Source organism: Trachurus japonicus, chromosome 16 (assembly GCF_045865225.1).
Source record: "Trachurus japonicus isolate A0001 chromosome 16, Traja_1.0".
Lineage (NCBI taxonomy): Eukaryota > Metazoa > Chordata > Actinopteri > Carangiformes > Carangidae > Trachurus > Trachurus japonicus.
The window spans coordinates 34,473,512-34,530,289 of NC_140922.1; the positions used below are offsets into that span (position 1 = coordinate 34,473,512).

At 41.9% G+C, this 56,778-nt stretch overlaps 3 protein-coding genes and 1 long non-coding RNA gene across 5 annotated transcripts; 1 reads left to right on the forward strand and 3 right to left on the reverse strand.

Moving 5' to 3' along the window:
- Positions 1-2,723: 2,723 nt before the first annotated feature.
- Positions 2,724-20,308, forward strand: kiaa0319 (KIAA0319 ortholog). Its single transcript, XM_085803245.1, has 17 exons — positions 2,724-2,772; positions 3,383-3,599; positions 4,768-5,046; positions 6,071-6,176; positions 7,126-7,276; positions 7,380-7,529; positions 8,077-8,223; positions 8,677-8,839; positions 11,156-11,304; positions 11,400-11,551; positions 13,227-13,365; positions 14,762-14,921; positions 15,069-15,205; positions 16,069-16,191; positions 17,107-17,197; positions 17,404-17,495; positions 19,852-20,308. Exons 1-17 carry the CDS (start codon positions 2,730-2,732, stop codon positions 20,007-20,009), a joined length of 2,457 nt encoding a protein of 818 aa, XP_085659371.1. The 5' UTR covers positions 2,724-2,729; the 3' UTR covers positions 20,010-20,308.
- A 2,641-nt stretch (positions 20,309-22,949) lies between these two features.
- On the reverse strand, positions 22,950-37,719 carry aldh5a1 (aldehyde dehydrogenase 5 family, member A1 (succinate-semialdehyde dehydrogenase)). Of its 2 annotated transcripts, XM_085803158.1 has the most exons (11): positions 37,623-37,719; positions 37,248-37,514; positions 33,909-33,992; positions 32,799-32,969; positions 31,493-31,609; positions 30,133-30,276; positions 28,183-28,326; positions 26,271-26,429; positions 25,082-25,245; positions 24,290-24,348; positions 23,123-23,657 (listed from the first exon to the last, which is right to left on the reverse strand). In XM_085803158.1, the coding sequence occupies exons 2-11, from the start codon at positions 37,479-37,481 to the stop codon at positions 23,446-23,448; spliced, it is 1,488 nt and encodes a 495-aa protein (XP_085659284.1). In that variant the 5' UTR covers positions 37,482-37,514; positions 37,623-37,719; the 3' UTR covers positions 23,123-23,445. The 2 variants fall into 2 exon arrangements, with proteins under 2 accessions (XP_085659283.1, XP_085659284.1); XM_085803157.1 differs by lacking the exon at positions 37,623-37,719 and having other exon boundaries at positions 22,950-23,657; positions 37,248-37,596.
- A 1,967-nt stretch (positions 37,720-39,686) lies between these two features.
- Positions 39,687-45,796, reverse strand: LOC146972748 (NACHT, LRR and PYD domains-containing protein 3-like). The gene is made up of 9 exons (XM_085803164.1): positions 45,652-45,796; positions 45,486-45,546; positions 45,095-45,317; positions 42,750-44,535; positions 42,430-42,600; positions 42,008-42,181; positions 41,497-41,670; positions 41,205-41,251; positions 39,687-40,251 (listed from the first exon to the last, which is right to left on the reverse strand). The coding sequence occupies exons 1-9, from the start codon at positions 45,759-45,761 to the stop codon at positions 39,710-39,712; spliced, it is 3,288 nt and encodes a 1,095-aa protein (XP_085659290.1). The 5' UTR covers positions 45,762-45,796; the 3' UTR covers positions 39,687-39,709.
- A 573-nt stretch (positions 45,797-46,369) lies between these two features.
- Positions 46,370-54,067, reverse strand: LOC146972749 (uncharacterized). The gene is made up of 3 exons (XR_015037906.1): positions 53,872-54,067; positions 46,823-46,889; positions 46,370-46,477 (listed from the first exon to the last, which is right to left on the reverse strand). It is a non-coding gene; the product is annotated as an uncharacterized LOC146972749 (long non-coding RNA).
- Between the last annotated feature and the right edge of the window lie 2,711 nt (positions 54,068-56,778).

A 56,778-nucleotide genomic window follows, 5' to 3' on the forward strand; every position in this document is an offset into this window, starting at 1 on the left:
TGGAGGTATTTGGATGTTTTTTGGTGTGTCTTTTTGTTACGAAGACAGTTGGTATCCATTTGCAACCGTCATATGGACATGCACTGCTACGCCGAGACCCCCTGTAACTCAGAGAAGCCACGGAGGACTCTGAAACTTCTCCCAGCCCTTAGTCAACATGAGGGGGAGTAGCTTAGATAATGAGTGAAATTTGAATTTTGGGTGAACTATTCTTTTAAGTGTTTGTCCTTTTGAAACCAATAGAATATCATCCAGTCATGAAATCCCTTTGATTTTCCTCTGAAACAACATTTTCTAATTTTGAATCCTCAAATAGGCCTACAGGGTTTTTTTTTTTTGTTGTTTTTTTTTTGGGGGGGGGGGTTATTTTATTTTGAAAGTCCTGACCGGATGTCAGCTGTGTAATTTCCGCTGACTCGACACTAGTCGTGATTCTCTCGGCTCCAGTTCAGCAGCATCGCTGTGAAACCAATTAAACCACCGACACCAGGTAGACTCTCTGGTCCAGGATGTGACCCAACAGAACCGACTGGACCGGACTGGACCTGCTGAGGAGAACCGGAGAGGAGGAGGAGGAGGAGGAGGAGGAGGAGGAGGAGGACTGGGAGCAGCGACGGAAACCAGGTGCGTTCAGTTTATCTACAGTGAATTTCTGCGCTCAGAGATGATAATTAAATGACAGTTTTGTTGTTGTCGCTGTTTGTCATTTCCACGGTGATGAAGCGGGACATGTCGCTGTCATGGCAGAGAGCCGAGGCGGACTAAGCACCGCCCGCCTCGGAGAACCCCGTCCATAAATCCACTCGTTTTAACCTGCAGCAACAGCAGCTGTTAGAAATAAATACATTAGACATCTTTTGGTAAATGTAGCTAACTATTCCTTCTGCTAATTTTTTTGATAATGGGATGTGCAATGGAAAAAAATGTGGTTAATCAGCAATACATTTTGTCTAAACAATAAGATCAAGGAAGTATCTTTCAAAATTATACACAAAATATATCTAGCAAAAAACAAACAAAAAATACAAAACATTAGAAAGATTTTTGGTTAAATGAAAACTGAAAAAAACAGTCAGTAGCCTACAGTAGCCTACATCTGCATGAAAAGGACATTTTTCTTTACTTTGAAAACAATCAAATGGAAAATGATTTAATTTATTTTGTAAATTTCATATCCACAAAAAGAAATGGACTGACAGCAAACCAAATTTTACACTTTTTTATTTTGAAGGAACTTTATCAATACAGCACTGCCACTGACATCAATGGACTAAAAATGCCAAAGGCTTTAAAAACAAACTTTATTTTGTATTTTTTTTATTTAATTAGGCTAATATGCTTTTCTTTACATCGATGCATTTTGTATACATGGTAATTTTATACTCTTTGTATATTTATACTTTAATATTTTTAACAGTTTTGTTATGTATAAAATTGTTAATAAAGTTTAAAAAAAAAGAAAAAGAAAAAAAGAACAAAAAAAACAAGCGACAGCAGCTGTTTCCGGGAGGTTTTTCCTGCACCTGTCGACTCTTTTTAGATCGGGTTTATTTAAATATGTTTTCTTATGTTGACTGGACCTGGTTTTAACTCATTTCCGGGTTCGGACCGGGACCAGATAACAGCTGATGTTGGACCAGATGCTGCAGAGACCTGCTGCTCATAAAGCTGGATGTTTCTACCTTTAGACGTGAACTAAAGAGAAAAGAGGCCGAATTTAAAAGTGATGAATACAGATCCAGGATCAGTTTTAACCAACGCGCTGCCAACTTTATGTTTTCAATTAGAAGCGATTAAACTTTAAATTAATAACATTTCCATCGGAGTGAAGCGGTGACGACATCGTTGAGTCCAGACAGAGGAGAGGAGGTCAGACAGGAACATACAGGTACAACTATACAAACACACACAAACAGACAATTAATATGTATTTATGTATTTCATATTTAAAAACACGTCACATCTCTGCGGTGTCATAGCGACCGAGGTGCGTTTATTTCCAGGCCCGGGCGGAGCGGGCGGGCGGGGCTTCCGGTGGAGCTGTCCGGCGGCGTGGTGCTGAAACTGTGTGTGTGTGTGTGACAGTGCAACTCACTTTATATCAAATTTGTGACATTAAATATTAAAAAAGAAGCTAAATATTCACTATTTTCTATTTTTTTGATCAGACTGTTTTATTTTGTTTAATTGATACCAACCAGCCATGAAAAGACAGAGGATGCTCTATATGATATATTATATTTTCATATATAATACAATATTAAATGATTCATTCATTTTCTATACCGCTTATCCTGCACTAGGGTCACGGGTGAGCTGGAGCCTATCTCAGCTGACTTTGGGCGAGATATTAAATGATATAAACATTAAAAACAGCCTTTTTAAAGCGATATTTAACATGATGAATAAAATAGAAGCAGAGTTTTAAATTTATAACCAGTTCCTTTGTCTCTTTTAATCCCACATTATAAAAATCTGTATTTGATGCAACAAGTTAATTTTATCTGCAGCTTCAGATTTAAATGTAGAAATCTGTAAACCATTTACATTATGTAAATATTTGTGTTCAATAATTGTTTCTGTTTCATTCTTAATCTTATTTTGTAAGAGAGAAATATACAATATTGAAAATATTGACAAAAGATAGATATAGAATTTAGCTTTCTATTCATACAGGCTGAAGTACAGATGTTTACAGAGGTTTTGTGTGTGTGTTTCAGACTCGCACCATGTGGGAGAAGATGTTCCTGCTGCTGCTTCACAGTGTTGAAGGTAAAAACAAACATCACGCTTCATGATTCATGTTTTTATTTACACTGATGGAGGTACATTTGTGTCGTTATTATTCAATCAAAAGAAAAGTTGATTTAAACAAAAAAGATATTTTCAATCAAAACAAACTTAATTTCAATCAAAAAAAAAGGATTTGAATGCAAAAAAATATTTGAGACCCACAAAATTACATTTGAACCCTTTTTTTTTTCGTTGATTGAAAAGTTGTTGTTTTTTTGATTGAAAATAGCTTTTTTGTTTAATCAACTTTTTTTGATTGAATAATAAAGACACACATCTCCTACCCACAATATGGCCTAAATACAAAAAATCCCATCAAAATATTTTCAATCAAATAATAACTCACCTCAATCAAAAGAATAAACTTTTCAATCAAAGAAAAAAAGTGTTCAAATGCAATTTTTTGGGTCTCAAATATTTCTTTGCATTCAAACCCTTTTTTTCTTTGATTGAAATGTTTTGTTTTGATTGAAATGAAGTTTGTTTTGATTGAAAATAGCTCTTTTGTTTTTGATTGAATAATAAAGTCACAAATGTAGCTCCATAGACCCAGAACCGAGTCTCGTCCCTCTCTGTGTCTGTGCTGCAGCTGCAGTGGCGTCTGGGTGCTGGCAGGGGGCGACCTTCTCGGAGGCGGTTGTGTCTCCGGCGGTGGAGAGCAGCGGCATCATGCGGATCCCGGGCGTGGCCACGCTGCCGCAGTGCGTGGCGGCCTGCTGCGACCTGCCGGGCTACGACCTGGCCTGGCTGTTCGAGGGCCGATGCTACGTGCTGAGCTGCCAGCAGAGGGACAACTGTCAGCCCCGGTCAGTACGCTGCACACTGATTGGTTCCTTTCACAGATGTTTATTAACGCTAGAGCGCTGGAAAAGAGAGTAACGACAGCATTGGTCCAATGGAAGCGCCTCCTGGTGGAGGAATATGGGTTTTGCAAAAGAACTGACATCTCTGCATTGTTGGTGAATGAGCAAGTGTGGTGTTTTCAATCATTTAAGGACATTTATAGATCACCCACGTTAAGCAGAAGTAAGCTGAATGTTTGTGTTAATCTAAGTCTTAAATAGTTGTATCTTCCGACAGCAATCACTTCTATAGAGTGTTTGGACCGAAACACGGGTCTGTCAGTCACTCTGCTCTGCTCTGAGCCGAAGAGAAAACTTTCCTTGTATCCTACACGTTTTATCCAATGAGGAGAGAGAACGGCATAAAGGGGCAGTCCTCTCTGTGTGTGCAGCCAAGGGATGCCCTGAATGTGGTGACGTAGGGACGAGGACCAATAGATCCATGACGAGGGCGGGGGCTGCTAACTCCATCGGCTGACAAAACGTTATGGTGCGTTCAAGGCAACTCGTAACTCGTGTTTTTCCGACCTGTGAAGTCGTACCAGTTCGATCTGGTACGAGTTCACGGGTCAGAAGTTACGAGTGGCCGTTATAGTGACTTTCACAGGTAAAACAGGTCGGAGAAACACGAGTGGGTTGCCTGGAACGCTACAAAGTCGTAAGTTGTGACTTGAAGCTGTAATTTACGGTTTCAAAAGCCTGCCTGGAACGCAGCATTAGCCAAAACCACCGGATCGCTTACTTCTGCTTTAAGCAAAAGAAAAAAAACAATCAAATTAACAATAAAGGAAAATACATTTTGGTGACAGACCTCGTATCCCATGAAAATTATAATTATAGTTATTGTGACAGATTATTTGTTAAACATTTCTGAATGTATGTTCATTATTGATATACATTTGTAATTAAATTAAGACTTAAAATAATAATCAACTTCAGTCAAAAACAACTTAAATGATGGTGAAGAATTCAGAAATTTGCATTTATGGATATGAAATTCGTGCTCCTCGGTCTCTGTGTGAAACTTACGGAGCTAACAGACGCTAGGCTACTTCCTGTTTTTTTTGTAATTTCAAAATAAAAGCATGTATTTCAAAACAAATTCAAGAAACTACTGCGTTTCCACCACCAGAGAACGGCCCGGCGCCGACTCCTTCCTGGCCTTCCTGCGCCGCGCGTCGCCCCAGACGCTGGTGCTGCAGTCGCTGGTGCGCGGCGAGCCGTACGGCGCCCGCTGGCGGCCGGCGGCGGCGCCCGTCTCCTCCGAGGCGCCCGGCGACCTGCAGGCGCTCAAGGACCTGGCGCTGTTCGACGGCGCCCGGAGGGACTTCTCCGACCCGCTGGAGCTGGAGTACTCGGAGGAGACGGGCCAGGGCGGCGCCGAGCGGACGCCGCTGAGGGGACGAGACGGGTTTGTAGTGTTTTATACACCTTAACTTTCTTACTTTAATATCTTAAATTATTGTATGTTCTTCTTTGTATGTATACCTTGTCTTGGAACTGAAAGAGTGCAAATTGGTGCTCGGCTTGATGGACATGTTTTGCCCAAGAAGTAACCTGATCGAATGGAATGTGCCTGGTTTAAGGTGATTGTTGATTCTGCTGTCTGGTTGAGGGCCCTTGAGACTTTTTTATTTTTTAAATTTTTTATTTAACCTTTATTTAACCAGATAAAAACCCATTGAGATCAGGATCTCTTTCGCAAGGGTGACCTGGCCAAAAATGGTCAGCAGCACGCGGTACAGCAGCAATACATGTCAACACAGAAATGCAAAGAATAACAATTAGAAAATATACAGAGTTTTACAATTTCAGATACAACAATTGAAACAACAGAATAAATAATTTAAGATTTGAAGCACAGGCACTGCTGGGTGAATTTCTGCTGCCTATCTTTCAAAATAGAGCGAAAGGCTCCAAGTGGGATTAGTTTAGCGAGTTTCAGCTCTTTCTGTAAAGTGTTCCATGCCGAAGGGGCGGCGGAGCTGAATGCTCTTTTCCCAAATTCAGTCCTTACCCGGGGAACAGATAAAACAAGGGTTGAACAAGAGCGCAAAACATAACTACTGCTTGTTTCTTGCAGTAATATGCACAAATACGAAGGCATCAAGCCTAAATGAGCCTTATAAATTAAGGTCAACCAATGTACATATCTGCGAGATACAGGGCATTGGGTTCCTTCTTTCCTAAAAGTTAGGGGGTAGGTCAAGGGTCTCTCTCTGTTTGGAGATGGGGGTGTCAGAACAGGTATATATAAGTCAGAGTTCTGGACCAGTTGAGAGGACTTCTCATATTGACAATAGAGATGCTCCAGGATTCGGCATTTTTTGTACACTGTTCTTCTTCTTGTTAATAAACTTCTTTTTTGAATACAAGCGAAGACGTGTCAGCTGCTGGTGATCCCTTCTTTTCATCAACACATCAATATACCACAGGTTCAACCAATCAGAGGCCGAGGCGGCGCCGGGGGCGGGGCCGACGAACACGAGCCGAGGAGACGAGGACGGAACCACGAGGCCGAGCGGCGCCGCGGAGGAAACGGTGAGTTCTGACCTGTTCATCTCTTCACACTGTCGCCATAGAAACAGAGATCCGCTGTCATCCACAAGTTTCCGAACGTGATCTATGGTCAAAACCGGAAGCTGGTTTTGACAGTCTTGGTGGAATTGTACGTTACGTTTCCAGGTTTTCAGTCGTCATCGTCATAGTTGCGGTAAACGCATGGATCTGTTAAAGGGACAACGAGGAGTTTATCCATCGGCAGAACGAAAAACTCCATCAATAAAAAATATATATATATTAATGTGGATGAATCTCCGTTACCAATTGTTAATGGTCCATTTTCTATAAATCTATGGTTTTGTCTCTATGGTTATTTTGTTATTATTAGTGGTGGTGGAAATGCTGGGCGAGCCGACCAGCGTTTCTTTACTTTCGGTTTCGTGGCGAGTCATGAGAATAACGCCGCCGAATCTCCGTTTATGGTGGGAACTACGACGGTATGTGATCGTCTTCCAACCTCTGACTTTAATTCTTGATGAATGAAAACATGAGTCTGTCTTGCGCCGGTCAAAGAATTTCACGGTGCGGAGGCTCATAAATGTAGTGAGAAAACACTTCGCTTTCCAAAACTCCTCGTTGTCCCTTTAACTCTGGTTTTAACACATCAGTTTGTGTGATATCCATTGTTTTAAAGTTTTTATTTTGATAGAACACAGTAGAGATAGACAGGAAAGGGTTAGACGCAGAGAGAGGGGGAATGACATGCAGGAAAGGGCCGCCCGATGCGGGATTCGATATCCATTGTTAAAAGCTGGTGTGATGATCCATGCGTTTTACAGACATGCATTTACCGCGACTACTGAAACCATGGAAACGTAAACATAAAATTCCACCGGAAGAGCAAAACCGGCTTAGCTACATTTTTGACGTTCGGAAAAAGGTGTATAGTGACAGAATCAGAGGAGAAAGCAACTGTTTTGACTTTCAGATGACATCACAGAGCGTCGCCGCGGCAACGTCGCCGCCATCATCGTCCCCCGACTCCACCCAGCAAGACCATATAAGGACTTTGCCGCCCACCGAGGCCTCGTCCCATTGGCCGAGCAGCAGCACGACCACGACCTCGCAGCCGGCTGCAGGTGACGGGATGATCCATAAAAGAAAAAAAATAGATCCAAACTCTGATTATAATCAATAGATATCGATCAATAAGTGATTAATCAGATACTTTCCCTCCTCCAGCTCCTCAGCCCCTGGTGTTGTCCACAGGAAACCCTGTAGAGCAGACGCCGCCCGCAGTTAAACCTGAAGCTTCAGTTTCACCTGAACCAACATCTGGTAACACACACACACACACACACACACACACACACACACACACACACACACACACACACAATCATACACATCAAAATATTACAAATGAATAATAGTTAAAATATTGAAAACAGAATATTTTAATTTTCTTTAATAACTTTTATTTTACTTCTAATTTAAAGGGATAGTTCATCCAAAATTCAAATTTCACTCATTATCTACTCCCCCTCATGTCGACTAAGGGCTGGGAGAAGTTTTTTGGTGTGTCTTTTTGGACGAAGATAAGTGAGCCCCATTCACAACCATTATATGGACAAATAGCTAACTCAGAGAAGCCACGGAGGACTCTGAAACTTCTCCCAGCCCTTAGTCCACATGAGGGGGAGTAGATAATGAGTGAAATTTGAATTTTGGGTGAACTATCCCTTTAAGTTTTAATTTTAACCCTGTAAGTAAAAGTATAATTTATAATTAATTATATTTTCTCATGTTTCTTGGTTCATTCCATATTCAGTAATCACAGATTGGACGGAAGCCCTTGAGGGACAGTTTTACCATTTTGCCTTCAGGGCTTCCGTAGTTTCCTGTAGTTAACGATGACATCATTGTCCTGTGATTCCAGCCGGAGCTCCGCCCACCAGCAGCAGCAGCTCCGCCCCCGACCAGACCAGAACCGCGACCTCTGACCCCAAAACCACCGCCGCCGCCTCAGCCCTTAGCCCCGCCCCTCACACCACAAGCCCCGCCCCCTCACCTGCTGCCGCCACAGGTAAAACTGAAACCAAACTTTGTTTCTGTCAAATTAAAGGGACAACGAGGAGATTTGGAAAGCGAAGTGTTCTCATACTACATTTACCATGAGCCTACGCGCGCACGGTGAAATTCTTTGACCGCCGCAAGACAGACTCATGTTTTCATTCATCAAGAATTAAAGGTGTACAGAAAAGAAAATTGAATTTGATTCCACTCTGGATCATAAAATTAGTGTAATAACTCATCTTTCAGACGCCCAGCATTTCCACCACCACTAATAATAACAAAATAACCATAGAGACAAAACCATAGATTTATCTAAAATGGACCATTAACAAGTGGTAACGTAGATTCATCCACATTAATATGAGACTTTTTTAGAACCAAATAGAAACTCCTCGTTGTCCCTTTAAATTCAGCATGTTTTTTTGTTTTTTTTAACGTTTTAAACGACCCGTCTCTCCTCCAGTGTCGGAGGTCCCGGGGTCAGAGGTCACGGGGTCGAACCGCGGCCCCGTTGCCGTGGTGGGTCCAGACAGGAAGTTGCTCCTCCCTGTTTCCAGCCTGTTGCTCAACGGCAGCGGAAGCACCGACGACCGCGGCATCGTCAGCTTCCACTGGGACGCCATCAGGTCACACACACACACACACACACACACACACACACACACACACACACACACACACACACACACACACACACACACACACACACACACACCTGCATGACTTCAGATTTTTTAAATCAGTCGACTCTAATGTTATGAAAGTGGAGTCGACGTCGACTAGTCGCTGATGACGTCATTCATATTTTTCCCATCATAATCACCATCTGAAAATCTTTTTTTTTCAGTTTATTGCATGTATAACTCAATCTTCTCTTCTACATTTTTTTTGTGTCTTGCCTCACTCCCGAGTCCATGACCAGCAGATAGACACCATCCTTTCGACTGTGTGTGCAGTAACAAGGGAGATAGAGCCGTATCGCCCGTAATTTCCGGAACATGCGCTTCAACTGGGAGCAGCAAAGTCTGGTAGCTCTGAGTTTTTGAGTTTTTACTCAACATTTGCTTTATTTTTGTTGTGTTTTTTGTTATCTACTGATGGATGCTTCTCTGGGGAGAAGAGATTCTTCAGAGATGAGCTTCTTTCATTGAAAATGGACAGATCTGGAGGACACCACCATCCTGTCCTCAGATGATCTGAAGAGGTGCTTTTGTGGTGGTTGTTGTGCTGCTGCTGGTGCAAAGTTAAAGGCTTGGAGGTGCAGATGTCCTATCAGTCCTTTCTGAGGTCAGTCATCATTGGAAATATCAACTCTCTGCCCAACAAGAGTGATGAAGAGCTGGAGATATTGGTGAAGACTCAGAAAGTAGACATTTATTTTATTTTTTCGAATCATAACAACACTTGTGTACATCCCACCTAATGGCAAGTTGGCAACTGCTTAAGTTCCATCTGAAGTTCTCCATGAAGTTGTTGCTAGGATACAGACTAAACATCCTGAGGCACTAGAGCACTGAAGAAGGAGGAGGCAATTCTGGACGGCCTGGATCATCCACTTCATGGCACCTTGACTGACCAGGAAAGCAGCGGTGGTGGACGGCTCCTCTCTCCTTGCTGCAAGATGGAGGAATGTAGTAGTGGGGCGGATAAGCAAAATGATTTGGCCCCTCCACCAATGATCCTGATCCACCCAGCTGCCTCTTCACCATCGGTCCTGCTCCACCCGGCGGCCCTGCTCCACCCTGCGGTTCCTGCTCCATCCGGCGGTTCCTGCTCCATCCGGCGGTTCCCGGCGGTTCCTGCTCCACCCGGCGGCCCTGCTCCACCCGGCGGTTCTTGCTCCATCCGGCGGTTCCTGCTCCACCCGGCGGTTCCTGCTCCACCCGGCGGTTCCTGCTCCATCCGGCGGCCCTGCTCCATCTTTCCCTCCTCGGGATGAATAAAGTATTCTCTACTCTACTCTACTCTAATTAGCTTAGCTCAAACACTGGAAGTGTATGGGTAGTGTTAGCCTGCCTCCTACCCGAGCTGAAATCAGCAGTCAGAAGCTGATTTCATTTTAGCTCTAAACTCTGTAAATATTTCACTTTATCCACATTTCAAACATGTTTAGGTGAGAAAGTAGCCGTTTAGATCAGCAGTGTGTCGTTAATTTGTCTAAATACCAGCTGTTTACAATTTTGTTCGGACGAATTTGGCGCTACTCAAGCTAGCCGTTGTGACCAACGCACTTACGGTTACTTTCACAAAATAAAACACCCGTTGCCCTTTACATACAGAAAACCATGACGATAGAATTTGTGCTTTTACTTTGAAATAGGAAGCTAACCTACCCTCGATGTAGCTAGCTTGAACCAAAATAAACCGTCTTTGCTTGAACCCTCCGTTTTGACCGATCTCGTCCCGTTAGCGGCATTTGACCGCTCAAGATGCCTTACCGGAGAGTTTTGTCAACTCTGAGACGAAGATCGGCCCGCCGGTTTCCGTTTAGAGTTGCTGAAGAGTTTCTCTGATGACTTTAGGTGGAGGCAGCTAGCCTAACACTACCCATACACTTCCAGCGTTTGAGCTAAGCTAATTAGCGACTTTAGGTGGAGGCAGGCTAACACTACCTATACACTTCCAGCGTTTGAGCTAAGCTAATTAGCGACTTTAGGTGGAGGCAGGCTAACACTACCCATACACTTCCAGCGTTTGAGCTAAGCTAATTAGCGACTTTAGGTGGAGGCAGGCTAACACTACCCATACACTTCCAGTGTTTGAGCTAAGCTAATTACAGGCGATACGGCTCTATCTCCCTTGTTACTGCACGCACAGTGGAAAGGATGGTGTCTATCTGCTGGTCATGGACTCGGGAGTGAGACAAGACACGGAAAAAAAAAATGTCGGCGTACTATTGACTACCAAACACATGCTGTGAACTGACTCCTCTGTGTTTTCAGCGGTCCTCCTGGGTTGAAGCTGGAGGATGTGGACCGGGCCGTTGCCGTGGCGACAGGCCTGAGGGCGGGGCGCTACACCTTCAGACTGACGGTGTCCGACCAGCAGGGGGCGACGGACAGCGCCTCGCTGGCGGTCCGGGTGCAGGAAGGTGGGCGGGGTTTAACTGTTGTTAACTAATGATCCAGATCTGAACGCTGATTATTCTGACGGCGCCTGAACGCCTCGTCCTTCCTCCCCCCGCAGCCCGGACACTTCCTCCGGTCGCCCACGGCAGCGGCAGCCACAGCCTCACGCTGCCCAACAACTCCCTGGTGCTCAGAGGCTCCGTCACCGACGGCGACCAGACCGAGGTCCACTTCCTGTGGGTCCGAGACCGCCAGAGTCCTGCAGCCGGGGTCAGTGAACGCCTCACTAGAGCAGAATGACCCTTTAACTGAGACACTAAAATTAAACCAACAGATATCACCATGAAACTTTATCACTCACATTAAGACAATTATTTTTTGTAGTAGTTTTGTCAAATTTTATGTTTAAATATGTAATTGAGGTCATATCTAATTAAATATGCGCTAATTTGCATACATTTCCAGAACAGAAATCTGAACAATGGATAAAGCTACTTTCAAAATTCTTGTTTTATTTTGTTGACATATTAGAGTCTTTAGTTTTTACAGAGGAGGATTGTGGATATCTCTTTTTATCACTCTGTAAATGAGAAAATACTGTCACCACCAGCCCTAAAAAAAAATCAACTTTCTCCATGTTTGTAGTAATAAAATGTTGTATAAATGAGGCTGTGAATGACATCGCCAATCAACTGGTCCACGATGGAGTTGCTGAGCTGGTCACTGAATGCGATTGACAGAGTGTTCTCAACAAGGCGTGCGGCCTCTGGTGAGCCAAGATGCCCGGACGGAACCTTCATGTCCGGCTACATGCTGGATGGATGGGAGAAGTGGAGAGTCCTTTGCCTTGCCCCACTGGATGTGGAGGATGTCGAGGACGTGTACATCTTCACGTTCATGACAATTGGAATGATCGCCCTGGGTTTTGGCGCCTACATGCAGTATCGTAAGATGAGAAAGATCGCCACCGAGCAAACCGACGCGAGGGAGGATAACGCAACAACTCGGAGTGCTGTGGTCGGGATACGGTCCGACATATCCGCAATCCGAGAGTATGTGTCACTGATGCGAGCTGACATAGCCAAAACTCGGGAGGAAATCGAGAGAAATGGCGACGAAAACCGCAGAGAATGAGTAAAAAGAAGAAAGGGCTCCTACACCATCCCACCATCCCAACTAAAAATCAATACACTGGACTTTTGCTCTCTGTCAATTGGACCACACCAGACTTTGCTCTCTGTCAATTGGACCATCTTGTGACTTTGTGACTTTTGTGACATGCCTGGCAACAAGAAGAGACTGTTGTTCGCTCATGACGGTTGGACACATGTGCAGACACACACGTAATCCTTATGCTCTATCTAGAGCTGGACTTCAATTTCTTCAACTCTACATACTGCCTAATGCTGCAACACATTATGTCAAAATGTCAAATGTTGAAAAAAAAATAAATAAATTGAGAAATGTCATGTTAAAAAAAAAAAAAAAAAAAAAAATGTCAAATTGTTAAATTGTTAAATCTTGAAAATACTGGAAGAATGTTATGTCAAAAATGTAACATGCAGAAAAAATGAATATGTGAGTATTGGGGGCGGGACTAGATAAGCTTTTGCTTCTCCCGCTTTCCCTTTCGGTCATGTGTATTGTATTAATTGGATTGAGATGATGTGTGATGATGATGACTAATTGACATGCCCGAAATGAACCAAATAAATAAATAAATAAATAAAATGATATATCAACAATCCCCTCTGTAAAAACCTTCAGGATATAGAAAGGGATCAAAGTGGAAGGTTTGGTGTCTGTAAGTGCTGCTGAAGTGGAGATTTCTAGCTCAGAGTCTGAGTCTGAAAAACTCTTTCTGAGGAAACGGCCTTTAAAGACTTGGACTGTTAAACTACAGAGATTGTTAATGTAAACTGTACCTTTATGTGTCTGTGGTCAGGACGTCCTGTACGGCTCAGACTCCCAGGCGTCTCTGTACCTGGCCAACCTGGTGGAGGGGACCTACCTGTTCCAGCTGCGGGTGACGGACGCTCAGGGCCGCTGCAGCACCGCCACCGCCACCGTGGAGGTGCGTCCAGGTAGGATGCCACCAGCACCTCAACATGTCATAATCTCCATATCGATGCAATATGTGACGCGCTCTGGCGAAATGAGTCGTTAGTTGCACCGTTCTTTTTTTCGTCTGATTCTCTGCTTTCCGAGGGTCATTGAATGGTGCATTTATGACAACAAGGGTCCATATAGGGTGCTTGTAATCACGTGGTACAGGAGCAATGTGAAAAAGAGAGTGAAGACCATAATTCAAATGGTCATATCTTGAAAACCATCCAATGTATGATTTTGACTAGGGTATCATTTTAAAGCTAAGTTTCTCCTCTTTCCATTGATACCAATTTGTTTTTTGAAATTCGGGTTACTGTGACTCATTTTGCTGGATCAGGTCACATATGATGTGACGACGGTTTCAGCGAAAACTGAGCATTCTTCAACAAAACAAAATAAAAAGTGACATTACAACAGCAAAGGAAGTGGAAAGTGCAGTTTCATTGAACAGAACAGACCAGATCAGTGTCAGTGCTTGACACACAGCAAAGGGACCGCGAGGTGGAATCGAACCCACACACACAAGTGTTTCAGTGACGGTCATTTTCTCTCCTTCAGCCTCACGTTCTGTCTATCGTTGCCATTTGAGATGTTAAAGATGTTAATAGCTACAAGTTTAATTCCTTCCTTACAATTAATACTTTTATTCTGCACTGCTCTAGACGTTCTGTGGATGTATTATTTTTGATGAAAAAAAGTTGTAGCTATGACCTTTAAAGTGATAGTTCACCCAAAATTGAAAATTTCAGAAAGTTTCAGAGTCCTCTGTGGCTTCTCTGAGTTACAGGGGGTCTCGGCGTAGCAGTGCATGTCCATGTGACGGTTGCCAATGGATACCAACTGTCTTCGTAACAAAAAGACACACCAAAAAACATCCAAATACCTCCATGCTGCTCGTATGTAATGTCCCTCTTGTATTGAAGCCCCGAAATGCAAAATTGTTCCGAAAAAAATTAAATAAGTCTATATTTTAAGCTTGTTTGTAGCAGAAGCTCCCAGTGTCTCAGTTCACTGCTCTTCCTGTGTCAGTGCGTGAGATTTGCACTGACCGGCGGAACAATTTCTCATGTTGGGGCTTCAATACAAGACGGACATTACATACGAGCAGCATGGAGGTATCTGGATGTTTTTTGGTGTGTCTTTTTGTTACGTAGACAGTTGGTATCCATTAGCAACCGTCATATGGACATGCACTGCTACGCCGAGACCCCCTGTAACTCAGAGAAGCCACGGAGGACTCTGAAACTTCTCCCAGCCCTTAGTCCACATGAGGGGGAGGAGATCATGAGTGAAATTTCAATTTTGGGTGAACTATCCCTTTAACATCCTCCAGCCGTAGTGTCCTCAGACTGTGTCCCTGCTGTCTCGTAGAGCCGGGCGGGGGGGAGGAGGTGGAGCTGGAGATGCTGGTCTCGGTGTCCCAGGTCAGTCTGGCCCAGAGGGACACGGTGCTGCGGCAGCTCGCCGCGCTGCTGCACGTCCTGGACGGGGACATCCAGGTCCGAGCGCTGCAGGGACACTCACACCTCAGGTACCGGCCCAGTCTGACCCACTGCGCCACACAGCCGCCACCACAGACCGGTTCACTGCTACTGACTGACTGACATCTCTGTGTCTGTGTGTGTGTGTGTGTGTGTGTGTGTGTGTGTGTGTGTGTGTGTGTGTGTCTGCGCTGCAGCACGGTGCTGAGGTTCTCGGTGCGCGGCCCCTCGGGCCCCGTCCCCGGCTCCAGACTGGTGGTTCTGCTGAGGAACCAGCTGCTCCGAGAGAAGAGCGACTACCTGCTGTTCAGAGTCCTGAGGGTCGACACCGTCTGTGAGTCACACACACTCACACACACACACACACACACACACACACACACACACACACACACACACACACACACGCTTCCGAAGAAGGACCTCTAGTGTTTTCTTATAATCTTTTGATTTATTTTTGTTCTAGATTCATCACATTTCAGTTTCATATCATTCTTTAGCTTCAGAAAATAGATTTTATTATGTTTGACAGTTTTTTTCAAACAGATTTTTCAAAAATCAGTTGCGACAGTTCAATCTAAATTCACCTCCATCTGAAATCTGTAAAATAAATGTTCTATTTCATGATGAGAAGCCTGCGGAGCTAGTTCAGGCAGACAACTCAAGCTGCACCCAGCTGATCAAACCTGCTGCAGCCATGCTCAAGGATACCTGCACCTACCTTCAGCTTGCAATGCTTATACTCAGTAAATTATTTGTTCTCATTTCTGAGTTGTCTGATTGAAATTTCTATTCGTTTTTATGAATTGTGATTTGCACAGATTATTAGTTTCTTGGTTTAGAAAAAGTTTCATATCCAAATGATAAGGCAAGGCAGTTTTATTTATATAGCCCATTCTTACAAACAGTTTGTCTCAGAGGGCTTTAGGAGCGTAACCAGAACAGAGGAAAAGTAAGCGGACTTGTACAGTTCCCGACTGTCTTTCTGTGTAAATATCAACATGGAAACCTGCAGCTTATATTCAAGTGCGAACTATATATGTATTTTCTTTTAACATTTAGCTGGTACGGCAGGTTCGCTCTATACAGTAGTCCGAAAAGTACGGTAGTTTGTTTCTAACGGTGACGACAGAAAACAACAGATGATCGTTAAACTGATCGATCACCTGACTGTGTTTTTTTCCCATGATGCATCAGTGTGTCTGCTGCGCTGTTCGGGCCGAGGCCAGTGCGACCCCCTCACTAAGGAGTGCAGCTGTGACCCCTTCTGGACCGAGAACCTGGTCCGCCGTTACCTTGGAGACGGGGAGAGCAACTGTGGTGAGTGTTGGTGATGTCATTGAGTACGTTCACATGCAGTCAATATTCAGGTTCAGGTCAATATTCAGGTTTCTGAAACATTCGGAATAACCCGTTTACATGTGTGAGCAAACAGAGTTATTCCTGTATCCATGGTAATTGTAATCAATTGGGATATCCTGATCAAAATAGCGACGTCGCTTATAAATCGCTTATAAATTTTGGTAGTTGCGGGTTTTTAGGCTTGTTGTTAACCCGCTCTCCTACACTGACTGAGAGAATAAAAGCCCGGTCTATTTCTATTTTCTTGAATGTACAAAACCTCTCTTCATCGCCCACGATCGCCCGTTTGAGCAGTTTCTAAGCTGCTTCATTTCTCATTAGAGTTCTCAGTCGGCCTCGGGTGTTGAAGCTCGGACCTGCTGACCCACAAGCAACTATTCCGGCCCGTTGAGAACTCCGACTGACCGAAGGAAAGAGCCGGAGCCTACAGTCTGTGGCCGGAGCAACACATTTATTTATTATAAAGTTAAAAGTTGCTGATTAAACGCCTGTCTTCAATATTTACAAGTACGGTAGTTCCTGTAGGTCAAAATACCTAGATTCCATCATGTGCAGAACACAAATTAATATTCCTTTCAATGGGGAAATCCCGATGGACGTATACATGACCAAATATTCAGGTTAGAAAAGGAGTAACCCAGGGGTCTTTTTCTGGTTTTTAAAAACCGGAATATGAGCATATTCTGGTTTTTCAAAAGGGTTGTTGGTGTTTACATGACCATGGGCAACAGGGATGTTGCTAATATTCTGGTTATGAACGGGTTAATGACTGCATGTAAACGCACTCATTGATGATGTCACACAGGTGCAGGTGTGTTACTGATGCTGCTGTGTGTGTGTGTGTGTGTGTGTGTGTGTGTGTGTGTGTGTCAGAGTGGAGGGTCCTGTATGTGATCCTGACCAGCTTCATGCTGATGGTCTTCATCCTGTCGGTCAGCTGGACCTTCATCTGCTGCTGCCGGAGGTCACACACACTCACATACTACTGCATATATACACATATACATACACAATATATACATGTATCCTAACGTGTTTGTTGTGTTGTGTTGTGTTGTGCTGTGTTGTGTTGTGTTGTGTTGTGTTGTGTTGTGTTGTGTTGTGTTGTGTTGTGTTGTGTTGTGTTGTGTTGTGTTGTGTTGTGTTGTGTTGTGTTGACTTGTTGTTCAGGAGGAAACAAACCAAAGTGAGGAAGAAAACCAAGTACACCATCCTGGACAACATGGATGAACAGGAGCGAGTGGAGCTCAGGCCCAAGTTCAGTGAGTTGGACACAAGTGTTTTAATTAATTGAATTAATCAACCTGGTTAAACTGGTTAAACTGGTTAAACTGGTTAAACTGGTTAAACCTGGTTAGAGAGAGTGTGTGTGTGTGTGTGTGGTGGAAGATCTGTGTTTTAGTTCAAACCTGTTGAAATGAGTCACCTTCATATCTGATAAAACACATACTTTCATACATTCATACAAATGTTCATACATACCTTAATACATACATACATACATACATATACTTCCATTCATACATACATACTAGTTACGTTCATACTTACATACATACAAACCTTCATACATACTTGCATACATTCATACTTAGATATATACTTACATTCATACTGTACATACATACAAACTTTCATACATACTTATGTTCATACTTACATGCTTACATACTTTCATTCACACACACATACATACTTACTTTCATAAATACTTACACATACATACTTTCATACATATATGTATACATACACATACAGACATACATATACATAAAAACTTTCATACATACATATTTATATATACTTACATAAAAACATACATACTTTCATACAGTAATACATACATACATACTTTTATTCATACATGCGTTCATATACTTAAAAAAAACAGACATACTTACATACACCCAGATGTAATTACATACATACCTACTTACTTTCATAAATACTTACGGTACATATATACATACTTACATATTTTCATACATATATACATACACACGTACATTATACATAAAAACTTTCATACATACATATTTATATATACTTACATAAAAACATACATACTTTCATACTGTAATACATACATACATACTTTTATTCATACATGCGTTCATATACTTAAAAACATACATACTTACATACATTCATACTTACATATTTTCATACATATATACATACATACTTACATACACATGTATATTATACATAAAAACTTTCATACATTCATACATATATAGTTACATAAAAACATACTAACATACATACTTTCATTCTGTAATACATACATACTTTTATTCATACATGCATTCATATACTTAGAAACATACATACTTCCATACATTCATACTTACATATATACATACAAACATACAGTAAATACTTACATATTTTCATACATATATACATACACATATATATTATACATAAAAACTTTAATACATTCATATAGTTACATAAAAACATACTAACATACATACTTTCATTCATACATAAAAACTCTCATACATACTGTACATTATTACATACATACTTTCATACATACATCCATACTCACATACATACAAACTTACATAACCCTCTATGGTACGCTGCATTATGATGCCAGTGGGGAAAAAAATGTTTGGAGTGTTTTTATGTCTCAAAATAGACTAAATAAACATAATCTAAAGAAATTTTTAAAAATTATTTATTTTTGGAAGTTTTTGGGATGTTTTGCCTGTAGGCAACATTGTACCATTACGGTTCATCATCTACTGTATTAGAAACACCAGTCTCTGTAGACTTTCACCTCCACTGGCCTCATCCTCATCCCAATTCTCATTCTCATCTTCCTCATCATCATCATAATAGCCTGATGTTTACTTTACTGCATCCAAAATCACATTTATTAAGGATAAAAAACTAAATTATGATGAATTATATGTTTTTGAACATTATATTTACACCTAAACACACACTACCATAGTCCCCTAATGCAATTTTGATTCCATAATGGTCCACTGTCGCCTCAAGGCAACACTGCAATTTTCTGTAATGGTACGTTGTTGCTTTCAGGCAACAGGTGCATTTTAACAAGTTTCCATTATTTAATAAGTAAATAAATTGCATGGAACTATTAAAAATTAAACTTTACTAATCTATTAGTGTAAATATATATTTTTTCCAGATGAAAAAGGGCCAGGAAGTTACTGTATGTTTTCAGACCGTTTTAGTGGAGCAAAATGGCAAACCTGTTTCCTTTGAAAAAGTCTGCAAAAAAGGGTTTCAGTGGCTTCTTGCAAGTCATGTGATAAATTAAAGCATTGTTATTGGTTCTCTAAGGTCTCCTCTCTTTTTTAAAGTATTACAGCATTAAATGGGATGAATTGTGGAGATGTGACAGGCCAGAAAGTGGTGTGTTGCCTGAGGGCAACATGGTACCATAGAGGGATAAACAGATACTTTTATTCATTCGTTCATACATGCTTTCACACATACATACATTCATTTATACATACATAGTACATGCATACATACTAACATACTGTGAAAACATACTTCAAGCTTCAGCATGGATGTCAGGCAGAGTGCATTCTGGGAGTTCAGTGTTCCCCCCTCCTCTCCTCCTCTGTGCAGGTATCAAACACCGCAGCACGGAGCACAACTCCAGCCTCATGATGTCTGAGTCGGAGCTGGACAGCGACCAGGACACCATCTTCAGCCGGGACCGACCGGCACGGAGCGGCCGGCGGCTCAGCGCCCACGCCGCCCGCAACGGGAACGCCTTCGGATGACGGGAACGACCGGCAGACAGGAAGAGACTGACAGGAAGGAAGGAGCCGAGCGGCCCCGAGAGACACAAGGCTTCTTAAAGGTTGTTGAAGGACTCGGTCCGACCACAACGAACCACAACGAACCAAACCGGGTTCAGACTCTTTGAGGACCAGAGGACAGACTCTCCTGGTCCTTAACAACACGGACCGGCGGGAAAACTGAAAGCCGAATGATGCAACATCTGGACGACGCTTCAGAGTGGGAGGAATTTTACAACCTGTGTGGAGATGTTGCAGGAAAAATGGACAAAAACAATCGACAGATGAGACGAGCTGGGTGCAGGACCGGTTCAGTCCAGTTCAGTTCTGTGCTAGCTTAAAGAATAGTTCACCCAGAATGGAAATTTCACTCATTATCTCCTCCCCCTCATGTGGACTAAGGGCTGGGAGAAGTTTCAGAGTCCTCCGTGGCTTCTCTGAGTTACAGGGGGTCTCGGCGTAGCAGTGCATGTCCATATGACGGTTGCAAATGGATACCAACTGTCTTCATAACAAAAAAGACACACCAAAAAACATCCAGATACCTCCATGCTGCTCGTATGTAATGTCCCTCTTGTATTGAAGCCCCGAAATGCAAAATTGTTCCGAAAAAAGTTAAATAAGTCTATATTTCAAGCTTGTTTTGTAGCGGAAGCTCCTCTTCCTGGACAGTTGGTATCCATTTGCAACCGTCATATGGACATGCACTGCTACGCCGAGACCCCCTGTAACTCAGAGAAGCCACGGAGGACTCTGAAACTTCTCCCAGCCCTTAGTCCACATGAGGGGGAGGAGATAATGAGGGAAATTTCAATCTTGAGTGAACTATCCCTTTAGCATTGTCAACAGAGACTATACCCACCTGCTAACGAGTCCAGAGATGTGTGATTTACATGTTGTATCTCATTAGCTAACGAGCTTCTCACTGGTCCGTCAGTGAGTGGGGTCAGAGGTCATGACGACGTAGAAGCCAACTTTACCACAACTCTGATGATGTAATGAGCTAAAACAGAAAGAGGAAGCTAATGGATGAAAAACATTAAAATCTGAACAAATTGGACTCCAGATTTTCCAGATTCCATCATTTTTTATTTCGAGTCAGAAATACAAAAATCTAGACTTTCTTTACATTAACGCTGACTACAAGAAAATATATTACATTTACAATTAAGACAAATTACACAAAATCATGTTAGAAACACTATCTGCTGTACAAACAGTTCATAACAAAATCAAATCAGATCAGTTACATGGCACTTGACGCTGTCAGGAAAATTAACATTAGACACATAACAAGGTTTTTTTTTTTTAATTAAACCACTATATTACAATTAATAACATATTTGAATGGTTTTTACCTAATTTACCTCCGTACAGAAATACAGCAACAAAAACATAAGAGCATGCAGACATGTTCAACCCTGTTTGTCCAAACACTCACATTAGGCCATGGAATATTTATATTGATCTATCATGAACAGGTTTTAGTGATAGTCCTTTATACAGCTATTAATTAATATTTTAAATGGCCGATATGAGATGTTTTAGACTGGACTTGAACATTTTCAGCGGTGTGCGACAGGGCATCAAGGAAGTTCAATACAAACAATGAATTCACAAAAATCTGGCGCTTTTGTTTTTGTGCTTTTTATTTTCTAAATCACAGTAAATTTGCCTTTTCGTCCACAGTCAGTGTCTTTTATGTTTATTATTATGTGCCATAGAGACATTAGATGTTCCTTTACCATGGTGACGCAATGCTAGATGCTGATTGGCTCGAAGTTTGTTACTTTTTGTAGCATCTTCGCATTCTAAACTGACTGTTTGCTAAGCCCCGCCCCCAACAGTTGATTGTCCAATCATAGCTTAGCAACTGTTACTTAGCACAGCAGCTGTGTGAGGCTCTGGAGAGAGTTGTGTCTTTTTTCGTCCTAACAACCAAAGATAAACGAGTTATAGCACAAGAAACGTCAGTGCTAACTAGCTTAAAACTAGCTTAAAACTAGCTTAAAACTAGCTTAAAACCTTCCAGCGCTAACTCAGTGCATTCGTCAACAAACTACATTATTTTGGCAGGATAAGAAAAAAACGCCTCATTCACAACCAACATTTAGGACGATATCCAATCAGAGTTTGGGTTAAAGTTAGCGGCTTTGTCCTGGTCGTCACCTTGGTCATTATTCTCCGATCTACTTGTCTTGTTAAAGTAAAAAAAAAACCTGTTGCTTGAAAATGAAAAATGGAAATCAAAACATATCGAACTTTTGTTTTGCTTGTACAAATAAATTATGTATTTAAATGGAAAACGACTACTGGATAATTGGCTTTAAAAACACACACAGTTTCTTAGCTGCTGTATTAAGCTCTGTAGTACCAGGGTGAGCTAGCTTAAAGGGGAATTTCCGTTTTTTACAATCTGGATCTTATTTCTAGCATGAATACGCTGGATATACGCGGCTCTCGGCTGGAGCTAATTTCGTCGACTCGTAATGACACCAAAGTTGTCTGGGTGAGTATATTATTGTATTTTATGCTAGAAATAAGGTCCAGATTGTAAAAAAAAACACAGAAATTCCCCTTTAAACAGCAAAACCAAGAAAAGCTACCTGTGTTTGGCTGAGTGTTTACATGGGAACTGTTAGCTTTAGCCTGTTAGCCTCCACCTCCGTCCAGATCAACACACAGCACCAACTCACGCCACGGGAAATGCTAATTTCTTATTTTCAGGTGATGAAGTTGCTTGGCAACAGAGCATCCTCTGTATCCAAGTTACAAATGTTAAATTAAGTAATTTGTGAGTTTCCATTGTTTAACCGCCATCGTTACCATGGCAAGTTACCATGTAGCGCCTCCTACTGGTTGGAAATGACATGTTAACTGTGGAGTGTCAAAAATTAACAACATGACGAACCGGTTTGTTTTGATTGGTGGATGGTGGCTGTCGTCGAGCCAATCAGAGGTAAGTATCTACTCAGATTGAAACATACTGATTATAAAAATGTATTTTGTGTCTCTTCAAAAAAATATTCTGCTCAACCTTCGTGTGTGATGTGATTGAGTTAAAGATTTAGACAAAAAGGCGACAACAGTCAAACAGCAACAGCTGATTATTGCCTGAAATATTTTTCTTCTTCACATGAACATCTTCTTAGAAAAAGGCAACATGAGAAATAAGACGAGCAGGTTCTCTCTCTGAACTACGTTACTCAACCAGATTCCTAAAGTTGTGGTTTTAATGTTGAATTAGCAGCATTAGAAACTTTATCGTACTGCACATGTCGACTCCGCCTCTTTTCCACTTGTTTTTCTTTTTTAATTTCTTATTATTGACCAGTGCATTGAATCTACAAACACCAATAGTAGCTGAAGTGGCTGCGTGGCTCGGTCTCGGTCCCGGTCCCGGTCCGGGTTCAGGGCTTCAGGGCTTCAGGCCTCCGAAGCAGACGTACTTGACGTCCAGGTACTCGTCGATGCCGTACTTGGAGCCCTCGCGGCCCAGACCGGACTGCTTGACGCCGCCGAACGTGGCCTCGGGCGTGGACAGCAGACCCTCGTTCACGCCCACGATCCCCGTCTCCAACGCCTCGGCCACGCGCCACGTCTGACTGATGTCCTGAGAGTAGAAGTAACCTGAGACACAGAGAAACTGTTCAACTGAGGCTGTTTACACAGAAACCATCTGGACAGAACATGCAAAAGTGGCGTTGTGTTTTCACTTTTATCCAACGTTTAACAAGCGTTTTTGGGGGGGAAGCTGTGACTTTTGCGTTTTTACCCTTTAGACGGTGGAGCATTTTTAAGGGGATAGTTCAACATTTTGTCAAATTGGCCCATTGCCATAATCCCTATAGTCATAGCAGTAGGTTCGTTACCTTTAATTGTTGGTGCAAGCTATTTTTAGAACGGTGGAGCAGAGCCGCGAGCTGCTCAGAGCTACGCTACGGAGGCTCATTATGGGATTTCTTGGTTTCCCTCATCATCAAACTCATCAAATACACAATCCAACAACTCCACAACGCTCTGGTGGACAAGTTGTGACCTGCACATTCACCACGCTATGAGATAATAACACAACGTTACCACACAGAGTTGTTTTAGAGGGAAATTCATGCAAAACCGCTGATGCGTGTTGCGTTCAGGGACAGTTTTTGCAGTCTCTGTATTTCCCTCTAAAACAACTCTGTCTGGTAACGTTGTGTTATTATCTCATAGATGATATCGTCTATTCATTAACACCGCCCCCCTCGTAGCTCCGCCCTCACCTGCCAGTCCAACGTTGGAGGCGTTGGCGATGCTCAGAGCCTCCTCCTCCGTCTTAAACCTGTGGGACAGAAACAGACGATGTGATTAGGGCTGCAACTAATTATCATTTTCATTATCGATTAATCTGTCGATTACGTAAACAATTAATCGATTATGAAAAAATGTTGAAAAAATGTCCATCAGTGTTGTTGTCGACGTCCTCAAATGTCTTGTTTTGCCCACAAACCAAAGAGAGACTCAATTTATTGTCATAAAGGAACAAAGAAACCAGAAATATTCACATTGAAGAAGCTGGAATCAGAGAATTTGGACTTTTATTCTTTAAAAACGACTCAGACTGATTATTAGATTATCAAAAGAGTTGACAATTAATTTAATAATTGATTATTGTTCGATTAATCGATTGATTGTTACAGCTCTAGATCTGATTGGTCAATGTCCTCTGATGATGCTGCAGGTGTTTTCTTTATGTCTTCACAGAGTCTGGACTTGTTAAAAACATCTAATCAGTTTTATGATTTACACTTGAATGTTTAATGCTTGTTTTTTTAATGTAAAGCATATTTATCTATGATTCTCATCAACGACCTGCAGATCATTTATGTCTGAGCAACTTCAATGTTGTGAAAGGACAAAATATCACATCAATGGGCTAATAACATTCACCAGGAGCTAAACTAACATGTTTAACATGATGGTCCGTCTCTAAAAGCTTCCTGACTGCTCCTCTGTCTGAGACGTTGGTTCCTACTAGTGTGTGTGTGTGTGTGTGTGTGTGTGCGTGCACCGACCTGATGACGGGCAGCAGCGGTCCGAACGTCTCCTCCCGGGTGCAGAGCATCTCCGTGGTAACGCCAGCCAGCAGTGTGGGCTGCATGAACGACCCCTCCAGACGCTTCCCCCCCTTCACCACCGTCGCCCCGCGGGACACCGCGTCAGAAATCTGCTGCACCACCTGAGAGACACACACACACACACACACACACACACACACACACACACACACACACACACACACACACGGTTCTAAATTCTGGCGTAGGAATGAAACTTAGAATGTGTGTAAGTACATTATTATTAAACATGTCGACTCCAGTCGTATGTACACCAGTAAGTAATCAGTGATGATAAATCCCACCTGTTCCTAACTACCATGGTTAGGGTCGTTTACATTCAGAAACACCTCCAATGGGCTCTATGCACAGCTCCACTACTTCCTGAACTTAATGCTGCTCCTTTGTTTCCTGTCTTACATTATTGGACAACCTGATTCATCCAGGTGTGTCTGAGTAGTCACAATGGTCAGACACACCTGGATTAATCAGGTTGTCCAATAATGTAAGACAGGAAACAAAGGAGCAGCATTAAGTTCAGGAAGTAGTGGAGCTGTGCATAGAGCCCATTGACCATATATGGTAGCAACAATCCCTTTAATAATGCGTGAATGGATTTTTTTCCCCACATCAAAATCATGGCAAAGACGGCAGAGAAGAGGAGTTTCTCTGATACGGAGATTGAGGGACTTGTAGGAGAAGTTGAATCACTAACTAACACTAACTGCAGGTGTGACCAACAGAAGATAAAACGCTGCGTAGGAGAAAATAACAACTGCTGTTCATTCTGTTGGGTCAGAGGAAAGATCACTCTGAGAAATATTGAATGATTGGTGTGACAAGCTATACAAGACAGCTTTTTTATGTCTGCTAAATTACTAATTGAGAATTTTTTTAAATTAGGAAACAGGGAACATGTGTGAAGTTTGAGATGGCTGAACACTGTGACTCCTTAATGCGTTCTATTTGTAGTTTCACTGTTCTTCCACTAGATTTTGTGTGTACGCTCAGCCTGGTCAGAGTTGTGCTTAAATTTACACACGTTCCTAAGCACAAGTACAAGTTGATCAATTCCATCACGGTTGATAAATGAGACCCAGGTCTCCAGGACTCAGGGTCTGCAGGTCTGCAGGTCTACAGGTCTGACCTTGTCTGCAGCTCTGGTGTTGATGAGCGGTCCCTGCGTGGTGTCGGGCTCCGAGCCGTGACCCACTCGCAGCTCAGCGTCCATCGCTCGGCCCAGTTTGTCCATGAAGCGCTCGTAGATCCCGTCCTGAACCAGGAAGCGGTTGGAACACACACACGTCTGTAGGAGGAGGAGGAGGAAGAGGAGGAGGAAGAGGAGGAGGAGGAGGAGGAGGAGGAGGAGGAAGAGGAGGAGGAAGAGGAGGAAGAGGAGGAGGAGGAGGAGGAGGAGGAAGAGGAGGAGGAGGAGGAGGAGGAGGAGGAGGAGGAAGAGGAGGAGGAGGAGGAGGAGGAGGAGGAGGAGGAGGAAGAGGAGGAAGAGGAGGAGGAGGAGGAGGAGGAGGAGGAAGAGGAGGAGGAGGAGGAGGAAGAGGAGGAGGAGGAGGAAGAAGAGGAGGAGGAGGAGGAGGAGGAAGAGGAGGAAGAGGAGGAGGAGGAGGAAGAAGAGGAGGAGGAGGAGGAGGAGGAGGAGGAAGAGGAGGAAGAGGAGGAGGAGGAGGAAGAAGAGGAGGAGGAGGAGGAGGAGGAGGAGGAGGAGGAAGAGGAGGAGGAGGAGGAGGAGGAGGAGGAAGAGGAGGAGGAGGAGGAGGAGGAGGAGGAGGAAGAAGAGGAGGAGGAGGAGGAGGAGGAGGAGGAGGAGGAGGAGGAAGAGGAGGAGGAGGAAGAGGAGGAGGAGGAGGAGGAGGAGGAAGAGGAGGAGGAGGAGGAGGAGGAGGAGGAGGAAGAGGAGGAGGAGGAAGAGGAGGAGGAGGAGGAGGAGGAGGAAGAGGAGGAGGAGGAGGAGGAGGAGGAGGAGGAAGAGGAGGAGGAGGAGGAGGAGGAGGAAGAGGAGGAGGAGGAGGAAGAGGAGGAGGAGGAGGAAGAGGAGGAGGAGGAAGAAGAGGAGTTTTATCTTTTATTTTTGTTCTAACAGTCAAAACACAAGTGACTTCTTATTCATCAAAATTTCCAACAAACACTGACACATTCACCTTCATTCAGACACTGAAACTGTGACCATGTTACTCATAGTTACCATCATTATAAATTCAAGTATATAAATATTCTTTGACGGTCAAATCAGCTTCAGAATAAAAGCAGAAACTGGAGCATATTCATACGGCATGATGATGGTCACAATGACATGTTATTAGGGAGCCATTCTTTATGTTGTGCATGTATTTTACTTTTTGACCACAAGGGTGCAGTGTGGTTTCATTTCTGCTTATTGACACCCAGAGGAGATGATTAGTTGAGTTGGACGGTGGTGGGGAACACACACACACACACACAGTAGAGGAGCAGCCTGAGGCCAGTGTTGTACTCTGCTTCAGTCCACATCAACTACCTGGTCATTTTCTGATTGGTTCAACTTTTTGTTACCATAAATGGGAACATCAATGCAAAAAAAATAACGTGTTACATTTTTGTGTATTACTTAAAAGGCAGAAAAGACAGTCTGAAATAATTTGTAACTTTGGCTGTGAAAGAGGAAACATGTTCATATTCACCAAGGTTACTTATTATGGTCTGGTTAATACACAGAATAAATGACTTGATGGTCAGAACCCTGTCACTTTGAATGGAAGAGGAAACAAATCATGTTGATCCAATTGAGGCTAGCAAATAGAAAAAAACCCAGAGTTAACTATGGAAAAAATGCGATTAAAAAAAATTAAACGTCTGACAGCCCTACATATTATATAACTAAAAATGTCATTGTGATAATGCCATATAAATAAAGGTATTTCATTGATTTAAAGAGAGAGACTTGGAGTTTTTTATGTCTCCATATCCCTCTCTCTCCAAAGAGTCCACGAAGCGCTCCTTGTTTGAACAGTTTTAGATAATCCTACATATTAATACATAAATATTAATTCATTTTTGGTCGTTACCTGTCCTGAGTTCCTGAACTTGGAGGCCATGGCTCCGCCCACCGCCTGGTCCACATCGGCGCTGTCGAACACGATGAAGGGGGCGTGGCCTCCCAGCTCCATGGACGCCTTCTTCACCGTGTCGGCGCCCATTTTCAGCAAAACCTGAGAGGAAGAAACATGACGATGTCAGGTTCTAGAGAGACAAAGGAACAAGACCTAGACCAGGACCAGGACCAGGAGCGTTCATTTCATTTCATTTTTTTCTTCTTTCATTTATTTGTTTATTTGTAACGGGACTCTGCGTATTCATGAACGTCCAAAATGTAAATACAGCAGATTTAGCTCGAGGCTAACAGGGTTCCTTCAGCTTAAGTCAAGTTAAATTTAAGACTTTTTAAGACTTTTTTTTAAAGCCACTTGAAATGAAATTTAAGACCGACTTCATAATAAACACAAATGCAGAAAAAGAAAAAAAAAACACCACATCAATTACATATAGTCTACTTGCCAGCCCATAGGGCCCCATTGTGAACCCGGAAATGTTGAGTACCCCAAAGTTTTATGTTAGAAATAGATAGTATGGGTCCCCAGTATTCAGAAACTGCCGGATGCTAACTTATATATATTGGACAATTAGCATAATTGACATAATTAGCATACATTAGCATAATTGCCTATATGGGCAATATTTCAACAAAATTGACTTGGCTGATCTGGGCAATATTGGAGTGGTTTTAGGGGTTATTGATGATGCTGAATCCATTTCTGACATTTTCATTTCAAAATGACAAATTCAAAATGGCTGTCTAAACCGGAAGTGACCAGATTTTAACCGCCAGTGGGCCGATTTTGATGGATTTCAAAATCTGGTCACTTCCGGTTTAGACAGCCATTTTTAATTTTGAAAATGTCAGAAATGGATTCAGCATCATCAATAACCCCTAAAACCACTCCAATATTGCCCAGATCAGCCAAGCAGTTGTTGAAATATTGCCCATATGCAATTATGCTAATGTATGCTAATTATGTCAATTATGCTAATTGTTCACTATATACAAGTTAGCATCCGGCAGTTTCTGAATGCTGGGGACCCATACTATATATTACTTCAAATACATGAGTTATATGTCCAACCAGCATCCTCTAAAACTTAAGATTTGGCTTAAAATCCATCAAAATCGGCCCACTGGCGGTTAAAATCTGGTCACTTCCGGTTTAGACAGCCATTTTGAATTCTGAAAATGTCAGAAATGGATTCAGCATCATCAATAACCCCTAAAACCACTCCAATATTGCCCAGATCAGCCAAGTCAATTTTGTTGAAATATTGCCCATATAGGCAATTATGCTAATTTATGCTAATTATGTCAATTATGCTAATTGCCCAATATATATAAGTTAGCATCCGGCAGTTTCTGAATACTGGGGACCCATACTATCTATTTCTAACATAAAACTTTGGGGTACTCAACATTTCCGGGTACTCATTGTTGGCAAGTAGACTAATAGGGTTAGGGACAATTTGACCCACTTTCCTATGTGGTCCAAGGTAAAGTGACTGACTGCTACATGAACATTGGATTGTGTCTCTTTCCAGCTGTCCTTTCAAAATAAATGTCTCTTTCCAGCTGTCCTTTCAAAATAAATGCATAAAAAGTCCGAAAAAAAAAAAAAAAACACTGACTCAGGAGCTGGTGGCGGTGAGAAACTTAGCGTTGACGGCCGCCACTAACTTCTCTATGTCGAAATGTTACCAATTATTTAGAGATTTGAGACTAATTACAACCATAAAATCCCACTTACCAAGTGTTAACATTTTTAAGACTTTTGAAAAATTGATTGAAGACATTTTAATGCCAATTAAGGCCTTGTTTTTAGATTAATGAATTCAATGACTTTTAAGACTTTTCAAGGATCCGTAAGAACCCTGGCTCATTTCCGTCCGTAGTCCCGTCGTTCTGGTCTCACCTTCCCCGTTGCCGTGGAGCCGGTGAAGGAGATCTTGGCCACCAGCGGGTCGGTGCAGAGGACCTCTCCCACCGACGGGGTCTTCTCTCTGGAGCAGGGGACCACGTTGAAGACCCCGGCTGGGATCCCCGCCTGCTCCGCCAGCTGACAGTCACCACACACACACAACTAGAGTTAACTCATCATTAACTCTTTGAGTGCCAGCCCTTTTATATAAAACGCTCAGTGCCGCGTGCCAGCGTTTCAGGGCATTTTGAGTTAATATTGACCCAGACCCAGAGAATATTTTGTACTGTGACTCTGAAAACACCAAACAGCTCAAAGGAAAGAGGAAACTCTCTGTTTAACTAGGGAAAAAAACATTAGTTTGTACCTTGTTCCATTCTTCATTTATCTTAAGTCAAATAGAGCCTGGTTGCACCGAAAAGAAAGAGAGTCTCTAAAGAAAAACAGTAATTTATCCGTTTTCATTTTGGCTTCAAAAACATGTAAGACATCTGAAAATTTCATTTCACATGTTTTTTCATTGTACAACAACAACAACAAAAAAGCAACCTAAAATACAACAAGTAGGAGTCCTGCTCTGCAGAGTGATGCCTGCTCTCCTACTTCTCCCTTAACCCTCATCCCGGCCGTGTGCATCGGTTTACAACAAAGCAGTACACAACTTTATATATCATATATGATGTTACCACATGTATATCTGTGTAGTTTCATCTGTCATAAACAAGAGATTACGTTTGCACGCATGCACAGAATAGAATGCACGTTGATTGACAGACGCACCGTCCAACCAAAGTTATCTGAGACTAATTTGATTGGTCGGCCAAATTCTGGCCCCTTCTCCTCACACAGACGACCAGATTTCACCATTGATATGTCAAGTCACTTATGTCATCGGTTATTGTCTCATACTAACCAGATATACTCAGAGTTTTATAATTTTGCCAAGAAATTAGTCGCCTGGGATGGAACCGTTAAGGTAAAAATGTAGCATAGTTAAAGGTCCAGTGTGTAATAATTGTCAAGGTTTATTGTTAAAATCTGAATCTACTACCATTAATATATTAGTATAAGTGTATAATCGCTATAAAATAAAATGTGTTTGGTTTTCGTAGCCTTATAATTCTTCTTTTATATCTACATATAACAAGGGTCTGGCTTTAGAGAGTGAGTGAGTGAGCGCTGCAAACTAGAATCTGAACGCTGGACGTCACGGTTTTACCCACATTTTACAGACTGGACCTTTAATCTATAAATCCTGCATAGTTCCTCTTTAAAAAACATGTAAATATTGGTTTTTATATTTTTAAAAAAGGGGGCGGGGACACAGAAACAGGAAGTGAGCTACTGTACCGACCTCGGCCAGAGCGAGCGCCGACAGCGGCGTGTCCTCGGCCGGTTTGACCACCACGGTGCAGCCGGCGGCCAGCGCGGCCCCCACCTTCCTGGTGATCATGGCGCTGGGGAAGTTCCACTGGGACGGACACAACAGGAAGAGTGGACACGGTCAACTCCTTCAACTAGGGATGTCAAGATTACTTGTTTTCACAATTAATCATGGTATTAAATGGCACAATTAACTGATCGTAAAGATTCCTAAATACCGTCACTTTCGCAAAAATTTGATGTTGGAACCATATCAGCAGATTTGTGCAAAAAGGTAAATGCACAAATACTGGTCCATTTAACTAACGTAACATTGAATTGGTAGGAATTTAAATGCTAGCGTGTCTTTTTTTTTAATAAAAAAAAAAGAAAGCAAAACAAAACCAAAACCGATTAAAATAAACACAAACATTTGATATAGATGAAAAGTTATGACCTGAATATTTCAAACACTTTGCCTGGGGATTAATACTTGGTCATATTATTAATAGATACTTGAAATATTTTGTGTAAACAATGAGTAATGTCATTATATTTTGACTATATTTGATTTTACACATTCATAGTGTTGTGAAATTAAAGCAGAAGTAAGTGATCCGGTCGTTTTGACTAATGCTGCGTTCCAGGCAGGCTTTTGAAACCTGAATTACAGCTTCAAGTCACAACTTACGACTTTGTAGCGTTCCAGGCAACCCACTAGTGTTTCTCCTTCCTGTTTTACCGGTGAAAGTCACTATAACGGCCACTCGTAACTTCTGACCCGTGAACTCGTACCAGATCGAACTGGTACGACTTCACAGGTCGGAAAAACACCAGTTACGAGTTGCCTTGAACGCACCATAACGTCTTGTCAGCCGATGGAGTTAGCAGCCCCCGCCCTCGTCATGGATCTATTGGTCCTCGTCCCTACGTCGCCATATTCACAGCGTCCCTTGGCTGCACACACAGAGAGGACTGCCCCTTTATGCCGTTCTCTCTCCTCATTGGATAAAACTTGTAGGATACAAGGAAAGTTTTCTCCTGGGCTCAGAGCAGAACAGAGGGACTGACAGACCCGTGTTTCAGACCAAACACTCTATGTAAGTGATTGCTGTGGGAAGATACAACTATTTAAGACTTATATTAACACAAAAATATCACTTACTTCTGCTTTAATTAATGCATAATAATCATGATAATTGTAACACCGTGATTATTTCTCTGACAATAATCGTACCAAGAAAATCTATAATCGTGACGTCCCTAGACATTTCTGAAGCCTGTGATTGGTTGCTCACCGGCGTGATGATGGAGGCCACGCCCACCGGCTGTTTGAGCAGCAGGATCTTGCGGTCCTTGGCGGGCGAGGGGACGATGTCGCCGTAGACTCGGCGCGCCTCCTCAGAGAACCACTCCAGGAACGAGGCCGAGTACCCGATCTCCCCCAGAGACTCCTTCAGGGGCTTCCCCTGGAAACAGACCCAGACCCGGGGTCAGTCTGAGGACGCTCGGCGCCATGACAACCACATCATCGGACCACACTGACCACACGTTAATGTTTAAATCGTCCACGGACAATGATCCATCCACTCCTCCACCGAGAGAAACTAGTTCCTCAGGTGGGAAGTAGATCCGGCTGAAACCGCCCTCTGTGGATGATTCACGCTGCTGTTAAAATGTTATTTCTAAAATCCTGAGGACATTGAACTACACGCTTGGATGAGTGGACAGAGGCAAGGAAACTGAAAAACACTAAACAGCTGGATTTAAAGGGAGAGTTCAACATTTTGTCAAATTGGCCCATTGCCATAATCCCTATAGTCATAGCAGTAGGTTCGTTACCTTTAATTGTCGGTGCAAGCTATTTTTAGAACGGCGGAGCAGAGCCGTGAGCTGCTCAGAGCTACGCTACGGAGGCTCATTATGGGATTTCTTGGTTTCCCTCATCATCAAACTCATCAAATACACAATCCAACAACTCCACAACGCTCTGGTGGACAAGTTGTGAGCTGCACATTCACCACGCTATGAGATAATAACACAACGTTACCACACAGAGTTGTTTTAGAGGGAAATACAGAGACTGTTGATGAAAAACTGTCCCTGAAGGCAACGCGCATCAACGGTTTTGCATGAATTTCCCTCTAAAACAACTCTGTCTGGTAACGTTGTGTCATTATCTCATAGCGTGGTGAATGTGCAGCTCACAACTTGTCCACCAGAACGTTGTGGAGTTGTTGGATTGTGTGTTTGATGAGTTTGATGAGGGAAACCAAGAAATCCAACAGCTTGCACCGACAATTAAAGGTAACGAACCTACTGCTATGACTATAGGGGTTATGGCAATGGCCTACATTCAGACTGAACACTTGAACGCCTCATGTTGGACTCGTCTCATCGATACTCACACACTCAAACGTGATGAGTTTAGCGAGGTCGTCTTTGTGCAGCGTCAACAGGTCGAACCACTTCCTCAGCAGGACGCTGCGCTCCTGGTCAACAACAATACACAAACACACACACAAATAAACACATCATCAACACACATCTGTCCTCTGGTTCTCTGTCTGACGCTGAAGATCAAACTCCTGGTTTTATCTGGTTGTGAATATTCAGCTCATTATCCTCCGATCTGGGACACAAAACATGATCTATGTCATTAATAACAATGTAAAAGATTTAAATGAGTCACCAATTGTAAATCTGATTTTGATGATCTATAAAAAATAACATTTTATTACACACACATGTAACAGAGGTTATAATGTGGTTCACTGAACTCCACTTCACAACGCAGAGTACACACACACATACGCACACATACACATACACCTCTTTATATCACATGTTTTCTGTCTCAAATAAGAAAAAAATAAATATATATATATATGAATTTCACAATATTAGATGAGATAGAAAACAACACAACTCAACAGACAATAAAACAAATTAACCTTCAACCAGGCAATGTGTAAAACAAGTAGTGAGAATATAAGGTGGCTTGATATAAAAGTATTGATAGGTAAAGTGACTATGGTGTAAAAATATTGCAATATATGTGACAATGATATAAATATAAGTATAAATAATATAAATACGACTACTGCAGGTGCATGAAATAAGAATATTGTGATGTAAAGTGACCATCGATGTAAAAATATTGCAAAGCAAGTGACAATGATATAAATATAGATATGAATATACCTATAAATATACTAATAATATAAAATATTAATATTATTATGCATTCATCCCATAGTTATCAGCTCAGCACAGACCATCTTTGACATAAACATCTCTTTAGACTCTTCAGTCTGAAACACAGCAACGACCACTGTCACATTATCATAATAAGATTATCTTTTATCTATAATCAGAAAATAACAAACAGGTTGATCAATAATGAATATAAATTCTGCAGCTCACATGTTTCACTGTTTCCCTGCTGTTCATATTAAATGTGTTTTTAGTTTTGTAGCTTTAAGAACCAAACAACAACTACAACAGTTGGACTTTGTGTTTTATTCTGAAGGAAAAATTAACCAGCGAATGTGATGAAGTTTAATAACTGAGGAAACTAATAATCAATCAACCACCAGCTCAGGTCCAGTTAAACCGTTTCATTTCTACACATGAAGTTAATGTTCTCACAACACCGGGGTTATTGCTCTGACCTTTGACCTCTAGGCTGATAACGTTCAAATACAGAATATCACTGTGATAATAACCAACATAACTCCATTCAAAACACTTGCGCTAAAATGTTGTCGTGTTCATTGATGAATGTTCACACCTGTTTATTGGTCCATCTATTTATTTAATCACTGTTTGAACTTGTCCTCCTGCAGCAGAAATGACAGGTGATCAGAGAACATTTAATCTAAACTGTGAGTTTCCTTCTCATTGTTGTTTCAGCCGAATTAAACTGTGGTTTATGACTATTAGAGAAAAATATACTAATTTACTAATACACTGTTTTCATATTTTTATGGATGCACGTGCAGAGTTTAATCTAAATCGATAGTTTTTGGACAAAAGTTTGTTTCATGGGTTTGAGTTCCAGTTTGTTTCTCTGTGTGAATTAGATTAGATGTAGATTTATTCATCCCACAACGGGGAAATTCAGTTGTTACATCAGCCAAGTAAGGAAGAAAGTAGAGAGACACAAACACAACACAAATTCAACAGACCGAAAATATAGACACAATAAACAATAAAAACAAATCAACCTTCAACCAGGCAATAGCCTTATATCCTCAGTACTTGTTTTTGCACTAAGGTGGCCTGGTATTGATAGGTATGGTGTAAAAATATTGCAACCCAAGTGATATAAAAACACAGTGGAGGTTCATTACTGTGGAGGAAACAGCTTCTGTCTCACTGTTTTCATCCTTCTCTGTCTTTATTACAACATCCACATTAACCTGAGTCTTATATGAAGAAGTCTTTAATAGGTTCAGACCTGGAAGGAAAACAGCTCGTTATGCGATAAGACACCTAAGAGAAAGTTGTGTTTTAATCCAAACTGTGTGTTTCTGTGTGAAAACTGTCTGAGCCGAATTAAAGTCTGTTTCCTGTCCGTTCAGAAAATGTCCTTCATGTCAATGTTTTATTGTTATTCTGAGCAGAAATTCATCATTTATTCTAAAATCAGACCGTTTCCAGGCGGAGCTCCGGGAAAAATATTCTCATACACGGTTTTAATATTTTTTTATATTAAATCGATAGTTTGTGGAGCAGAGTGTGTTGTTGGATCGAGTTCCAGTTCGTGGTGTTTACTACTGTGGAGGAAACAGCTTCTGTCGCATCCTTTTCTGTCTTTATTACAACATTCACATTAACCTGAGTGTTTTGAAGAGATCATTAGAGTTAACAGCTCGTTATGCGTTAAGAGACCAAAGAGAACGTTTTAATCCAAACTGTGTGTTTCTGTGTGAAAACTGTCTAAGCCGAATTAAAGTCTGATTCCTGTCCGTTCAGAAAATGTCCTTCATGTCAGTGTTTTGTTGTTATTCTGAGCAGAAATTCATCATTTATTAATATTAAATCGATAGTTTGTGGAGCTGAGTCCAGTTCCAGTTCGTGGTGGTTTATTACAGTGGAGGAAACAGCTTCTGTCTCATCCTTTTCTGTCTTACAACATTCACATTAACCAATATCATGTTCAGACCTGGAAGGAAACAGCACCAAAGAGAAAGTTGTGTTTTAATCCAAACCGTGTGTTTCTGTGTGAAAACTGTCTGAGCCGAATTAAAGTCTGATTCCTGTCTTTTCAGAAAATCTCCTTCATGTGAATGTTATATTGTTATTCTGAGCAGAAATTCAACATTTAATCTAAAACCACCCAGTTTCCATGCGGAGCTCCGGGAAAAATATTCTCATACACTGTTTTCATATATTTATGTTTTATATTAAACCGATAGTTTGTGGAGCAGAGTCTGTTTCATTGGATCGAGTTCCAGTTCGTGGTGGTTTATTACTGTATTACAACATTCACATTAACCTGAGTGTTTTGAAGAGGTCATTAGAGTTAACAGCTCGTTATGCGATAAAACACCAAAGAGAAAGTTTTAATCCAAACTGTGTGTTTCTGTGTGAAAACTGTCTGAGCCGAATTAAAGTCTGATTCCTGTCTTTTCAGAAAATCTCCTTCATGTGAATGTTTTATTGTTATTCTGAGCAGAAATCCAACATTTAATCTAAAAACCCCCAGTTTCCATGCGGAGCTCCGGGCCACCAGCTCTTACCTTGGCCGTGGTCTGCTTCCAGGACTGAAACGCCCGGTGTGCAGCCTGCACCGCCTGCTGGGCCTCGGCCGGACCGCAGTCCGCCACCCGGCAGAGCTCCTGGCCGGTGGCCGGGTCCAGCACCGGGAACACCGAGGCCGAAGCGGCGGAGAGCCAGCGGCCGTCCACGTAGCCCTGCGTCCGGAGCAGCGGCGCCGCCACGTCCAGGCTGTAGCCGCGCTGCAGTGGCTGCATGGCGGACTGCACGGCCCCAAGGCCCGGGACAACCTGCCGGAGGAAGCAGCCAGCCCTCAGCACACAGACAGCCGACATACCGGGGAGTGTGTGTGTGCAGCGGGATGTGTTGTGCTGTGTTGTGTTGTGTTCGGGTCTCACTGTGCAGCTCCGACGTTTTATTCCTCTGCAGCCGGAGCTCAGCTGCTTCCGTCGGTTCCAACCAGTCCGGAGGAGGGCGCATTAACCACGTGACACTGACTGCACACACACAATCCTAGAGCACTTTACACCCACAACACATTCACACACACACACCACCACTAACACTATAACACTACAACCCCCCCATGTCACGGTCACTGGTGCATTTTAATCGTGATTTCAATAGGCTTTCTGCACAGCTCCACTACTTCCTGAACCTTCCTTAAACTGATTAATCCAAGTGTGTCTCTAACTCTGACCTCTGACCATTGTTGTGGTCAGAGGTCAGAGTCAGAGACACCTGGATTAATCACTTGATCCAATAATGTAACAGGACAATGTGACAGGAAATAAAGGAGCTGGTTTTGGAGCTCTGCATAAGAAACTGCACTCTCTTCTTTTCTCTTCACTTGTTAATTATGTCATGGGGCAGGTGTTCAATGGATCACGTGACCTCTGCGCTGACCTGTACTGCTCCTCAATCTCCAATTAACCACTTAATTACACATCTGTACACACTTTTATTGAAGGTTTAATTACCGGAAGTCAGCTCGGTGGAGAGACCCCTGCTGGTCAAAGTGTGGTACTGCAGAATGTTTCACAACATCGGATCGGATCGGTACATGAACAGTAGGATAATGATGATAGATGATGAACACAAGAATGGTGACCATGAAAAAAATAACAATATATTAAGTTTATTATTGATTGGTTATATTATGTACACTTTTAGTTTTTAATATATGGGTTACATGATCATTTTTTGTTTCATTGATTGGTCTGAATGTGACAGACAAGGCAAGACAAGGCAATTTTATTTGTATAGCCCGTTTTTGCAAACAGTTTGTCTCAAAGGGCTTCACATGGCATCATAACAACATCCTCTGTCCTTAGACCCTCACATCCACTGAAGAAAAACTCCATAGAAAACCCTTTAACAGGGAAAAATTGGAGACATAGTGGAATGAAGTCAAATATTACATTTTGTTTTACATACCCCATGTTTATTATTACAATCAAGTTCAAATATATTAATCTTTCGTAGTTCAGTCTATATTATTGATTACAAAAAGTATAATTGATTCATTGGTAATTAAATCTTTTTTGTGATCATTTTTTCCTTTTTTTAACATAACAATAACACTAGATTACAGTAATGTCAATGCCAGCAAAATGGATATAAAACACAGTATACACAGCCATACAAACCTTACCATAAACACATTAACCCTCTCACCGCACCCACACCAAACTCCACATCATGACCTAAAACCGTATAACACACACCTACTCGTTGATTGTCCCTGTATTGTATAAGGGCCTTTAAGGTGAAGGTAGAGGGGTGACAGTGACCTTGGTGGGGATGGAGATACTGAACCCACATGGCGTGAATGTGACCAACAGTGTTAAGTGCTCTGAGTGGTCCTAGAGGCTAGAAATGCACAATAAGTGCAAGTCAATTTACCATTTACCATCTAGTGTGACATCTAGTGGCAGTGAGAATGTTTGACCTTTTAAAAGAAAAAGTTTAAAAACTCTTAACAAAGTTTTTTTTTAAAAAGAAAAAGAAAACAGAGAACACATCCTCTGCTGCCTTACTCTTGTTGTGTTTTGTAGTTTCTCCACATGATGGGGAGAAACCTGTTGGGGGACAGGTAAGGTATTTCACTACCAGATGAGGAAGATCTAGCCTCGTAAACCAGCCGCTCCCGGAAATGCAATTCATTTCATTCCTGAGGGACAGTCTGGCCTCATCCCCGTTGTAAACGTTTGGCCTGAAACCCTCAGAAGGCCGAGCCAATCAGCATCGCCGCTGTGATTGACACAGCACGTTGGCCAATCAGGGACCGACTGGTGCAAAGCCCCGTCACTACACCAACTTGCTGATTGGCTGAATGGGGTTGTCTGTCAACGCTACTACTCCCGCCCAGCTCCCGCCCACCCCAAACGCTTACAGGGGGGATGAGGCCAGACTCTCCCGAGAAATGAAATGAAATGCATTTCCGGGAGCGGCTGGTTTACGAGGCTAAGGAAGATCCTCTGAGCTACTTCAGTTGACACAGTGTGATAGAGCAACCGGGATTCCAGACTCTAAACCCTGGGTACAGAGGCTCAGTGAACTTGGTGAAGAAGGTGTGGAGATGTGTCAGTGACCTTCCAGGAGAGACTCTGTAGAAGGACAGGATGCCAGCCTCCCAGTCCAGATACACCGCCACCCTGTGGCTGCCCCCGGAGGGAACTGCAATGGCAAACTCCTTGTCGTTGTGATATGCAGTGTACCTCTGACCAGAATAGTGCAGAGCCCAAGACATCTTGTAGTGTCCTATCACACATTTGTTGCGCACACCCTTGCGACCGATGCTCTTGTAGGTCACTCCGACCCCAGCCCAGTTCCCTTCCCACTCCACCTCCCAGTAGCAGCGGCTGCTCAGGCTCTGCTTGAACAGGATTTGGGTCCAGTAGTCAAACCTGTCAGGGTGGTCAGGATACGGCTGCTGCTCCATGCCCTGCTTAACTTTTCTGTTCTCATCAGAGATAATGAGGAGTTTGTGGGCGGTGTTCACATCCAGTGTGAGCTCACATGCATCTGAAGCAGGAGGAAGAGATACAATTAGAAATAACACAAGTCTAACATCATTCACCACAAACCTGAGGTTATGTTTTCTGGTTCAAATCTGCCCACAACTATGGTGGAAAACTTGGCCTCAGTCTCAGGTGATTAGATATCGGGTGTTTAGCTCTGAGTTCAGGTGTGAATGCACCCAAGGTGAATTCAGATGCATCAGAGATCTGATCACTTAGACACATTCAGAAGTGGTCTGGACCACATTTATCCACACTGACCCCCACTGAAAAATAGAGATGTTTTTTTAAATATGGTACTCAGAGCTAATCACTGTTATTGATCACTGAAGGTGCAGGTTAATACCAGGTGTGAACTGGGCCACAGTTTCTCCCTCTGATGAGCACTATTACAGCTTGGACGCACTAGACGCGGAACCGAAGCACAGCGCCCTGGAGCGGAGGGAGTTTCAGTTCGGCGCACATGTTAACAGGTCTGCCTGGCCGCACATCTCGCGCCGTGGAGCGCAGTGCGCGCGCCTGGAGCGCTTCAGTTCGGTTCATTTCTATTTTTCACGCGAGCCGCGTGCGCCGAGAGCGCCGTCTGTCAAGCTGGATAGACGTGGTCGTACCAGACAGGAAGTCGGGCACAGAAAAGGCGAGAGAATCCGGTCAATTTTCAAAATAAAATAATTAAATGATGATTAATTAAGTAGTTGCTTTCCCATCTACACATATTTGACCGTTGCGTCTGCACATGAGACACACAGACACATGTTTAAAATGACGTGTGTGTGGAAAACCGAGTGAATACGAGTATGAACGACTGCAGTCGATGTCTGACCGGCGCGGAGAGAGGAGGAGAAGTATGCTCCCAGTGCGACCACCCAAGCGCCCGAGAAGCCGCGCGCAGTGCGTCCAAGGGGTTACAGTACATTGTAAGCATGTAGTTATGTCATTATATAATTTTTAACTTACATTTAGTCAGTCCAGGTTTTAGCCAGCATTCTGCATTGTGGTCGACTCTGTGGAGAAGTATAACATTCTGTCATGAAAGTCTGGATAACATGGTACAGAAATCTCAATGTTTGAAGATATATCTTTGGGTTTTTCATTTCTTTATTATGATAGGATAGTGAGAGAGACAGGAAATCAGGGGAGAGAAGGACAGTAATGACATTGTGAGGTGAGACACCAGTGTGCACACAAAACGGATTTCTAAGGATATTCACGTAGCGGTAAACTGGCTGTGTTTTTGTTTGTTTTTTACCTCAGTTTTGCTGATTCACATTGTCCCTCCTCCAGAGCTTCAGAGATGAGCTTCACTCCAGACTCTCCCAGGTGATTGTAGCTCAGGTCAATCTCTTTCAGGTAGGAGGAGTTGGACTTTACTGCTGAGGCCAAGAAACCACAACCTCTCTCCGTAACGCAGCAGAACGACAACCTGGTGAGCAGCAGAATTCAAATGATTTGTTACAGGGATATTCCAGCATAAGTTTAACCCATGGACTAATGCACCATGAGACCATGTACTGTATAACACCCCCTCGAGAGATCATGTTTGCTGACCGCAAACTTCTCTAGTTGTAGCGACTTAGCAAAGCACTGCTGTCTTTGTAGCCAGGAGGAGAGTAGGCAAGTTCTGTTTTCATCTCTTTTTAATGGAAACCAGGGGAAAAAAACAGGTGTTTGATGCCTTGTATTATGTACTAGGACCCTATTTGTACTGTTGTCAAAGTACGGTGCTGTTCAGAGCATTATTATTGGCATTATTATGTTACCTGAGTGTTTCCAGTTTACAGCACTCATTTCCCAGTCCGATACTTAGTCGCTGCACTCCCTCGTCTCCAATGTCATTGTCGCTCAGGTCCAGCTCCTGAAGCAGTGATGAGGAACAGCTGAGGACTGAAGCTAGCTGTTCACAGCATCTCTGGGTGAGACCACATCTGTTAAGTCTGAAAGGACAAACAGTGAAGTCATTAGGACTAATCTTGCAGGGACGATGTAGTCAATGCCAATATCAATTAAATCCTTTTCTGTTGTCAGGTGTTAACAGGTATTTTGACCAGTGGAAAAGGGGTTTAGACCATTCAATCACTTCAGAGGAAAAGGGTTGGCAAAAATACAATGATATGCTAATGTCTAACTACCAGAAGGAAAATATTAGGAACTGGAAGAGATCCAGAAAATATATGTTGCTCACGTGAGTGTCTTCAGTCTGCAGTGTGGACTCTGGAGTCCAGGGCAGAGGTGCTCAACTCCAGAGTCTTGTAAACTATTGTCACTTAAGTCTAAATCACACAGCTCTGATGCTGAGCTGAGAGAGGAGGACAGCGCCTGGCAGCAGGTTGCACTGAGTCCACAGTCATTCAACCTGATGGACAAAGACAAAAGACTTTAAGTTAGTACAACATGGAGTCATCTGCAACACTGAGTTTGAAAGGTGTTAAAAGGTGTGCTTAAGGCTTAACAAACACTCTTTAATGTCATGGGGAGATTTGTGAGATTTGCATAGACACTTGCTTTGCTGATTTGGATGCTTTGAGGACTATGAGGAGCCTCTGAAGACCTTCTTCATTCCTGGAGTACTTCTTCAGTTCAAACAGCTCTAGATTCTCCTGAGAGGTCAGCAACACAAAGACCAGAGCTGCCCACTGAGTTGAAGAGAATTTATCTGTACCAGAGTCTTGGCCTGGGTCCAAGTACTTCTGGATCTCCTGCACCAAAGAATCATCATTAAACTGACTCAGACAGTGGAAGAGATTTATACACCTGTCAGGGTGAGAACTCTGCTGGATTCTGTCTTTGATGTACTTGATGGTTTCCTCATGACTTTGAGAGTCACAGGTTTGGACCTGTATCTTCAGGCATCTGAGCAGATCCTGACTGGAGTCCAGAGAGAGTCCGAGGAGGAAACGCAGGAAGAGATCCAGGTGGCCATTGTTGCTTTCTAAAGCACTGTCCACTGCTGCTTTGTGTACGTCGGACACAGACTTTGCTTTGGGTGATTCTCCAGATTCCTTGATCATCAGGTTGACACCACTGACCTTGTACGTCACATGGACAAACAGGGCTGCAAGAAACTCTTGGACAGACAGATGGACAAAGCAGAAGACTTGATGCTGCAACCAGGACTCTTCCTTGAAGACCTGAGTGCAGACCCCTGAGTAGATAGATGCCTCCTGGACATCAATCCCACACTCTCCAAGATCCTCCTCATAGAAGATCAGGTTGCCTTTCTGCAGCTGTTCGAAGGCCAACTTCCCAAGGGACATAATCATCTTGTAAGTGTGTTGAGGGTCCAGTTCTTGCTCTGTGCAGTACTTGGCTTGCATCTGTGTGGTCTGATGTGCCAGGAAGTGGATGTACATCTGAGTCAGTGTCTTTGGCATCTTCCCTCCTCCTGCACTGGCAAACATTTTTTCCAGGACAATGGAGGAAATCCAGCAAAACACCGGCACATGGCACATGATGTGGAGACTTCTGGTTGACTTGATGTGAGCGACTACTCTTTTGGCCAAGTTTTCATCATCAATTTTCTTGTGGAAGTACTGCGCCTTCTGTTGGTCACTGAAGCCTCGTATCTCAGTCACCCGGTCAACATGCTGTGGAGGGATGCAGCCGGCTGCAGCCGGTCGGGTAGTGATCCACACACTGGCCTCTGGTAGCAGATTACCTGCAATGAGGTTTGTTAGCAGCACATCTACTGAGGCCACCTGTGTAGCATCACAACATCTCTTGTTTCCATTAAAATCCAGATCCAGTCTGCATTCATCAAGACCGTCCAGGACAAACAGGACTTTGTACATCTTTAGGTCTTTGAGTCCAGATTCTCTCAGGTCTGGAGTGAGGACATACAGAAGCTCCATCAGGCTTGTCTCCTTATCTCTGAGTAAATTCAGCTCCCTAAAAGGAAGTGAAAACAGGAGCTGGATGTCCTGATTGGCCTTGTCCTCGGACCAGTCCAGCATGAACTTCTGTGCCAGGACAGTTTTACCGATTCCTGCGATCCCCTGGGTGAGAACTGATCTGATTGGTTTGTCATGTTTGAGTAAGGGCTTGAAGATGTCGTCACACTTGATTGGTGTGTCTACTGACCTTGGTTGGTTGATGGCCTTCTCAGTTTGTCTCACCTCATGTTCACTATTGACTTCTCTGATGCCTCCATCAAGTAGGTAGAGTTCTGTGTATATTTTATTGAAGGGCATGACATTTCCCTGGTGTCTAATCCCTTCAGACATTTGTTCATATCTCCTTTTCATGTAGGATTTAATTTTCTGTTGATACACGTTGAGTTCTCCATAAAATCCTAACAGAAGAAAGATTTATCATTCACCAACTTAAAAAAAACAACTAACTTTCCTAACGATAAGGCTGGACATGGATATCTATCTATCTATCTATCTATCTATCTATCTATCTATCTATCTATCTATCTATCTATCTATCTATCTATCTATCTATCTATCTATCTATCTATCTATCTATCTATCTATCTATCTATCTATCTATCATATAAGATTGGCTGATGTGTGCTTCAATTCTATCAACTTCCTGTTTCATGGCAACAAGAAATTTGCCATACCACTATGGGAAGGTTGTCCAATGAGGATTCAGAACTTGGCATCGACACCAATGAATTGCAAAAACAACAAACAACAAACAACAATAAACAACATTTCCTCCAATAAAAATTGGAGGAAAATCAAAATGGCTGACTTCCTGCAATATTTTCTTTAAGTCTCTTCATGTTTGATGTGTCTACCAAATTTCATACATATAGTAGAAACATATACTGTATGACTCTGAACTCATACATATAATCTTCCTGAGTGGATAGTTCAATATCAATATCTCTAATCTCTTACTTTGCTGGAGGAGGGTGGCATATGTATTTTGTTTCATGGTCTTCAAAACATGCAGGACGATCTGTAGAAATCCTTCTTTGGCTCCAGTTTCTGACTGAATCAGTTCTTCATCGACCTCCTCCTCCTTTTCTTTACCTTCCTCACATTCTCCACTGGAACTGAGGAGTTTCCAAACTCTCATCATGTTTGATTTAATGAATTCTGAAACTTTGTCCTCAAAATCCTGAAATTAAAATTTTCAGTTTAATAATATTTTTCCATATCTATGATAAATGGAGAATTCAGTGAAGAAATCAGTGCTGCATCTTTGTCGTTGTCAGGTCTGCTGGCAGCAGCTATCTGTTATACAGAGTGCACATAGCAGGAGGCTCCTTTCTTTAAATACACCCACCTTTTGGTTCAGGGTCTGACTTGAAGCAGTCTGGTCACTGGAAGCTCCTGAGTGTGTCCATCTGTAAATACATGTGCAGACTGAAAACACAGGAAGATCTCACACTGACAGTGATGTCTTACAGAAATATTTTATTCATTGTTGGAGGACACGTTGTCCTTCTCACCGTTCATCAGGAGGAACCTCTGCTCCACTGAAGACTGGAGGAAGACCAATGGAGCGGTCGCTCTTCAGGGAGACTCCACTGGGACATGAAGACGCATAAGGACAAAACATGTCTATTGCTGTTTACATTCATTTTGTAAAGTTGACTGATTTTCTTTTTTTTGTTCATTTTTAACACAGCTAACAAATCAAGTTCCCACTAATTGGTATAAAATGTTATTTATGCATGTTGGCATCCATTTGTGTAAGAGAAAGGCAAGGCAATTTTATTTGTGCAGCCCATTTTTACAAAAAGGTTGTCTCAAAGGGCTTAACATCGCATCATAACAACATCCTCTGCCCTTAGACCCTCACATCGACTGAGGAAAAACTCCTGGTAAAACCCCCTTTTTTTAAAAGTATTTTTGGGGGGGCTTTTTTGCTTTTAATGTACAGGATAGTCGAGAGAGAGAGACGAAATGGGAGGCAGAGAAGGGGGGGATGACACGCGGGATAGGGCCACTCGGCACAGGATTCGAACCGGGGTCGCCTGCAGTGAGGACTACTGCTCTACCATCTGAGCTAAACACCACCCCTCGGTAAAACCCTTTTAACAGGGAAAAATTGGAGAAACCTCAGGGATTCCTCACCCAGGATTGGCAGACGTGCAATAGAAATGTAATGTAAAGATTTTCTTCTCTGTCCTCCAGCTCTGGAGGACACGTTGTCCATCTCACCATTCACCAGGATCCTCTGCTCCACTGAAGACTGGAGGAAGACCAATGGAGCGGTCGCTCTTCAGGGAGACTCCACTGGGACATGGAGACGCTGCTGCTGCTAGTTGGACTCTGTAACCAAGGACAAGACCAAACATGTCTCTTCTGAACTTTAGAAGGCTTTTGTTTGTTAAAGTACAGTTTTGGTATTTTATGCCTTTATCTTGATAGAGAACATTTAAGAAAGATGGGAAAGCAGGCAGAGAGACGGGGGGAATGACATTCAGTAAAGACTGTCTCTCGCAATTTGATTTGTAATTGTAAACCACTTTGAGCTGTGTCTCTTAAATGAAAAGTATAAATAAATTACATCATATTATTATTATTACCATTATTGTTATTATTTTTCAAGGTGCTCTACCAACTGAGCTTAAACACCGCCCCACCATTATTATTATTTCTAATAAGTCTACTTACACATCTTGAAGGTCACTGCTGACCCGATCAGACGTTCTTCCTCCATCTGCTCTCTTGTGTCTTTTACCTTTAATGGAAACAGAAAACAACTTATCTTTTATTCTGGGCTTTTATCTGTGAAAGGTCAAATGATCACAGCTCTGAAACTAGTTTAACAAACAGTGAACATTTTTGAAATACGTACAATTTTAACAAATTCTTGCACATGCACAAGCAAGGTAGTTTTATATGACAACTTATTTATAAAATAAACTAGAAAAAGCATTTCCAAAAATGGAAATGGTGTGAATGCTGAAAGCCATTGCTGAACCATGCTGAATTAGCTGAATAAATTGACAAAGACATGCGGAATGGCATACAAGAAACATGTCCAAGGAAGGAAATGAACCCACAACCTTCAGTACATCAGCCCACTGATCTAACCACTTCACCATAGTTACATTCAATGAGAGAAGAGTAAAAGAAATCCCTGTATAAGAGGCTCACTGACTTCTGAAGAGAGGTTGAGACTTTGATGAATGTGAGATTTTTCAATGATGCTTAAAAAAAAGAAAGAAAAGACTATAAATGAGCCATTAGAAGTTTGTCTACAGATCAGAATTTGAATGAAGTCTCTAGCAGGAAGTATGACACGCTGAGTTTTTCTGCCTTCAAATTGCTGTGAACCAATGGCAGACGCAAACTGGCAGTTTCAGGGAGACTGGAGCTGGACTGGAGGCAGGAATCGAACCCATGACCTCATGATCAATAAACCTTTACTCTGCCACTTCGCCACAGAGAGCACACACATAAGCATGTTGTCATTGATCGTAATGTGATGATGTGCTGCAAACACTAGGAATGATTGAGTCTCTTAACGAACACCTCACACCCCGGTTGCTGACAGCTGGACATTGTACAATTACAGATTCAGCGCGTTTAGCATAAAACTCCACACTGGGATTCAATCCCAGACCGGAACATAGGCCTTGGTTACAGTGTGAGCTGCTCTACCAGGTGAGCTATACCTGTTATACCTTGACAGCTACACCGAGCTGCCAAGCCTTTCACCTCTGAGCCAGATGCAGAGCGGGGTGGGAGCTTGTAGCACTAGTGCCCTCCCCTGGAGCTGTGACACGTCAGCTCCAGTCTCCCTGAAACTGCTGATATGTGCTCTAACACAAGAAAAATGCCACAGGAACATGTGAAAAGCACGAAAAACATGATTTTCATGGGAGCGGGTCTTTAAAGTTCAAAGTGGCTGACACACTAACAAGACTGCTCAGGTGGGATTTGAACCAGTGACCTTGTGGTTGGATGTCAGGAACCTTATCCACTGGGCTATTCCAATACTCACGGTGAAGTAGAGGTTGAGACTTTGATGAATGTGAGATTTTTCAATGATGCTTTAAAAAAAGAGAAATGAGCCACAACAAGTAAGTAGAGGACTTTTTTGTGAAAATAGCGCAAGCAGTGATCACCATACAAATGTTTGACCAAGGTAGGAATCGAACCCACAATCTCATGGTCACTAGACTTTGACTTTGCCTCTAGGCCACAGTGTACACACAGTTGCAAAGACTGTTGTCTGTTGATGAGCTGCACTCTGTCTCACTCTGAAGTTAACGAGCCCACAGCTGCACCTGTTGGATACACACTATGTCAACACCAAGAAAGCTTGAGAGTCAAGCTTGAATGACTTACAATTAAAATTTCTGTGAATTTCAGGCTGAGAGCAGCAGTTTCAACATGAAGCAAGTTATCAGAAGTCAACAGAGGACGACTGGGAAAACTAGAAAAGGCATTTCCAAGAATGGAAATGGTGTGACTGCTGACAGCAGCTGAACGCTGTTGCAGAATTAGCAAATAGTGCAAGCAGTGATCACCATACAAATGTTTGACCAAGGTCGGACTCGAACCCACAACCTCATGGTCAATAGACTTCCACTCTGCCTCTAGGCCACAGTGCACACACAGTTGCAGAGACTGTTGTCTGTTGATGAGCTGCACTCTGTCTCACTCTGACATCAAGAAAGCTTGAGAGTCAAGCTTGAATGACTTAGAATGAAAATTTCTGTGAATAATTGTTATTGAGGCAAGATTTGAACCAGTAACCTTCAGGTCTCCAGCTCAGCAAGCTAACCACTAGGCTACAGGCAGAGACAGTATGTGAGGGGCAAATAAAACCTTTAATAAGAGGATCACTGGCTCCTGCTTAAAAAAAGAAGGTAAGGAAAGTGCAGAAATTAGCCACACCAAGTAAGACTTAGAATGAAAATTTCTGTGAATTTCAGGCTGAGAGCAGCAGTTTCAACATGAAGCAAGTTATCAGAAGTCAACAGAGGACGACTGGGAAAATAATTCACTATAATTGTTGATGAGGCAAGATTTGAACCAGTAATCGAACCCATGACCTCATGATCAATAAACCTTTACTCTGCCACTTCGCCACAGAGAGCACAGACATAAGCATGTTTCAGACAGAGTTGTGGAGAATTCTCAGCATTGGGCTGAATGAGAGCAGAGAGCTCCCTGGCTGCATTTAAAAAATATTTAAAATTATTATCTAAGTCTCTTTGCATTTTTGACCAGAATTTTAGCCAGAAGACAAGTGTGGCTACAAAACTGGAGAAAATAATTTGTCTAGAGTTTAATTTGCAGAAAAAGTTAAATATTTGAAAAAGTATAAATAGTTAAAAAGAGAAAAGTAATGCCGATAAAGTTCAAAAAAAGCTGCACGTTTTGATATATGAATTGTTGAAATAGCACAACACCTAACACACTAACCATATGGCCACAGAGAACCTGAGTTACAATGAGCTTTATACTATGAGGAATCAAAGACTGTCCAATGACAGCTGAATAATTGGAATCAAAAGTCAAGCAATGAAGTGAAAAGACTGAGGCAGGAATCAAACCCATGACCATATGATCACTAAACCTTTACTCTGCCACTCGGCTACAGAGAGCACACTGCTTTCAAGACTGTTGTCATTCATTGTAATGTGATGATGTGCTGCAAACTGGTACGAGTAATCAAGGAGATAACAAACACCTGTAACCAATTGAAGGCGGGGGAGGAGAGCAGAATTCAACATAACATAACAAGAGTTCTTCCCTTGGATTCAAACCAGTGACCTTAGGGTTGGCAAGCATCAACCCTAACCCCTACACTACAGTGGAGTTGTCAAGGAGAGAGGTTGAGACTTTGATGAATGTGAGATTTTTCAATGATGCTTAAAATAAAAGTAAATGAGTATACATTAGCCACACCAAGTAAGGAGAGGACTTTTTTGTGACCTGTGACTATTTTTTGGTGAATTAAAATGAATTAAAAAGCACTTAACAGCAAGTTACAAAGTTGAGCTCCTTCTCCTGCTGATGTGAAAAAAAATGCATTGAGCTGAATGGGAGCAGAGAGCTCCCTGGCTGCATTTAAAAAATATTTAAAATTATTATCTAAGTCTCTTTGCATTTTTGACCAGAATTTTAGCCAGAAGACAAGTGTGGCTACAAAACTGGAGAAAATAATTTGTCTAGAGTTTAATTTGTGGCCGTGCTGACAGTTTAGCCAGAAAAACTCTAGAATGTTTTTTTTCCTCTATCCACTCTGACACCACTCTGGCTCTGCTCGTTAGACGCAACACACACACATTATAAAGCTGAAAAAAATCAGAAAAAGTTAAATATTTGAAAAAGTATAAATAGTTAAAAAGAGAAAAGTAATGCCGATAAAGTTCAAAAAAAGCTGCACGTTTTGATATATGAATTGTTGAAATAGCACAAAGTATGAAGGACTAGAAGAAGACCGTAAAAAGGCGGAAGAAAATGGACAAACAGAAGAACAACTAGAAAAAGCATTTCCAAGAATGGAAATGGTGTGACTGCTGACAGCAACTGAACGCTGTTGCAGAATTAGCAAATAGTGCAAGCAGTGATCACCATACAAATGTTTGACCAAGGTCGGAATCGAACCCACATCCTCATGGTCATTAGACTTCCACTCTGCCTCTAGGCCACAGTGCACACACAGTTGCAGAGACTGTTGTCTGTTAATGATCTGCACACTGTCAACATCAAGAAAGCTTGAGAGTCAAGCTTGAATGACTTAGAATGAAAATGTCTGTGAATTTCAGGCTGAGCACTAACCATATGGCCACAGAGAACCTGAGTTACAATGAGCTTTATACTATGAGGAATCAAAGACTGTCCAATGACAGCTGAATAATTGGAATCAAAAGTCAAGCAATGAAGTGAAAAGACTGAGGCAGGAATCGAACCCATGACCATATGATCACTAAACCTTTACTCTGCCACTCAGCTACAGAGAGCACACTGCTTTCAAAACTGTTGTCATTCATTGTAATGTGATGATGTGCTGCAAACTGGTATGAGTAATCAAGGAGATAACAAACACCTGTAACCAATTGAAGGCGGGGGAGGAGAGCAGAATTCAACATAACATAACAAGAGTTCTTCCCTTGGATTCGAACCAGTGACCTTAGGGTTGGCAAGCATCCACCCTAACCCCTACACTACAGTGGAGTTGTGAAGAAGAGAGGTTGAGACTTTGATGAATGTGAGATTTTTTGTGAAAAAGTTAAATATTTGAAAAAGTATAAATAGTTAAAAAGAGAAAAGTAATGCCGATAAAGTTCAAAAAAAGCTGCACGTTTTGATATATGAATTGTTGAAATAGCACAAAGTATGAAGGACTAGAAGAAGACCGTAAAAAGGCGGAAGAAAATGGCCAAACAGAAGAACAATAGTGTGACTGCTTCAGCAGTCACACTAATAATAATTCACTATAATTGTTGTTGAGGCAAGATTTGAACCAGCAACCTTCAGGTCTCCAGACGCAACACACACCCATTATAAAGCTGAAAAAAAATCAGAAAAAGTTAAATATTTGAAAAAGTATAAATAGTTAAAAAGAGAAAAGTAATGCCGATAAAGTTCAAAAAAAGCTGCACGTTTTGATATATGAATTGTTGAAATAGCACAAAGTATGAAGGACTAGAAGAAGACCGTAAAAAGGCGGAAGAAAATGGCCGAACCGAATAACAATAGTGTGAATGCTTCCAGCATTCACACTAATTAAAAAATATAAAAAAATTCAGCATTCACACTATTGTTCTTCTGTTCGGCCATTTTCTTCCGCCTTTTTACGGTCTTCTTCTAGTCCTTCATACTTTGTGCTATTTCAACAATTCATATATCAAAACGTTCAGCTTTTTCTGGACTTTATCGGATGTATTCAAATTTTTCATACATTTTATACTTTTTCTGATTTTTTTCAGCTTTATAATGTGTGTGTGTTGCGTCTAACGAGCAGAGCTAGAGTGGTGCCAGAGTGGAGAGAGGCAAAAAAACATTCTAGAGTTTTTCTGGCTAAACTGTCAGCACAGCCACAAATTAAACTCTAGACAAATTATTTTCTCCAGTTTTGTAGCCACACTTGTCTTCTGGCTAAAATTCTGGTCAAAAATGCAAAGAGACTTAGATAATAATTTAAAATATGTTTTAAATGCAGCCAGGGAGCTCTCTGCTCTCATTCAGCCCAATGCATTTTTTTCACCGCAGCAGGAGAAGGAGCTCAACTTTGTAACTTGCTGTTAAGTGCTTTTTAATTCATTTTAATTCACCAAAAAATAGTCACAGGTCACAAAAAAGTCCTCTTCTTACTTGGTGTGGCTAATTTCTGCACTTTCCTTACTTTTTTTAAAAAGCAGAAACCAGTGATTCTCTTATTAAAGGTTTTCTTTGCCCCTCACATAGTCAGTACGTTTACATGCAGAGCTTAATCGAGCTAGGCTCAAAATTCGATTTTGGCGTCAAGTCGGACCTGTCCTTGTCTCAATATACATGCAACTGAGAAAACCGAATAACTGACGGGGTCCGCCCCCGCATGCGGCGTCACCCGTTGTTTCAGCGGGTTAATACGCCCGGCCTGTCCTGTTGACTTTTCTGTCACCTTGTAAAAAACTGAATATAAACAACTTATAAGCTTAATAATAAATTCTCAACTGCAGTAGGCTACCCGACCAGACGCGCCAGTCTGGGCTGGATGCGCGCTGAGAATAGGATACGGGGCGGGCTTCCTTTCTCTCTCTCTCTCTCTCTTTTTTAAAAATAAAACAAACACTCTTGCTGGTCGCGCTGTGTGAAATGCATTGACTCGGCGCTGATGTTGGGTTTTTTTCTTTACTTTGCCGGGTTCGGGCGGCTTCTCTGCTCCACTTGGTGCCGTCTCTACGGTTGTGGAGCATGCGCTCATGCATTGTCCAGTTATACTCCGACTAAGGTGTATACATGACGGAGAAAATCGAATTCCAATCGCATTATCTGGGTGTCTTAATCGGACTTCTCAACTCCGATTTCAGTCGGACTAAGGTGTTTACATGCACTTCAGTTGTCCAGTTATAGTCGGATTAAGGCAATAATTCGTTTTTTTCAAGTGTCATGTAAACGTACTGACTGTCTCTGTCTGTAGCCTAGTGGTTAGCTTGCTGGGCTGGAGACCTGAAGGTTGCTGGTTCAAATCTTGCCTCAACAACAATTATAGTGAATTATTTTCCCAGTTGTCCTCTGTTGACTTCTGATAACTTGCTTCATGTTGAAACTGCTGCTCTCAGCCTGAAATTCACAGAACTTTTCATTGTAAGTCATTCAAGCTTGACTCTCAAGCTTTCTTGGTGTTGACACAGTGTGTTTCCAACAGGTGCAGCTTTGGGCTCGTTAACTTCAGAGTGAGACAGAGTGCAGCTCATCAACAGACAACAGTCTCTGCAACTGTGTGTGCACTGTGGCCTAGAGGCACAGTGAAAGTCTACTGACCATGAGGTTGTGGGTTCGATTCCTACCTCGGTCAAACATTTGTGTGGTGATCAGTCACTGCTTGCACCATTTGCTAATTCTGCAACAGCGTTCAGCTGCTTTCAGCATTCACACCATTTCCATTCTTGGAAATGCTTTTTCTAGTTTCATGTTGTGACTCTATGCTAATTTTAGTCATTTGTGCTGTTAGATTTAATCTACTGTAAAACAACACAGAACATGTTTTACTGTACCTGATCTCTTGTCTCCATCACTTCCAGTCTTCCTTTTTCTCTGAGCGTCTCCGTCTGGTTTCCCGTCTCCTCCCTCCTCAAGGTTTCGCTGTGATTTCTCCATTTCACCTGTACATTAACCGGACACAGATTTAGTTAATGTCTCTGTGCAAATGTTACAAGACTCAATCAGGATAACCTCATTGTAATATGGACATGGTACCAAGTTTTTCACATTATCTGGAAAAGAAGCTGTTATTCCACTATAAAAATGTAAACAATAATGAAGAGTATGGCCAGTTTAGGCCTCCATACATGTAAGCTACCATGCTGCTATAATAAATTACTTTCTCAGGCATGAAAAATGTAAATAAATTACAGAGGAGGTAACTTTATATAGATGGGGAGAAATTCAGATTTTCTCACTTTTATTTTCATTTATTTAATTTTTGCGGGAAGAAGACTGGATAGGAAGTGCTGAAGGAGACAGAGGAAGAGAAGTAAAGAAGTGGTTAACAGAGCCTAAAAGATTATCATCTCATATCTAGCCTAAACATTAAAATACAGACATGAAACAACTTGTCACCTAGGTATTCAAAACAGGAGGCCGTCATTAAAGTAGGCTACAGCAGAAATGTGGCGAAGAAAAAAGTAGACCAAATTTTTTCCCCCATAGGCAATAGCCTATTAAAATCTGTAGGCGATTGCTATTGATAAACTAACAGATATCTGGTTATTGAACTAACTTCTAAACAGGCTACACGTTTCAAAACAATCAGTTTAAAATGGCGGTGATGAAACAACAGGTTTGTTTGCGGAACAGTGTTTGTTTCTTGCCTTTCATCTCAGAATTGCTACCGGAACATTTACAGTAACATTACTCATTACATTACACAACACCTTACTCACCGTTTAACAGGTGGACACGTTGCCAGCATCCCTCCGCTGCATTTCACCATCTGATATCAAAGAAACAACAGAGGCTCCAAAGACAAAGTCGTGTGACGCAGTTTAAGAGAAAGTTTCGTTGTTGAGACATAAATCCGAACAGACCCGATGAAGCCCGAATAAGTCCGACGCTCAGGTGCCACTCCCAGGAGGATGATGCAGGAAGTTGACTTAGTTTCGGTTCAGTCAGTTTGAGGCTCGCTCGGCAGCTCCGTCTGCTTCATTCAGGCTGTTTACTCACACTCTGTAACGATGTTTTAATTAGTTAAAGCATTGTAATCGTTATGGTCTGTCGCTAGGATCCTCTGAACTCGCCTCCGTCGAAATGCACCCATCACAGAGCGTTTCTGCAGAACAGGGACGGCTTCCCTCTGATTATAGCGGTGTCCTGGCCCAGGGCAGTGAGCTCCACTGTGGTTTGTATGGAAGCACCTTTGTGTTAATGTAACAGAAAAAGAAACAAGAAATAACAGCAACTGTAATAAAATCTCACAATCATGAGGACAGATGACAAGTCACAATTATCATTCATTGGCAATTCACAAACAATCCAAAAAGTCACCATATGTGACAAAAATCAAAAGTAGGAGATTCAAACATATAACTAAGAGACAAAGTCACAAGTAATAATAATAATAAAAATCTTTATTATGGACTCGAAAAAATGGTCCACTCTCATACACACATAACATACAAGACAAAATAAAGTAATTTGTCACTGTTAAGTAGAAAATCATCAAATATAAAAATTTGTGTGGAAAAAATTGCCATGAGATAAATAGTCAAGTTGATATAATAAAAAGTCATAGCCTAACTGTAACAAAATTACATAACTGATATTAATTGAGATAAAAAAAAAAAAATTAAATGGGCTCCCACACCTATATAGAGTGACTTACAAGCCTTTTATAAAACAAGCCTGACAGTAGGCTAATATAGTTGAGTGATATTACCTATAGATAATCATTACTGACACTGTTATCCAGCAAAAAGGATACACAACTATTTGCATCAGAGGAGGTTAATAATTTTGATCCTGATAGTTTTTGTTTTTTCTGAAATAATTTTGTTTCTGTGTGCAAAGTAAATCAATGCAAGTATCCAAATTAGAACTATGATGTTTGAAAACACTGTCTTTGCTCTGTTTAACAGCACTTGGGAAATATTTACAAAAAAGTGAAATTTTCATAGGGGGGCTAATCAATCTCACTTAAGCTTCACTTTCATGAGTCACAACGAGGAGGGTGCAGCAAAGCCACAGCTCTTCTTCTTCCTGGGGTCCAACATTATCAAATATACAGTTGAAAACACAAAACATAAACATTATAAAAATTAAAAACAAAAAAACAAGTGAGCGATATGCTTCACCTAACAAAACAAAAACAGAGTGAGTGTTTACATTTCTTAACTGTGCTTCAGTCATTCTTCGTTATATTAATTGTTCACATACTAATCATATTACCCACATTTCTACATATCATATATGTATACTGTACATCATACTTGTATATACATTCATTCTACAGAATATACATTATAATAACACATATCCATCAAAATATACTCCATATATAAATATACCATGTTGTCTTTGATAAATGCTGTTTTATTAATATTTTGAATTTCTTTGTGTTAGTGGTTAGTTTGATATTTTTCGGCAGTGAATTCCATTCTTTCATACCTCTATACAACACCGTACGCTTGATGGCGTTAGATCTTGCTTTAGGTGATGTAAAGTTTCCTACAGCTGCATGTCTGGTGATATATTTATGACTCTCTGCACTAAAAGTGAGGTTTTTAAACAAGATAACAGGTGTTTTTAGGACAGATATATTTCTAATAACAATAAACAGTGAGTACAATAGTCTGTCTTTGACCAATAACCAGTTAAGTTTCTTGTGCATAGATATTATACTTGTCCTGTAATCACACTTCAGTATTGTGCGGGCAGCTCTATTCTGTATACATTGTAGTTTATTT

Coding starts and splice junctions, on each gene's coding strand:
- kiaa0319 (XM_085803245.1), top strand. CDS start 2,730: ATGTGGGAGAAGATGTTCCTGCTGCTGCTTCACAGTGTTGAAG. Junction 8,840..11,155: donor TTCCACTGGGACGCCATCAG/GTCACACACACA, acceptor CTGTGTTTTCAG/CGGTCCTCCTGGGTTGAAGC. Junction 13,366..14,761: donor CACCGTGGAGGTGCGTCCAG/GTAGGATGCCAC, acceptor GCTGTCTCGTAG/AGCCGGGCGGGGGGGAGGAG.
- aldh5a1 (XM_085803157.1), bottom strand. CDS start 37,559: ATGTCGGCTGTCTGTGTGCTGAGGGCTGGCTGCTTCCTCCGGCAGGTT. Junction 33,993..37,247: donor GGAAGCAGACCACGGCCAAG/GTAAGAGCTGGT, acceptor GTTGTTGACCAG/GAGCGCAGCGTCCTGCTGAG. Junction 26,430..28,182: donor AGTTCAGGAACTCAGGACAG/GTAACGACCAAA, acceptor CTCCTCCTACAG/ACGTGTGTGTGTTCCAACCG.
- LOC146972748 (XM_085803164.1), bottom strand. CDS start 45,761: ATGTTTTGTCCTTATGCGTCTTCATGTCCCAGTGGAGTCTCCCTGAAG. Junction 45,318..45,485: donor GTCAGACCCTGAACCAAAAG/GTGGGTGTATTT, acceptor TTTTAATTTCAG/GATTTTGAGGACAAAGTTTC. Junction 40,252..41,204: donor AAAACCTGGACTGACTAAAT/GTAAGTTAAAAA, acceptor CTCCTGCTTCAG/ATGCATGTGAGCTCACACTG.